The sequence below is a fragment of the Cucurbita pepo genome, chromosome 7 (assembly GCF_057944985.1).
Source record: "Cucurbita pepo subsp. pepo isolate OVF chromosome 7, ASM5794498v1, whole genome shotgun sequence".
Lineage (NCBI taxonomy): Eukaryota > Viridiplantae > Streptophyta > Magnoliopsida > Cucurbitales > Cucurbitaceae > Cucurbita > Cucurbita pepo.
In genome coordinates this window covers 8,593,003-8,661,966 of record NC_141804.1, presented here as the reverse complement: position 1 = coordinate 8,661,966, position 68,964 = coordinate 8,593,003, and the positions used below count along the sequence as shown (strand labels likewise).

Sequence of the window (68,964 nt, the reverse complement as noted above, 5' to 3'; positions counted from 1 at the left end):
AAGAATTCCAATGAGTGGTCAAACAATATGCATCATGTTCTTGAATCTTGCCTTTGGTCAAGAACATGGGGCTCACCCTTTGACCCTCATCAAGAATCTTGACTTCCATGACTCCGTTTGCATCATTCAAGAGCTTCTCCTCGTCTGGGGTGACGAAATCGAATAAGATTTTCTTGATTATAAGAAACAAACGGCCATCTTTCTCGTTCATATCAGTTTCTATTAATTTCTTATGAATCACCAACTGGAGATTGTATCCTTGCATCTCCTCGATCTGCTTTCGCATACGAGTTGGCATGTCTGGCGTTGTGATTAGAAAGAATGCATTGCGCCACTTGGACATCGATGGATATGGAGAAACTGACATTGTTGAGATTGTGAGAAGAGAAAGGAAGAAGCCATCTAATATATATAGATTCTAAGAATTGTTTACTTGTATTCACTCAATTTCTACTCTAACACTTCAAAATTTTCGCCTAAGCGGGGAGATTTTACTAAAATTCAAACTTTTTATCCCACTCTTAACACTATCTCAATTTTATGGTCAATGAAGATTTGAATTTTCATAATGTCTTCAAATTTTTAAGGTAAAGACTGACAACGGCTAACTACAAATTATGAGTTGAGTAGTTCTTCATAATCTTTCTACAACGGCTCAAACCCACCACTATCTGTTATCAGCGGGCTTGGACTATTATAAATAGTATTAGAATCAGACATCAGGTGGTGTGCTAACGAATACATTGGGCCCCGAAAGAGGGTGAATTGGGAGATCCCATATTGATTGGAGAAGGGAACGAGTGTCAGCGAGGATGTTGAGCTTTGAGGGGCTGTGGATTGTGAGATCTCACATCGGTTGAAGAGGAGAACAACGCATTCTTTATAAGGGTGTGACAAAAATTGCCCACCTCGATAGTTATTGCTTGCAATTTAGCTAAGTCCAACAAAATTCTATCTCCATGAAGATTATAGGCACATTCGTCAAAAGGGTTAACATCGAACTCAAAAATTCAGCCAACCCATCCTAAATTATAAGAGTTGGGTTGGGTAAATTTTTTTAACTGATTTCTTTTGTTTTGGGTTGAAGGTTGAGGGACGAATTTTTCGAGTCGACCCGACTCAAACCGATTGTTTTTGTAATATATATTCAAAATAAATTTAGAAATCTAACCCTAAAGCATAGTCACAAACCGTAGTACTCTCGTCTCTCAAGTCTCACTCTCTGTTGCCTTCTCATCCAGCATAGCACTCTCTCGCCCTCTCGCCGTCGCCACATAACACTCTACTCTCGCCCTCTTGCCATTGATGCACAACACTCTTCTGATGTCCCACATTGGTTGGGAAGAAGAATAAACCACCATGTATAAGGGTGTGGATTGTTAGGTTATGGAGACTGCTGCTTATTTATAGCTTGGTCAACCGTTATATCCTGTAAAGCTATATTGGTTAAAGTTATATATAGTAAATAGCTAAATATAGTAGATGGTTAAATCTGGTAAAGCTATATATAGTAAATTGAACTATATATATATCCCGGTAGAGCTTTAAAAATGTATTTTTTCTATTCTCTGTATTCTCTCTTATACATACTCATCAATACAAATTCTTTTAGTCAGAGTTCTCCTTGCAATTTTCTCTATCCTGTTCTTTGTGTTCATCTAGATCGAGTGTGTGCGTTGTTGTGCGACCCTAACAACTGGTATCAGAGCCAGGTTGAAGTCACCACGATCTGTGAAGATGGAAAGTTCAAATATTGGAATTGAGAAGTTCGATGGATCCAATTTCAGTTTCTGGAAGATACAGATTGAAAATTATCTGTACCAGAAAGATCTTCACGAACCCCTGTTGGGAGTGATGCCGGATACCATGACCACGGAGCAGTGGAAGCTCAAGGATCGAAAAGCCTTAGGGATGATCCGATTGACGCTATCCAGAAACGTGGCGTTTAACATCATCAAGGAGAAGACAACGTCAGATTTGATGAAGGCGCTGTCGAATATGTACGAAAAATCGTCGGCTATGAACAAGGTATATTTGATGCAGAGATTGTTCAATCTACAGATGTCTGAAGGTGGATCTGTTGTGGATCATATAAATGAATTCAATATGATCGTAAGTCAACTGAGTTCGGTGGAAATTAATTTCATAGATGAAATGAAAGCATCGATTTTGATGTCATCTTTACCCAATTCGTGGGATACTGTTGTTGCCGCAATCAGCAGTTCCCGAGGATCTGATAAACTGAAGTTTGGTGAAATTCGAGATGTAGTTCTCAGGGAAAGTATTCGCAAACGGAAAACTGGAGATTCATCAGGCAATGCTCTCAGTGTTGATCGAAGGGGAAGAAGTAAATCAAAGAGCTCAAACAAATATGGGCGATTAAAATCAAGGAACCGAGAAAAATCTCCAAACAGACCAAACGTAACGTGTTAAAATTGTGGAGAAAAATGTCACTTCCGGACAGGTTGTACAAGACCAAAGAGGAAGCAGAATCACAAATTTGGAGATGATGATGATTCTATAAATTCAGCAGAAGACATTGGGGATGCTCTAATCCTCAGCGTGGACAGTTCGATTGAATCCTGGATTTTGGATTCAGGTGCATCTTTTCATTCCTCTCCAAATAAAGAGTTGTTCCGGAATTTCAAGTCTGGAAATTTCGAGAAGGTGTATCTTGCCAATAACAAAGATTTGGAGATTAAAGGAAAAAGGAGATGTCTGCATAAAAACTCCGGCATGAAATCAGTGGACATTAAAGGATGTCAGATATATTCCTAGTCTAAAAAAAGAACCTGATCTCTATTGGTCAGTTGGACAGCACAGTTTATGCAACAAAGTTAGGGAAGAGTTCGTGGAAGATTATGAAGGGTGCTACGGTGGTTGCACGTGGCTCAAAATCTGGAACCTTATATACTACTGCAGGGTGTATGAACATAGCTGCTGTTGCTGAGAGTGCTTCAAATTCAAGTCTATGGTACAATAGACTTGAACATATGAGCGCGAAAGGAATGAAGAGGCTGGCTGCGAAAGGAGTTTTAGAAGGTCTGAAATCTGTTGATGTGGGTCGTTGTGAGAACTACGTTATGAGCAAACAGAAACGAGTTAGCTTCACAAGGACCGCCAGAGAATTGAAGAAAGTGCGGTTGGAAATGGAACCATATGTGGAGCAAGGTTCAACGAAGCAAGTGGGAGTTGAGCTTGAGTTGTAGGAAAACTCACTTAGTGATTTTGTAGCAGATACTCATGAAACTCCTGAGACTACTACTGAGGAACCAGATGTGGAGCAAGGTTCCAAGACCACAAAGCAAGTGGGAGTTGAGCTTGAGTTGCAGGGAAACTCACCTAGTGATCTTGTAGCAGATACTCAAGAAACTCGTAAGACTACTGCTGAGGAACCAGATGTGGAGCAAGGTTCCAAGACAACAAAGCAAGTGGGAGTTGAGGTTGAGTTGCGGAGAAAATCACCTAGTGATCTTGTAGCAGATACTCAACAAACTCCTGAGGTTGTTGCAGAGGAACTAGCAGTAAAGCAAGTGACACCTGAATCGGTGTTGAGAAGATCATCCTGTACTATCAGAGTACCAGATATGTTTGTACCTTCATTACACTATCTGTTGCTGATGAAAGAGAACCAGAGCCCTTTGATGAGGCCCTACAGTTGGAGGATACAACCAAGTAGGAGCAAGCCATGGATGATGGGACGTCTAGGCTTCAAAAATGCGTTGTACTGAGGCTGAGTACGTGGCAATAGCTGAAGCTGGAAAGAAGACGATATGGATGACTGACTATCTGGAAGAATGGGCAAGAAGTAGCACGAAGATATTATTTATAGAGATAGTCAGAGTGTCATACAGTTGGTGAAGGAACCCGATCTATCATTTAAAGAGAAAACACAGAAGATGATACCATTTCACTTGCAGGTTAGTGAAAGATGGTGATGTGTTTGGAGAAGATAGAGGGTGCAAAGAATCGAGCAAACATGTTGACAAAATGTGTTGATGTTGGAATATTGAGGTTGTGCAAAGCCTCAATTGATATGGTGCCATGAAGATGCTCATGGTCGTTTGAGAATGAAATTCTTAGTTGACTAGATCAATCTCCAAGTGGGAGAATTGTTAGGTTATAGAGCATGCTGCTTATTTATAGTTTGGTCAACGATTATATCCGGTAAAACTATATTTGGTAAAGCTATATATAGTAAACTGAACTATATATATATCCCGGTAGAGCTTTGAAAATGTACTTTTTCTATTCTCTGTATTCTCTCTTATACATACTCATCAATACAAATTCTTTTAACCAGAGTTCTCCTTGTAATTTTCTCTATCCTGTTCTTTGTGTTCATCTAGATCGAGTGTGTGCGTTGTTGTGCAACCCTAACATGGAAACCTTCCCCTAGTAGACGTATTTTAAAGCCTTGAGGGGAAGCCCGAAAGGGAAAGCCCTAAAAAGGACAATATCTGCTAGCAGTGGATCAGGGGCGTTACAAATGGTATCGAAGCCAGACACCGGACTATGTGCTAGCCTTCTCGCTCTTCCCCGAAGAGGGGGTAGACACGAGGCGGTGTGTCAGTATGGACACTAGGCCTCAAAGGGGGTGAATTTGGGGGTGATCCCACATCAATGGAAGGAAGAAAAGAGTGTCAACGAGGACGCTGGCCCCGAAGGGGGGTGGATTGTGATGTCCCACATTGGTTGGGGAGGAGAACAAACCACCATTTATAAGGGGATGGAAACCTTTCCCTAGCAGACGCGTTTTAAAGCCTTGAGGAGAAACCCAAAAGGAAAAGCCTAAAGAGGACAATGTCAGCTAGCGGTGGATCTGGGGCGTTACAACTCTCGTCCCCTCATCGTCACCTTCTAGCCAGACCATTGCCACACATCATCGCCTTCGAGATTGTAATAAGGTAAGTGTTGAAGTCTCAAGTATATCATATGTCACTACTTTATGTTTATGTTTAACGGTTGCTTTCTCTTTGGATCAACTTTCTAGATTTTAGGATGAGATAATCTTTTCTAGAATTGTGGAGTTTATAATTTTAAATCAATACCAACTTTCATGTGTTATTGGAGTACGGGGAGTTGTTTCGCAGGTGAAGCCTAAAGCATATATTGTTGGTTTGAGCTTACTTGAAACAATTTCAAGTAAACAGTTTCGGGTTGGATTACCATCTAACCAACCCAAACTTTTGGATTGATTTAAAAAATTTACTCAACCCAATTTACTTATGTACACCTTTAATTGTCAACTCAGAGGACACCATCTAAACTCATGTCAGTATCATTGTATCTTGTGATTGAATTATTCATAAGTTTAGTATTGAAAATAATGACGAACAAGTCATTATATGTAAAAGTGGTCCTTGACAGAGGAGTGAAATTGGCCGAACAAGTCATTATATGTAAATGATTTGTTTATAATTTCCACTCCAGATATGAAACTACCCTATTGGTAATATTTCCTAAAACAATAGCACCCAGTAAGTTCTCTGTTTATAACCATTTAGAAAATCAAATAAATTAGAGAGGGAAGAACAATAAATGGAAAGAGCAATAAATGTATACAAGATATTTGCCTATAACAAAAGATCAAATATGATATATATGATAAACTATAATTCATGACTAAATATCCTTAACACGCAAGCTCGGATTTGAAGCTTGAAACTGAAAAATTCAAAAAAAGTTAGAGAAACACTTTTTGTAAGAATGTCAGTAACCTAATTCGGAGGAGACATCTGATTCGGCAGCATCATATTTTCTTGACTATCGAAAACTGCAGAGGGATCGTCAGGTAGCGGAGATGCTATCTTGTCTCTGACTAGAATAGACTAAGAAGGAGAATAGAGAGCGTCATCTGAAGGGCCTTGGTCATGCCATAAATAGAACAAAAAAAAAAAAAAAAAAAGAGAGAGAGAATGATTCCATGAGGTGTGGACTATAGAGACCCAACCAGCTTCAAAATTAGGGCAATGACTCTATTCTAAGAAAAGTACAAGAGAAAAGTACAAGAGACAGAATGCAGACTCTAGGTGTATTTTAGACTAAGAAAGAAAGAGAGGGGCGGAGATAGAGTAGGGTTTACACCTTGTGGACTGGTTTGCTATCAAGCAAATGAGCACAAGTAAGAATACCTTGAGCATATTTTGCAATTGGAGTTTGCGTTGGTGACTTCGAAGCAACAGTAGGCGAAGCTAGTGGAGAAGTAGCCGACACCATAGCAGGTGGTGAAGTTCCAATGGACGGAAAGGGCGCCAAGCCCCGTGGAGCAAGGGATGAAGACAGTGTTGAAGCCGGAAGAGTCGCCCCAGTGGCCGAAGGAGCCGATTTTGGTGAGGAGGCCGGCGGTGACTTGGTTAGCAAAGAGGCCAGTGCGGCGCCCAGATTCTGAAGGTAAATCTCTGCAGAAGGTCGATGGACTTGTCGAGATTCTGTATATTTCTTATGAAGAATGCTGATGAGGATCTTGAAGAATGCTTATGAGGATCCAGAGGTTAGGGTTTCTATGAAGGATGAAGGGACGATTGGGAAGAAAATGAAAGAGGCTATGTTGGTTAAGGGGAAACCGATGATGTTGGAGAAGGTGAGGTTGTATGTACAGAGCACGGCGAAAAGGGTCTGCGATGGATGATTTAGAGGCCAAAAGGGTAGAGCAGAAAAGTAATCAATCGACTCCGCTTACAGCAGCCATGACGAAAAATCTCTCCCCACTTCCTCCCATTTTTAGTTTGAACGGGGACTCCATACCCCTTTTGAGACGTGTCTCGTGAGGCCCCAATCCCGTAGGTTAAATAGACATCTCTACTTTGAGTCACACATGTGAAATCAATTAAATGTTAATTTAATAGCCACTAATAGAAAGCGTTCATTGCAACATTTAACCTAATATAAGAAACTTATTGATCAAATTAAAAATTAAAGAGCGTGATCTTAACAAACCTCATAATTCATACGTAGTTTATATAAATTCCTCCTATTTCAAGGTATTAGTATAGATAGTGTTAAATTTATTTGTTAAACGGAGGAGTTTATCTTTTTAATACTATAAAGATAGCATATGAGAATTTAAACCTCTGAATTCAATAAAAGTATTTGTTAATAAACGTGGGTATCAAGTTTTCTGGATCTTGTGATCGAAACATTTAAAGTTATAAATTCGAATAAAGTTTATTTTAATAGTGATCGATAGTGTGACATGACGCTTCCATAAATGATATCCTAAGAATAAAAAATGTTCATATTATCATACATTAGTGTCCATTTACTTTATTATAATGTTATATGCATCTTATCATGCAATCTCTTATCCTTTCTTTTTCTTTAGTGGTATGGATTTTAGGTCTTTTCTTAACATTGTCGACTTCAATATTGTTAGTTTTGTTTAATATATATATATATATATATATATTTTACTAAAGACTAAAGAAAAAGACACGTTCAACGGACAAAATGAAGGCATGAAACTTAAATCAAACCGTCAGTCATTCTGTAAGACCCAAACGCCACATAATCCTCTAAAATAGAACCAAATCTATCCTATCATAATATCTTGTGTAAACGTGCATGGAAACGTACATAACATGTCAGGAGGTAAATGTCACAAATAATCTCGTAAACATGTAAGAAATTGTATCATTTGATCATCAGTTCGTTCCATTATCAGGTCCCTCTAAACATAACATCATGTTATGTAACATATTTAATATAACTATATATCATACAAGCAAATATGCATTCTAAATTCTATGTACTTATTATCAAAGATTTTAAGGAGTTATTCAATCAAGCTACTTACCTTAGAAGGTGTTTCAAGCAAAATAGTTTTTCCTATAAACCAACACTTGTCTGGATGATCGTCATTGTGTGAAAGAGAAACTCAAATGCAAACGGGAACATTTTATTAGACTGATTGCACGAAGGAAAGATCGAACATAGTATGATCACCTGAAAACCTAGGTAAGAGTTATACAAATTCGATGCGACTTGTTAATCATGGAAACCCAATGTCGTTGTATGTGAACTAAAGGTCGATTTGTGAGCCAAAGGAGAGATAGGGAACAAACGACACACGTTTTACTATTGCACCCTCCACAAATATCATACGAAGAAACAACACACGTCATTTAAAGCTTAATCATGTGTTTTCCATTAATACAACAATTTATTTTAAAAGTTTATTGCTTGATTGGCAATTTGAGATGAAATATACGTATGTGATCAGCTACATAGATAGAATTCCTTGAGTTTCGTGATCCTCTATACTTATAATATTTCTTTAGCCGAGTTTATAGGGAGGTATTGTATGCTATGCCGCTCATCTCTATTGACTAAATTTTTCATGTCAACAATGACGTGTGTCACAACCTAACAATGGTTGTGCCATAAAGTAAGTTATTGAGGACAATGACTAGTTTAAGTGGGAGAGAACGACACAACCTAACTAGGAAAACAGCAGGTTGTGACCCTCATGTGATTCACCTTAAGGCTGGTCATGAGCGTATCAAGATCACGACTCCGCACGGTTGAAAAAATACGACCGTGACAACGTAACAAGTTTCGGTTCATATAATTAAAACTATTTTTCATTAAAATAAAATACATTAGTAGTGGCATATTCGTAATTTAGAAATGAAACTAGGGGCATTTTCGTACTATACCCAAATCGAGGAATCCACGAGGCTAGAGCTGAGGCTCCTCTTTTAAGTGGGACCAGGTTCCCCATCTTTTACTTTTCACTTTATTTTGCTTTTTTCTAATTCTTAATAATAATAGTAATAATAATTATTCCTTTTCCCTTTTTCTCCACCCCTTTTCCACTTAATTACCAACAAACCAAGCTCCTGGAACCTCTGGCCGTACACGTGTCCTCATATGAATCGGACGGTCGGATGATAATTTGACCTTGATAACACTGTGGCCGTTGGAGTTTGAGCTGATCCGACGGCTGGGAATCGATTTCCGGATATAACTGGCGCCTCTACAGTCTTCAGACATCGTACAGAATCTAGAGCTCTGATTGGTTGTCTTTCAGGACAAAATTTATTTAGTTTCAATTATTATTTTATTGTTATTTTTTTAGAAAAAAAAAAAACATATTAATTATTTTTAAATTAATTATATGGACTTTGAAATTTGAAATGATGTAAACTAAAATAAAATAAATACAAAATTCATGACTAAAATAATTTTTTCCATAAAATTTTAATTTAGCTCTTAAACTTTTCGGCCCAGCATCCATCAAATCCACCCCTGTTGGGGCCAACGTTTTTACTGGCGCACCGCCTCGTGTCTACCCCCTTTGGGGAAGAGCGAGCAAGCTGGAACATCGTTGTCATTGTTCGGTGTCTGGCTTTGATACCATTTGTAACAGCCCAGATCCAACGCTAGCAGATATTGTCCTTTTTGGGTCTTTCCATTTCGAGCTTCCTCTCAAGGCTTTAAAACACGTCTGCTAGGGGAAGGTTTCCACACCCTATAAACGGTGTTTTAACCTAAAAAAAAATTATATAAGAAAATATTTTAAAATATTATTTCTACTTTCCTTAATATATAAAAAAAATGAATAAAATTGAGTTTTTGAGTTTTCTCAAATAAAATTTATGTCTGCCCCTTCTATCTTGTTGGATGAAAGTCCAACATCGGCTAATTTAGAGAATGATCATCAGTTTATAACCAAAGAATATAATCTTTAATAGTACAAGGCCTTTAGGATTTGCTGGAAGCGGAGGGACAATAAGTCTCCATACGAACTGCCCACACATTTGCTCCTTTAGGATTTGCTGGAAGCGGAGGGACAATAAGTCTCCATACGGACTGCCCACACATTTGGAGAGTCGGATTTATTTAACATATTTAAGTAATTTAAATGTATGAATATTTTAGTTTTAGTGTGAAAAGAAAGAGAAAAAGAATCTTTTTCCAAAAAGGAAATAATTTCAATAAATAGTTTTTTTTTTTTTTTTTTTTTTTTTTTTGAAATTTGCATTGGGATCATAAAAAGGTTTCTCCATTAGAGGAGTTGAAATTTTCAATGATTGTGTTGGAAAATTTTAAAGTATATGCTTTTTGGGATTAACCTAATCATATCAATTATTGTTTTTTTAGAAACAATTTTAAGATAATTTTTTAATTAATTACTCGTTCATTGATTATAATACATTAATCGAGTCATGAAGAAAGCCGAGCTTAATAAATTTCATGGTATTAAAAAGTTACTTTAAGGATGATAGTCGATGTGAGATCCCACATTGGTTAAAGAGGGAAACAAACAATTTCTTATAGGAGTGTGGAAATCTCTTCGTAATAGATGCATTCTAAACCATGAGGGTGACGACGGTACGTAACGGCCTAAAGTGGACAATATTTATTAGGGGTGGGCTTAAGCTGTTATAAATGGTATCAGAATCAAACACGTCAACTTTCCCCTACCAATAGTTATATACTGTGAGTCATTGTTGTTACTCTCTTGCTTGCATATATAACGTCTCTTTCAAAAATCTCTCTCTGTCCGCTGTCATCAAAAGTGCAATTGTGACAAGTGGCAGGTGCCAACAAGGACACTAAGCTCCAAAGCAGGTGGAGATTGTGGATCCAATATTGGTGGAAGAGGGAAACAAAATATTCCTTATAAGGGTGTTGTTGTTGGAAAGCGAGTGCCACACAATCGCAAGTCTGCTGCCATCAAGAGTGCGATTGTGACAAGTGGCAGGTGCCAACAAGGACACTGAGCTCCAAAGGCTCGAGCATACGTCGCTTGGCCGTAGGCGACGTAAGAACGAATTGACTTAACTCACTTGTCGTTGGAAAGTGAGTGTCACACAATCGCAAGTCCGCTGCCATCAAAAATGCAATTGTGACAAGTGGCAGGTGCCAACAAGAACACTAAGCTCCAAAGCAGGTGGAGATTGTGGATCCAATATCGATGGAAGAGGGAAACAAAATATTCCTTATAAGGGTGTGAAAACAGTGAGGTTGATAGTTGTGCTATGTAATAGGTCAAAGCAGACAATATCTGCTAACGGTGAGCTTGAATTGTTATTGATTTTAAGTACGGTATTCATCTCCATCAAAATAGTTTTTTTTTTTAATAAAATATATAAATATAAAAAATAGGTAATGGCATTATTGAAATATAAGGGAAAAGAAAGGGCAATGTATTGGAAAGGTCGTATGAGCTTTCTTTAATGAGCTACCCGACGAGAATGGATCTTTAGTTTTTTATTTTTCTTTCATGATTTTCCTCTTCCTCCATTCTGGGTTTTTTTGACCGTTGCTTTTCTTTCTTCTAAACCCTCTTCTCTCTCCTCTTTCTCTCTCTAACCTTCATCGTCGTCTCTTTCACTCTCTGTAATCAATCAATCTTTCACTCTTCTCTGTTCCTTTCCGCCGGCCTAGATTCATCCCGTCAGGTACTTTTCCCCTAATTTTTCAGTGTTTTTGTGATTTTCTCTGCTTTTGTTCTTCTGGGTTCTTGTGATTTTCTGTAGAAATCGCAACAATGTTAATAAAATTTCTTGATGGACTGTAGTTTTTCGGAGATCGTGTGTTTTCTATCCACATTTCCACTTCTGGGTTGCGATTGTTTTCTGCTGGAATCGCCACATTGTTGAGTTATTTCTTGATGGATTATGTGTTTTTTCTTCTGGGTTGCCATTGTTTTCTGTAGGAATCACATGATTGCTTCATTGTTTCTTGTTGAGCTGCGAATTTCTACTGATTATGTGCTTTTTCTCCACATTTCCACTTCTGGGTTGCTATTGTTTTCTGTTGAAATCGCTACATTGTTGAGTTATTTCTTGATGGATTATGTGTTCTTTCTTCTGGGTTGCCATTGTTTTCTGTGGGAATCACATGATTGTTTCTTGTTGAGCTGCGAATTTCTACTGATTATGTGCTTTTTCTCCACATTTTCACTTCTGGGTTGCCATTGTTTTCTGTTGAAATCGCTACATTGTTGACTTATTTCTTGATGGATTGTGATTTTTCAGGGGATTTTGTGCTTTTTCTCAATGTTTGTTCTTCTGGGTTGCCATTGTTTTATGAGGGAAATGAGAATATTGGTTCTATATGTCTTGTTGAACTGTAAATTTCTGATATCTCTGTTCATCTCAATGAATTTCTCTCACCCATTTGATGTTTGATCAGGTTTTTCCCATGTGAATTCTGCTAATGGGTCCTCCTTTCTTTTTACTTTGAGCCCTTTATCTTCTTTTCTTGTGTTTTGCTAAGCTCGATATATTGCAGTCATCATTTACAATCTGCCTGTTCTTTACTTTCTGTTCTTTATTTTGTAGTTTTATATACCTATCCTTTTGTTTTGTGTCTCTTTATTGTTCTTTTGGATCTGAATCCAAAATTTGTTCGGTTTCTGTGAAATCTGACATTCGTTGGAGAGGGGAACGAAACATTTCTTACAAGGATGTGGTAATCTCTACCGTTTTAAAACCGAGTGTAACGGCCCAAGCCCACCGCTAGCACATATTGTCCTCTTTGGGCTTTCCCTTTCGGGCTTACCCTCAAGGTTTTTAATACGCGTTTGCTAGAGAGAGGTTTCCACACCCTTATAAAGGGTGTTAGAGAGAGGCTTCCACACCCTTATAAAGGGTGTTAGAGAGAGGTTTCCACACCCTTATAAAGGGTGTTTTGTTCTCCTCTCCAACCGACGTGGGATCTCACAATCCACCCCCCTTCGAGGCCAGCGTCCTTGCTGGGGAGAGGTTTCCACACCCTTATAAAGGGTGTTTTGTTCTCCTCTCCAACAATGTGGGATCTCACAATCCCACCCCCCTTCGAGGCCAGCGTCCTTGCTGGCACACCGCCTTGTGTCTACCCTCTTTCGGGGAACAGCCTCCTTGCTGGCACATCACCCGGTGTCTGGCTCTGATACCATTTGTAACGGTCTAAGCCCACTACTAGCAGATATTATCCTTTTTTGGACTTTCCCATCCGGACTTCCCCTCAAGGCTTTAAAACGCGTCTTGTAGGGAGAGGTTTCCACACCCTCTTATAAAGGGTGTTTCGTTTTCCTCTCCAACCGATATGGGATCTCACAATCCACCCCCCTTAGGGCCCAGCGTCCTCGCTTGCACTCGTTCCTTTCTCCCATCGATGTGGGACCCCCACCAAATCCACCCCCTTCGAGGCCAGGTCACCGTCTCGTGTCTACCCCCTTTCGGGAACAGTCTCCTTGCTGGCACATCGCCTGGTGTCTAGCTTTGATACAATTTGTAACGGGCCAAGCCCACTGCTAACAGATATTGTCCTCTTTGGGTTTTCCCTTTCGGGCTTCCCCTCAAGACTTTAAAACACGTCTTGTAGGGAGAGGTTTCTACACCCTTATAAAGGGTGTTTCGTTCTCCTCCCCCACCGATGTGGGATCAATATATGCTAGCGGTGGGCTTGGTTGTTACCGTTTCCTTTCGAGATTCTAACTAGCAAGTTAAGGATGAGAAGTTCTTGTTGTTTCAGAAGAAATCTTTGGCATCTCCTTCATAGATTTCTTTTTGTGTAACTTCAAAATTAAGAAAAGCATTAATCTTCAAAACCCTCTCTCTGATATTAGGATCTTGCTTCCTTGTTTTGTGTGTGCATTTAGGATACTTTTTTGAAATACTCAAGTAATTCAAGCCTTGAAGTTGCTTCTTTTGCTTGAACAGCCCAGAGAAACCTTATGAATCTGGCAAGAAACACACAGCAATACCCTCGTGATTTCGGTTTCGATTCGAGCCTAACGAATTCGTAGTGTCACAAACTTGTTTCATACAAAGGGGACAAATCAAGATATGGGATGTTCCATGTCAAAGCTGGAAGATGAAGAGGCTGTTAAACTTTGTAAAGATAGGAAGAACTTTATCAAACAAGCTGTTGAGCAGCGGAGACGATTAGCATGTGGACATCTAGCCTACATCCAGTCGTTAAAACGAGTATCTACCGCTCTTCGTGAGTATGTCGATGGATATGAACCTCGTGAGTTGTTGTTAGATTCATTCATTACACCACCTTTCACACCTGTAAAGAAAACAAGTCCTGGTCTGATATCAATAACGCCGAGGTCGTTTCCACAACTTCCGATCGAGTCGAAACCGAATCGAGTGGTGAAAGTAAACTACCTAAGATCAGGAGGAAATGGAGCAGTTTCTGTAGAAGAGAGACCTCAATCACCAGAAATAGTGAGAGTTCAATCTTATTCACCTATGCATCAATATGGATTTGATGGTTTCTTTCCAATGCAATCCCCACCAATGAATTCCTCATTCTTCTCTTATTCTCCTAACAACAGACCAAATATCCCTCCCCCGTCACCGACACCCGAAAGTTCGCAATGGGACTTCTTCTGGAATCCGTTTTCGTCGTTGGATAACTACGGCTACCCTTCGAACAATGGTCTCGATCATATGGCAATGGATGATGAGATCAGAGGGCTAAGACAAGTTAGAGAAGAAGAAGGGATTCCTGAACTGGAAGAAGACGAAACCGAGCAGGAAGACGATGACAATAGCTATAGGTGGGAAGACAACAGCAATAGAGTAAATACCACGGACGACAGAACACGAACTGGCCAAAGTTGTTGTAGAGAGGAAGTTCTTGTTGAAGATGTGGACGAGGATGAAGAAGACGAGGATGAAGATGAGGATGAGGATGAAAACGAGGACGAAATGAACCATGAAAGCGAGATGGGCCATGAACTACAAGGCATACGATCTCGTGGTAATGGGAAGATCGACGTTTCAAGAGTCCAAAATGCTGGACCTGTTGCAAGTACAAGCCAAGAATCAGCAGTGGTCGATCTCGAATCAAAGGACGAAACACCGGGTTTTACTGTTTATGTAAACCGAAAGCCAACGAGCATGGCAGAGGTTATCAAAGAGATAGATGCTCAGTTTATGACAGTTTGTAATTCAGCTAATGAGGTCTCAGCACTGTTAGAGGCTAGAAAAGCTCCCTACATGACTACCTCAAATGAACTTACAGGTTAGTTCCACAATTACTTCTTTTTCCTTCTCGTATGTTGTGAGATCCCACGTCGGTTGAGGAGGAGAACGAAACATTCTTTATAAGGGTGTGGAAACCTCTCTCTAGCAAATGCGTTTTAAAAACCTTGAAGAGAAACCCGAAAGGGAAAGCCCAAAGAGGACAATATCTACTAGTGGTGGGCTTGGACTGTTACGAATGATATTAGAGCCAGACACCGGACGGTGAGCCTCGAAGGGAGGCGGACACCGAGCGGTGTGCTAGCGAGGACGCTGGGTCCTGAGGGGGGTGGATTGTGAGATCCCACATTAGTTGGGGAGGAGAACGGAACACCCCTTTATAAGGGTGTGGAAACCTCTCCCTAGCAGACACATTTTAAAAACCTTGAGGGGAAACCCGAAATGAAAAGCCCAAAGAGGACAATATCTGCTAGCTGTGGGTTTAGGCGGTTACATATGTGATTTGCGTTCAAATCATTTGTTCATGAAGTCTAATTCTTCTTTGCAGCCATGAAAATGTTGAATCCAGTAGCATTGTTCCGCTCGGCTTCATCTCGCTCTTCCTCATCAAGATTTCTAATCAGCTCTTCTGCAACTAAGGACGAAAGTGGTTACGAGAGCACCGACGACATATCGGAAGAATCCAGTTCGTTTTCACCTGGTCATCAATCAACATTAGATAGATTATATGCTTGGGAGAAGAAGCTCTACCAGGAAGTGAGGGTATGTAGCTCAAATCTTCTCCTGACTTCTAATGTTTCCTGCATTAAAACTAACAACACTATCAGTTAGGCTACTCGGATCTTACGAGCCGATTCTTCGATCGTGATAAAAGATGATTATTTGGCCTCAAACCATGTTCTAGATGTCTTATAGAACTTTCTTTAAGGTATAGCAGCGGAGACGACTGATCTTTATAATTTCCGTCTTATGAAACAGTCTGGAGAAAAGATTCGAATCGCGTACGAGAAAAAATGTAATCAACTGAGGAACCAAGACGTTAAAGGTGAAGATCCATCTTCAGTAGAAAAAACAAGATCTACCATGAGAGATCTGCATACTCAGATAAAGGTTTCGATCCACTCGGTTGAAGCTGTGGCGAAACGAATTGAAACGTTAAGAGATGAAGAACTGCAACCTCAACTTCAAGAGTTGGTTCAAGGGTAAGTATCCATTGTTGAACATGGTTGATTAAACTTGAACCTAGCCATCATAGTTCTTGTGATGAACAGGTTAGCAAGAATGTGGAAGGTAATGGCAGAATGTCACCAACTACAGAAGCTGGCGTTAGATGAAGCGAAGCTTCTACTTGCCGGTATACCGTCGAAGTTGGATGCTAGAAAGCTCTCTTCATCTCGTGTCATTGAGCCAAATTGGCTAGCGCGTGCATCAGCCAATCTCGAGATAGAGCTCAGGAATTGGCGTAGCTGTTTCGAGTCGTGGATCGGTTCTCAACGATCTTATATGCACGCAATAACCGGATGGCTTCTCCGCTGCGTAAACTCGGATTCCTCCGACGTTACAAAGCCTCCATTTTCTCCTCGTCGGTCGAATGCATCAGCACTTCCGATCTTTGGACTTTGCATCCAATGGAAGAGGGTCTTGGATGAAATCCAAGAGAAGCCAGTGCTAGATGGACTTGACTTCTTTGCTGCTGGAATGGGGTCGCTCCATGCACAACAACAGCAACGAGACGACGCTCACCGGATACAAGTCGGGTCACAGAGTTCTGGGGGAGCGGAGGGATCGAGCGGGAACATGGAAATGGTGGAGTTTGGGAAAGTTGAAGATGAAATGAGTGCTGAAAAAATGGCTGAAGTAGCTATAAGAGTGCTGTGTGCTGGATTGTCATTTGCTGTGAGCTCATTGACTGAGTTTGCTATCAGTTCTGCTGGTGGTTATAGTGATCTTCTTAAGCAAAGGACAAAAGGAGATGATAGCCACAATAGGGTTTAAGTGGGATTTGGAACATAATTTTACAAATGCTTTATTTGTAGCTTAGAATTTATTTGTTCTTTTTTGGTTGGGTTAGAAAGGTTAGAAATTGGCTTCAGAAGATGTATTTAGTTGAAATCTAACTTAGATTGATATGAAGTAACTTGAATGTATTTTTCTAACCCTTTTCGGGAGGAGTTAGATAGTTCTTCAATCAAAGGCATAGCTGAAGCTGATATTAATGAAAATCGAGCGACTTGACTGAATGCAATAGTGTAGAGAGGGGATTCAAAAATTGACTCATTAGTCCAAAGAGCGAAATCGAAAATTGAGTTTTCAGGAAGATTACAGTCTAAACCATGCTCAAATTGGCTCATATTGCTACATTTATACTATTCCTTTTGTTCTTATTTATGTGCATCTAGAATAAGCCGACGCAAAGCTTCAAACCAAGAAACCGGGTAGGATGGTTACAAGGCCAAGAAACCGGGTAGGATGGTTATAAGGCGGGTTTAGCCCATAATCTTGGTTAAGAGAAGTATGATAATAGGTACTCACAAAATCCAGACTCCACGAGCTATATAGACATCTCTACTTACTGAAAAAATAAATCAATGGAAGGTAAGCAGAAAGAACACATCTAATTCTCAACCATTTAACAAAGATCAGTAGCAAAATTTCATGTCCTTAACAAGAACAGCTAATGAACTGGCAAATTCAAGTAAGTGCATAGACATAATATCCTGAAGAGAAAATTTTAGTGCTAAAAATTATGAGATTGATAAACAATAACAAGTAATTATACCAATTAATCAAAAAGTGAAAAGCCAAGGTCATCATCATCACTCTCTTCCTTCACCTCCTCCTTCGCTGGAGCTGGGGCTTCTGCAGCTGGTGCAGCTCCTCCAGCAGGGGCGGCTGCCGCTGCTCCGCCACTAATGATACCACCGCCACTAGCACCACCAATGATCACCTGAAATAACAAGGTTTAGGGTAGGCGTACATGGTAGGCAATAACAGGCAGGAATGCAGTCAGATACTTGAGGAGATATCATAAATAGAGTTCAAAGGACCCTTCACTTAAACCAAGCTTTTCTAAATACTTTGCTAGAAAGCTTCCCAACAAGGAATCACACAATATCAGAATTTCTTATTCAAAGAAGTTTAATTTAAATGTCAAAGTTAGGGTGAATGCAGATAACTTGTAACCAATCAAGAAACTCAGCAATGAACATACTAGAAATATGATTGCCAGCAATGAAATGATTCAAAATGCAAAATGTGTTCATATATTGAGAAAAAATTTGGAGGTCTGCTGATTGAACAAATTCATAATCAAAATCCATATTCGCAAATGAACAACATTACCCTACAGATCGAACTTAAAGTAACACTCACACATCAAAAAGGAAAAAACTAGGTAAAGATAATCCCGTCATTGCAAATCGACGGAAAAAAAAAACACAATCAGTTAAATACTGAGATTAACCAAATCAAACATAAAAGAGTAAATGCGTGAGATCGAGAACAATCAAGCAATAAAATCAAATATGTTCGAAGAATCCACTAGACAAACGGGTAAAACAGAACATGTGTTGATAATCTCGACAACTTTTTGCCTATTTCAGCGAATATCCAGCAGAGAAAACGAAGAATACCTGAAAAACGGCGGAGCTGGGAGAAACGTAAGAGAATGAGGACTGAACGCCACCGGAGGAATCGACAGAGAGAGCAGACGCAACGAGCTTCCTCTGGAGATCATAGGTTGAAGCGGCGGAACCTTCAAGGTCGCCTGAGTACTGATTGGCGGTCCACTCGCCACCGGATTTCCGACAAACGAAGGTGAAAACTCCCATTGTTTGATCTTCGAATGTGAATTTTGATCGAAGCGAATTGCGAAGAAGCAATGTAGAGCGTAGGACTACCCGCCGTTCTCCAGATTGGTGTTTGGTTTTTATTTTGAAGAGAGGAAGCCCTAGCGAGACAGAAAAATTAGGGTTTTGGTTTGAAATGACTGTTTTACCCTCCTGAGTTTTGTTACTTTCGATTGAGTCATTGCCCTTTTGGGAAAGAAAAATTGTTTTATTTTATACTTAATAGGCTCCAAAAAAAACCTTTTAAAATACTAAATTATAGAAAATATTAATCTCGCGGGGGTGGATACGAACGTGGGACATCACAATCCACCCTCCTTCGAGGCCCAGCGTCCTCGTTGGTACTCTTTCCTCCCTCCAATCGATGTGGGACCACCCCCAAATCCACCCTCTTTGGGGCACAGCGTCCTTACTGGCATACCGCCTCATGTCTACCCCTTCGGGGAACATCACAATCCACCCTCCTTCGAGGCCCAGCGTCCTCGTTGGCACTCTTTCCTCCCTCCCATCGATGTGGGACCACCCCCAAATCCACCCTCTTTGGGGCACAGCGTCCTTACTGGCACACCGCCTCATGTCTACCCCCTTCGGGGAACAGCGAGAAAGTTGGCACATCGTCCGGTGTCTGGCTCTAATACCATTTGTAACACCCCAGATCTACCCCTATCAGATATTGTCCTCTTTGGGCTTTCTTTTTCGGGCTTCCGCTCAAGGCTTTAAAATTCGTCTACTAGGGGGAAGGTTTCCACACTCTTATAAATGGTGATTTGTTCTCCTCCCCAACCAATGTGGCACATCACATGTTATGACTCGAACATTGGACCCAAGGTTGTGGAAACCTCTTCAAAGGAACTCGTATAGGATTTTATGTACAGAGTTTGTACTTTGGCTTAACTCGATCATTCTATATAATAGGATTGGAACAAGAATTTAGATTCGAATTTGCCTCTAACCAGAGGAGAATAAAACACCCTTTATAAGGGTGTGGAAACCTTTCACTAGCAGACACGTTTTAAAGCCTTGAGGGAAAGCCTGAAAAGGAAAGCTCGAAGAGGACAATATCTGCTAGCCGTGAATCTGGGCCGTTACATTTGGAGATAAACTGAAGAAGTTGGTAGGAATATGACGCCCGGGTAAAAGATGGGTGCATGAATGAGAATAATCCTGAGCATAGAGACTCCAAATCTATGTTGGATGACCTCCCAAGAATTTTCCTAAAAAACACGTGAGTTCACTTTACTCTTAGAAGTGGCAAGTAAAGTAGTCAGGGAAATGTCGGGACAACGAGTTGTGGAATTAATTACAAGTTTTAAGATGTTCGAACGGTAAGTTCACTTTACCTCTCGTTTTAAACTTCCTTTAGCTAATAAACACTTTGGCTTAATCCCAACGTATGTTACCAACCACTATCATTCATGTACGACTTTTATAGCTCAAATATCTTATTAGAAGAGGTTTAAATAATTCTTGAACGGACTCAAAACTTAAAGAAAACCACTGGATCGAGCTAAAATACAAGGAAAACCAACTTGAGAGGTGATGAATGTTAAACTGGATAGAAACTAGGCCGAGCTAGACCAAACAAAGGTAAATTGAGTTAAACTGGTATGAACCAAGCTGAATCACATCGATCTTTTCTCTTGTATCTAAATTTGACGTTTTCATTCTACTTTTTCAACAGAAACGATAGTGACGAAGAAGTAATGCACTATGGTGTGACAAAAGAGAGAATTGGAGAGATCGAGAAAGATCGAATTCATTCCCACAAGGTGTCCTTCTAGTTGACGATAGGTGAAGGAAGAGGCTTTGCACATGACTGAAAACGCTAACGAAAATAGCCATCAAATGAAAATCGTAGGGATGTAATAATGACCCTAAACAGAGGTCTTAGAAATTCGAGTTGTTACATTGTAGCTTGTTCTTGAGATTGAATCTTCAGACCGAAAAATTTATGACGTTTGAAGAATTTCGATGTTCAAAAAGTGTTAAATTTTAAAATTGTCAGAGAAGTATGGAAGAAAAATATAGGAAAAGAAAGAAAAAGTCATGTTAGATGAACACAACTCTCTACAATGGTATGATATTGTCAACTTTGAGCCTAAGTTCTCATGGCTTTGCTTTCGGCTTCCCCAAAACACTTGGTCAATTGGTCACATTTTATTCATGAAATGGGTTGGATTGATATTAGTCTGGATATAGCAAAATAATTATATTAGATCTAATAAGTATCTTGTGTCAGAATTAAGAAATTTTATGGTTCGAATCTTTAGTATTCTCTTATTTATTACCTGTGTCTACTATTTAGGCAGAATACTGTCACCCATTCTTACTAAGAAACTGAACGAAACGGAGGGGACTAAACAGGAACAAGAGGGATCCACCGAAGAAGATACTTCTCCTTCTCTTCTTTCGGAAGAAAAGGAGGATCCGGACAAAATCGATGAAACGGAAGAGATCCGAGTGAATGGAAAGGAAAAAACAAATGATGAATTCCACTTTAAAAGGACACGCTATCAAAAGATAAAAAGACCTGTTTATGAAACTTGTTACCCTCCGGATGGAAATAAAGAAAATTAGCTTTGCTTTCGGCTTCCGCAAAACATCTCATACGAATGGAGATAGTATTCCTTGATTATAAACCCATGATCATTCTCTAAATTAGTCGATGTGGGACTTTCATAGGCTCAACTTCTTTTCTTTTGGAGTCTTAGTCGTTTTTTGCCTCGTCTTCTTTTTCTTTTAAAGTCCTTTATTTCCCATTATTGGTTGGAAAATGAAATGGATTAATCTACCGTTTTTAGAAATTAGATAAATTTAATTTATAAATTTTCAATTTAACGAGACTAAAGACTTTAATAAATAATAATATATATATATATATATAAAGAGCGTACATATTTTTTAAATATAGTATTAATGGTAAAAAAAATTTTAAAAAATGTTTAAAGATATTAATAAAAATATTTAAATAATATTTTTCAAAAAGTTGCACATTATTTTAAATATATATATATATATATTTATATATATAAATAAAGCATTATTTTATTTGGGGATGAAAAAACAAATTGAGCTGTATGACCATATGCATTATTGAGGTTGATTATTGCTTTTCAAAAATCAAATTGGCCCATTTTCCTTAATTGCCCTCCATCCTTTTCAAATTAAATAAATATATAAATCACCCACTAAGCTTTATGGAATCTTTTTTTTTTTTTTTTAATTTAAATTATCACATTTCATATGCATAATTTGAATTATTCAATCAATGTCACCATATAATTAATTGTCTTAAAATGTCACCATATAATTAATTGTCTTAAAATATAAGCTTCTCTAAAATAATTACGTGCTTTTCATGCATGCTTTGACTTTTTTTTTTTCTTAGCCTATATATTTATGGTGATTTTGATATTAAAAGCTACAATTTGCTTAATATTAAAAAAAAAAAAAAACTCGACAAATATATTTTTATTCTTCAATACAATATCGTTTACCTATGGAAGTAATTTCAGTGTTAAAAATTAAGATAGGACTGTTAAAAATTCAATTTGTTCTATAAACGGGACACAATGGAGCTATTCTACAAATAATCTTTCATGGATTTATTGCCGCTGTGCTTTTTTTTTTCTTGGCAGGAATAAGTTATGATAGAATACATCTTATCTTGATAAAATGAGCGGAATGGCTATTCCAATTCCAAAAATATTCACGACTTTTAGTATCTTATCGATGGCTTCCCTTGCATTGCTGGGTATGAACAGTTTTATCGTAGAATTAATAGTCTTATTTGGAACTTTCAATTTTATGCTAGGTAGTTTTTTTTTAGTATTTTGTTTAAATATAAAATGAAAAGTTCCTGAACTTTTTGTCATTTTTCAAAATTCAATCCCATATCAAACCAAAAAAATTACAAAAAAAAAAAAAAAAGAAGAAAAGAAAGTTTATATAGTTATCTCATATTTGTTTAAATATCAAATAAATCGAACCTGAGATTAAGCGTGTAATCAAACAAAACGGGACAATTACGTTCCTCCTTTCGTGCTTTCCGTGCCCTTTTTACCTATAAAAACCAAACCAAGTCATTAATTTTGGAGAGAAAAAAAAAAACATGGACTATGATTCTATGAAGTTGAATTAAATTGAATTACACAAACAGGGTTGTCCGAAAATGATGGATAAATAATGGAAACAAGTTCTTCTGGGCTGAAAGTTGGTGAATGATTAATATAAAGAATGCTTGAGAATTAAATTTGTTTATAGAATAAATCTATCTGTCACATAAGAAAATCCCCATAAAAGAAAAGGGAGTAATTTTAATTAATTGATTATTAAGATTCCAGTTCATTTCTGCTTGTTTGGGCTCCTCCTTCTGTTGCAGTTAGTGATCAGCACGCCTTGCCTTGCCTCGCCTTGCCTCTCATTTTCAATACAACTACTTTTGTGGGTCTCTTTCTCTTTCTCTCTCTACATTTCTATACTTGTTTTTTTCTCTCTTCTTCACCTCAACACTTTACTTTCTCTCTCCCCCAAAGTCTTTTTTTCTTTCTCTCTCTCTTGTGCGCTGTGAAAAGTGGGAAACAGTGTTGTTTGTATCATTCTGACCCTGGGACTGGATCTGGGTGCGCTTCTCTGCTTGGATTTTCCATTTCCGATTAGCTTAATCGGCCTCGGGTACTCGGAATCAATCTTTGATTCTCTTGATTTCTGTTCCTTCTTTTGGTTTCAGTGTTGGGGTTTGAATTCTGGAACATGGGTCGTTTTCTTTAAGGGTTTTTTTGTTCATGGGAATTGGGGAAAACTGTAGATTTCTGTGGTTGAATCGTTTTTTGTTGGGTGTTGAGTGTTTGATCTGATCGAGTAATGGGTCTTTGGGATTGAATTTTATGGATTGATTCTGTTGAACTTGTTCTCTGGCTTAGTTGAGCTGAATTGTGTTGAAACTAGACTTGATTTGATTCGTTTTGAACAGTATGTATTGTTCTAGGGAGTTAGAGAGTTGGCTAATTAGTTTATGTATTGTTCTAGGCCTAAAGCTATTGTTTTGAATAAAGATTGTCATGGAAATTCAAGAACAGTGCTAGGCCGTAACATATATATATCTATGTGTATGTCTATATTTATGTTTGGATATTGATGGGTGAATCCATTTGGATTTCCTTGATCTCTCCAGCCTTTCTTTTGCTATTGTTCTTCTGTTTGTTTGATGTTCTAACTCACTAAGTTGTTTCTGAACTTTGCTACAAGACTATTCTAACTTCTGAGGTTCTTTAGTTTGTAAATGTTGAAGTTTTTATGCAACCTTTCAATTCTAAGAATTGGGTCGGGAAGGAAGTGTCGAGTTTCTCATCGACATTATCGGTTGATTTGTTTACTTCGAACTGTCCTAGAATCTTGCTCATTTCATAATTCTTTGTTTTGTTATGCAGGGTGGAATAGCTGTGTTTCTGTGGTGGGAAATACTATAGAACTATGGCTGTCTCCATGAGAGATTTGGACCCAGCTTTCCAGGGGGCAGGACAAAAGGCGTATCCTTAATGATTAAGATTTTGAATTTTTCTGTGTTCGATATCGACACTGCATCAAAAAAGATCCAATCAACTATATTTCAACGCTTAGGATAGTAATTGGTATCTAATCTACCGAGCTATGATCAGATTAGCAAATTTCCAAGAAACTAAAGATTTTATTCATTCCTGTATGACTTCCACATTTTGTTCCTTGACACTTTAAAGTGGGCTAGAAATATGGCGCATAGAGAATTTTAATCCTGTTCCTGTTCCAAAGTCTTCTTATGGGAAGTTCTTCACTGGTGACTCTTATATTGTTCTTAAGGTAACAACAAATGGATATTAATTCCTAAAGAGCAATGCATACGTAGATATCCAAGATATGTGAAGGATTAGTTCTATATGCATACTTATCTGCCTAAAAAAGCATTATATAGTCTACTGTTTATGTCTTGGAATTATTGGGACACAGACAAAGGTTATATACTCAACTTGTTGAGTGTCTTTTTAGCTTGTCTTATTGGTTTATAAATCTCAAATGAATGTTTTTATGTGTTTAACTTTTTTGTGCAGACAACCTCCTTAAAAAGTGGTGCCTTGCGGCATGATATTCATTATTGGCTTGGTAGGGATACTACTCAGGTACAGTATTTATACCATGGAAGTACTTTTCAACAGCCATTTTTTGTATGAAGTTTTGACTAAGTGACTTATTAATACACAGGATGAATCAGGTACTGCTGCCATCAAGACAATTGAACTCGATGCAGCTCTAGGTGGACGTGCTGTACAATATCGTGAGGTTCAAGGTCAAGAGACTGAGAAATTTTTGTCCTGTTTTAAACCATGTATTATACCTCAAGAAGGTGGATTTTCATCTGGGTTCAAGCACACTGAGGCTGAGGAACATAAGACTCGGTTGTTCGTGTGTAAAGGAAAACGTGTTGTCCATGTGAAAGAGGTAAGTTCCTTTTCTGGGTAGGGTGTTTTGGGGATTTTTTGCTTCTTTATGAATGTGGAATTATGGTGACAGGTTCCTTTCAGTCGATCTTCGCTCAATCATGACGACATTTTTGTTCTAGATACCAAGTCTAAGATTTTCCAATTTAACGGTTCGAACTCGTCCATTCAAGAGAGAGCAAAAGCATTGGAAGTTGTTCAATATGTTAAAGATACATATCACAATGGAAAATGTGAGATAGCTGCCATTGGTAAGTTAACGATGGATCTGTTAGTTGGATGTGAAAGATGATCATTGAGGAATATCAGTTTGTGAATTAACTTTTTGTAGAGGATGGAAAGTTGATGGCTGATTCTGAAACTGGAGAATTTTGGGGCTTTTTTGGTGGCTTTGCTCCACTTCCAAGGAAAACATCTAGTGATGAGGATAAGCCTCTTGATTCTCATTCAACAAAGCTATTTGGGTAATATATTTTCTCCTTTTTAGAAAATCCTACCAATGTTATTATGTAATTGAATATCAATGCGCACACACATCTCTTCAGCAAGTTACAATGGTTTTGAACAGAATTGTCAGCTATGCTAGAGTCATAACCAATGACCATCAATAAATCCTAAAACTAAATACATTCTACTTTCCTGTGCGATTGAAAGTTGGTAACCATTTATTATGTACCTCTAAACTCAGTACTGTAGTTCTGAAAGCTATATGTTTGCTTTTAAAGAATTGAGAAGGGGCAACTGGAACCTGTTGATGCTGGATCTTTGACAAGAGACCTGCTAGAAACACACAAATGCTATATTCTAGATGGTGGATATGAAGTATTTGTATGGATGGGAAGAAATACCTCTCTTGACGACCGGAAAAAAGCAACTGCAGCTGCCGAGGTCAGCTCACCCTGTACTTTTGAATCCATTTTACCTGTGTAACATGGCATTATAGAATTTGTTATTAACTTGTGTTGTTAAGTAAACAGAAACTGGTGCATGGGCCTGATAGACCAAGATCACAAATCACTTGCGTGATTGAAGGTTTTGAGACAGCGACATTCCGATCTAAATTTGACTCGTGGCCTCAAGTTACTAATGTAGTGGTGTCAGAGGACGGTCGAGGAAAGGTTGCAGGTTAGGAAGTATCGGTGTTGTCGATGTATCAGTTTAATCTATATTGCCACCAGAAATTAATTTCTTGTGTTTTGGTTCTTGGTGTCTAATTTAGCTCTTCTGAAGCGCCAAGGAGTTAATGTCAAGGGTCTTCTTAAAGCTGATCCCGTAAAAGAAGAACCCCAGCCATACATTGATTGCACTGGGAACTTGCAGGTGTGGCTTCTGAAGCTCTCACAATTGATTGTAGGAACAGAAGTAGAAAGTTTCAAGTATATCTGAACAAAAAAAGGACCTGATGTGAATCTATCTTGATAATTTATTTACTCCCTGTTCAAGAATAAGTGACTCAAATATCATTGAAGGGTGTTTACGCATAGAGGATGACTGAGAGTTCATCCAGGCATCTATTTAGCTATGAGAAGTATAATGGAATCTCTGGTATCTGTCAAGTATATTAATTAGCAGTGGCTAATCAATCCAAGATCATAATATACTGCGTTCTGGAACTTCTTTTTTTATGAGTTAATTTGTAAATATAGCTAACTGTTTTTCTTCTATGGTCAACAATTCCTGTTCCTCCATGACACAGGTTTGGCGAGTTAGTGGCAATGAAAAGATTCTCATTCCTGCCTCTGATCAGTCCAAATTTTACAGTGGAGATTGCTATATCTTTCAATACTCGTATCCCGGAGACGATAGAGACGAATATCTTATAGGAACATGGTTTGGGAAGCAAAGCGTTGAGGTAATAAATGCTCCTAAAGCTTCAAATGAAGAAATCACCACCTTAGCACAACAAAATTTAACTAGCTTATCGTCCAGTTAAGCATTCAATTCCTACACTTTAACATGATGGCTATGGGAGAATTTAACGTCATAAATTAGTCGTATGTTAAGATATTTTTTGGTAACTATGAACTGGGAAGACTGTAATTTGTTATGTTAGGATAAATCCATGCTATCAGTTGTAATATTTCATTATACAGCATCTTAGATTTCAATTATCCCTTGTATGTTCTCTCCCTTATTGTCAGACTTCTTTTTTGTGCATCTCCCTCAGGAAGAAAGAGCTTCAGCATTATCACTGGTAAACAAGATGGTTGAGTCATTAAAGTTTCTTCCAGTCCAGGTAGATTCATCACTTGGATTGTTACTTGATGTACATTTATGTCTTTAATATCTTCTTGTTTCTGATTCATTACATTGTATCCTAGGCACGCATTTACGAAGGGAGTGAACCGATACAATTTCATTCAATTTTCCAAGGCTTTGTTGTCTTCAAGGTCTGTTAGATTCAAGTTGCATTTAAAGAAAGTTGCAGGAGAAATCTTATTTTCCTTGTCTGAAAGATAATATGATGAATTACACTTCAGGGAGGCCTAAGTAAGGGATACAAGAATTATGTTGCGGAGAAGGAAATTCAAGATGAAACTTACCAAGAGGATGGGATTGCATTATTTAGAGTTCAGGGCTCTGGACCTGAAAATATGCAAGCAATACAAGTAGACCCGGTCAGTACTTTTCCTAAAGTGGTTTAACCTTTTTGTACCATGACGTTCCGCTAGTTCTTTAGTCATGCACGCTTATGATAAGGATGTCTTTAGTTAAATGATATTGAGACAGTAAGTTTACTCACAAAGTAGATGCTAATTTGATTTGAGAAACTAAGTGTCTGAACTATTAGTATCACTTAGAGAGGAAATGACACTAAAAGGATTCAAACATTAGACCTTTTGTTTCAATTTCATGTTAAATCAGTACTACACGTAACCCGAAAGCTATACTTTTTACCTCAAAGCTTATATATTCTCCTTTGTCAGGTTGCATCGTCTTTGAATTCCTCCTACTGCTACATATTGAATAGCAGCTCCACTGTCTTTACATGGACTGGAAGCCTTACAAGCTCAGATAATCAAGAGCTTGTTGAGCGGTTGCTGGATTTGATAAAGGTTGTGTACTTTCTGTCCTTGGAAACCGAGTTTGTTGTAGAAGCTTCTTGCTAATGTGTTCTGTAGGAAATAAACCTGATTACATAAATTTATTGCTTCTCATTTCACATCCACAAGCAATTCTTTGGTGAGCTATACCAAATCTTATTTTGGCAAAGAAGTTGAGCGAGTTCAAGTTTTGTTTAACAGGACAGGCTAGAATTCTTTTTTTACTGAATCTTTAACCAAATGGTTAGCATCTTGCATACTGTTTTATATCATAACATTTTCTTGTTGATTTCTTACATGTTTTCCTATTGTCAGCAGCCCAATGTACAGTCTAGACCTCAAAAAGAAGGCACAGAATCTGAACAATTTTGGAATTTGCTGGGAGGCAAATCTGAATATCCTAGCCAAAAAATTGCACGAGACGCTGAGAGCGACCCTCACCTATTTTCTTGTACCTTCTCTAGAGGTCTGTATTATTCTTCCTGCTGGTGAAAGCTGTAAGCTTTATCTTGTGCCTTTCAATTCTGCTAAACTTTTAAATTTGACCCCTTTTCCTTTGATCTTGTGATGATTATGCCGACGTGCAGGGAATTTGAAGGTACATCCTTTTCTCGTTCCAGTCCATAGATATATGTGTTTTTCATTTCGTATTTACTGAGTTTTATTGGGAAATAGATGTATTCCTATGATGTCCTATTTTCACTTTACTTTGATTCTTTGTTTTAATAGCTGGGGTAAGTAGTGGGAGCCTAAGCTCTTATGCCCCTAATCCCTATCTATCCCAAGTCAGTTCCTCAAGACAAGAAGAGTTTAAAGCTATTAAAGTTATTAAATTTTCAACTTAGAGCTTGAACCCAAACCTTGGAGTATCTCCAAATATCCCAAGCAAGGATGAGGAGATACTCAAACCCTTATCACTAGAACAATCATTTGTCCTTGGTATCTATAAATACTCAACATTGACAAGCTAGTGACAGTAAATAACCTTATGTCTTTCCCAAGAAGGTTGGTTAATGTGAAGTTTTTGTAGGTGGTGGAGGTACATAACTTTGATCAAGATGATCTGATGACTGAAGACATGTACATTCTGGATAATCACTCAGAGATATTTGTATGGGTTGGCCAACAAGTCGACTCTAGGAGTAGACTACAAGCTTTAACTATTGGTGAGGTACGAATAATGTATTCCCTCCATAGTTATGTTAATCTTGTAAGCTCAGAGCAGCCAACATCACATGTTACTTTTCGTTGATCTCTCCTCATCGTGTCGGTCTCTTTCTTTTCTAATATCATCAATATCATGTCCTTTCCATATCTTGGGAGTCTGATACTAAAAGTTTACAGTTTGTTCATTGATAATTTTGTCTTTGAAAGTTTTTGGTCAACTTTTCAAGCAAACGTGGATTTTCACTATTGATAACTTTCTTTGTATCACAACAGAAATTTCTTGAACATGATTTTCTGTTGGAAAATCTATCTTCTAAAGCTCCAGTGTATATTATCACGGAAGGAAGTGAACCTCCATTCTTCACACGCTTCTTCACATGGGACTCTGCAAAATCTTCAGTAAGAATTCAACAATTATTCTAGTAGTGCCTAAAAATGTTAGCAAGATATTGACATTTTCAATCATGAACAGATGCATGGAAACTCATTTCAAAGGAAACTTACAATAGTCAAAAGCGGGGGCACTCCTACTGTAGATGTAAGGTTTTTTCTATCAATCTGCAGTTCGTTCCTTTCGATTATCGTATCACTTCTTTTAAAAGACTCATAATCCAATACCATATACGCTTCATGTCTTCCCTTGATTATCGACTGTCCTGCTCCACATTCTTTTCCTAGTTTCCTGGTCTTTATTGCATCCATTAAGAAGTGACTCCTCTATTACTCAGAAACCAAAGAGAAGACCAGTAGCATACGGTGGGAGGTCTGCAGTGCCAGACAAATCACAGCGATCTAGGAGCATGTCTTTTAGTCCTGAAAGGGTCCGTGTAAGGGGGAGGTCTCCTGCTTTCAATGCATTGGCTGCTAATTTTGAGAACCCCAATGCAAGGAACCTTTCTACGCCACCCCCAATGAATAGAAAGATCTTCCCGAAGTTAATAAGCTCGGATTCAGCAAAATTGTCTGTTGCGAAATCTTCAACATTGGCAGCCCTTAGTGCTAGTTTTGAAAGACCACCACCAGCTCGAGAAGCTATCATACCGCGTTCTATAAAAGGTAGGCTTCGACTTATAACTGTGTGGAGACTATTTTCATGCCATTTGTAACTGACGTAATAACCTTGTATTGTGGTGAAGTGACTCCAGAGCCTACCAAGCCTAAACCAGAGACTAGTAATAATGATAAGGAGATTAAGGATAAGGAGAAGGAGAACAACTCAGTCCCAGTCAGAATCGAAACTCTCACCATACAAGAAGATGTGAAAGAAGGCGAGGCCGAAGATGAGGAAGGCCTCACAATATATCCATACGAGCGTCTAAAAACTACGTCAGCCGACCCTATTTCAGACATTGATGTGACAAAACGAGAGGTAACACTAAAACAGTCATGTTTCAAGTTGAATCTATAGATTCTTGACATGATTTTTTCTGAGATGTTTAATTTTGAAACTCTGCAGACATACCTTTCATCAGAAGAATTCAGGGAGAAGTTTGGAATGACTAAAGACGCCTTTTATAAGTTGCCAAAATGGAAACAGAATAAGCATAAAATGGCCCTTCAACTATTCTAACTGTTCTTATATGGTTTCCTTTGATCATTTCACTCAGTTTCCTGCAGTTATATATTACCAGTGGAAGAAGCTTGGCTTTCAAATCCATATGTTGTTAGATTAGATCTAAGGAGCCTCCTGAACTGATTGAACTCAACTGGTAAGGAGTGGAAGGGACAGCTTCAGTGCATTTTTAGCTGCTTCTGTTGCCCAGAGACTTGTGTTCATGATTGATGGACGAAACTCAAGTTTTGTTTTTTTCGCCTGCAGTCGATTGCAAACATCTTTAATTTTTTTTTTTCTGCTCTTTATTAAGCATTTGGTGTTCATTTTTATGTTAAAAGCTATGTTGTGAGCTTGCATTTTTTTTCTATTTTTGAACATATGTTTAGTTTTCAGTTTTATTTTTTCATTCAATTTTTTTCAGGAGAGCAATTAGGTGGTCTGCAATTTATTTTTCTTTGATTTGCATTTCTCGAGGAAGAACAACTGTGTGTACAGCAGAGTGTAATATTCTAGATGACAATAAACTTATAAAAGTGTGATTTTTCTTATATCTTCCCCTCTTAGTTATCTTGCACTCCCTCTTCCATTTCAAAGAAAAATATCATCCGTCTACCGTTTGTAGTGGATGTTTGATATTTCAGGGTTATCGACCAACGACCAATTACAAGGAGGAGAGTCAAGAAGTTACAACAAGCTTTAGTCACATATAATCAAGCTACGGTGAGCTCGTCAAAGGAAATTCTAGAAAAGGTTGGAGACCTTCCTTACATGTTGTGCAAAGTGTTAAAGTTCAAGATAGAGATACATTAAATGCAATTTAATTGACACTTAATGAACTCAGAGTTAAATTTATGGAATTAGTCCAAGGAAGGTTAATAAGCATATTCCATTTATTGCATTATTTAATTAAAATTTAAATGTTTGTTTGTCATTTAAGCTAATTTCTAGTTTTTAATATAGGAGTTAAGATTATATTGTAATTCACATAGGTTACCATATTCCTCGTTAACTAGCCATTTTAGTACGGAGGTTATGGATATTTCTCATCAACTAGCCATTTTAATAGAGAGGTGATGTGTCACTAGGCTAAGTTGTCAAAGGCTATAAAACCTTCTTTTCTTCTTTTCTTTTAGGGTAGATATCACATTTTGGAATTGAAAAGAATAGAGTTTCTATTTTAGATTTGTTGAGACCTTAAGGCAAATTCTTGTGTTTAGAACTTGAATGCTATTGATTAAACCTCAGTTTTCTTTACTCTTGATCTTGATCATCAAGTTAACCCGTTTTACTATTGATTAAACCTCAGTTTTCTTTACTCTTGATCTTGATCATCAAGTTAATCCATTCTAAAACTTTTCCTTAGGTTGATTCCGCAAGAAGCGTCCAACTGGTAAGGTGGCTTGAGTTTTACCAATTTGATAAGAGTTATAGTCGAGGCCTAGGGCACATAAACAGAGTGATCACATGCTTATAGACACTATAACTTGTAGATACCATTTTGAGCCAGGATTGAATCTAAAACAAAAGTTCCCAAACTTTCTAAAATTTTATCGACAAAAACTATATCATAACCTAATTTCACAACAGCTAAGCGTACGTAACTTTCCCTTTAACAAAAAATTCCGATTCGTTCCTATCAAGAACTCACGAACTCAACTCAAAAGAAGATTCAAATTGATAACTCAATCCAATTCATTCAGTTTCCCCTGTTAACACGCCTAATTCCAATTATAACAATACTCGGCCCTATTTCTAGATTTAGAAGCAAACAATCAATAATCTCTAAACTAAAATCATGGATCACTTAACTGAAAGCACAGCGGTAGGGAGGACGCTGCTCTTGCGTCGAATTCAAGACCTTATCTGTGCATTCCTTGTGATTGTGAAGTAAGATTCGAGCAAAGCGATCACGATCCTACAACGTAAAGGAAGAATTAAGGTCAGAAATCACCGCAGTGACTTTAAGAGATGATACCGTGACGTAGAAATCAAATTAAGTAGCAGATTCGACTTTGATCAAAGACGATCTGATCTAGAAGGAGTTGGAATTGAAAACGATTCCACGCAGAGTTGTGGATAGCGAACGAATTGGAAGCTTCTGGGCTCTAATTTCGCCATTTTCTGTAAATGGAAGCGATTCCAAAATTGATGTGAGAATCGAACGCTGAAGACTAAAAAGAGAAGAAAAAAAAGGTAATTTATTAAATTGTTAATTAATTTTTAAATAATTAAATAATAATAATAATAAACTAACCTGATAACATCAACTCAACCAAGTTGGGTTAAGTTGAGTTGGGGTGTGAACTCTAATTCTATAGATAATCACCGACCTAACTAACCTAAAATTTAAGATGGGTTCAAAAGATTTTTCGAACCTGACCCAATCCAAACTATGTACACTCCTAATAAAAAGGTCAAAGATTGAGTGTGTATATATGTAAATTTGGAAAGAGAATGAGTGTCAACGAGAATATTGGGCCCCAAACAGGATGAATTGTAACGGCGGCTCAAGCCCAAGCCCAAACCCACTGCTAGAAGATATTGTCCTCTTTGAGCTTTCCCTTTCGGGTTTCAAAATGCGTCTGTTAGGGAAAGGTTTTCGGGCTTCCCCTCAAGGCTTTAAAACACGTCTACTAGAGAAAGGTTTCCACACCCTATAAAGGGTGTTTCGTTCTCCTCCTCAACCAAGGTGGGAAATCACATGGACACTGAGTGATGTGTCAGCGTCAGGGGAACACTGGGTGGTGTGCTAGTGAGGACACTGAGTCCCAAAGAGGGTGGATTGTGATATCTCATATCGATTGGAGAGGGGAACGAGTACCAGCAAGGACGCTAGACAAACCTCGAAAGGGAGATTTCACATCGATTTAAGAGGGGAACGAAGCATTTTTTATAAAAGTGTGTAAACCTCTCCCCCTAGCAGACACATTTTAAAAAACCATGAGAGAAAACTCGAAAGGAAAAACCAAAAGAGGTATCTGTCAGCGTTGGCTTGGGTTGTTACATACATTATGTAGTTCCGTTTTTTTTTTTTAAGTTTAAGAACTATAGGATGGAGAATCGAACGGTTGAACTTTAGACCTATAATTGATCTTTTCTATATTGTCGGGTAACTCGGGATTCAATCTTTACCTTTATAATTATTAATTAAATAATACAAAGTTGAAGACTTGAACTCCCATATTTAGAGAGATTAGTAAAGTCATAATTAATTAACCTTTATTTAAATTATAATATCCATTCAACTAATCAAGATAATAATAAAGATTATCTCTTATTATTATTATTATTATTATTATTATTATTATTATTATTATTCGCAATAGACAACAAATAAATTAAATTTAAAGCATATAATATATCTCATTCGTTAAAAAAAAAAAACCTATTATCTTTTTGTAAAATTAGCGACCGAATTTTGAATATTTTATTAATTTAATAGACTTGTATGACTTTAAATTAATGAATTTTTAATTTATATTTAATAGATATTTAATTTCTTAAAATACACGTATATAATTACATATTTATTATAGAGATTAAATAAAAATTCAAAAATTTATTATATATAGGAATGATTATTATACCATGCACATATTTAATATATAATATAGAAACAAAAATTCAAAATTTGTTCCATCTCTATTGGACTAATTTAAATTATTTTAATATAAAGCTAAATTAATAAAAATATTTTATCCCTTAAATTTAAAAAAAAAAAATCTAAAAAACATAATTATCGTAGTTTCATTATATTTTACCATTAAAGTTATGTTTAAAAAGTACCAACAGAATTTTAAAACTAGCATTAACACTATTTACTTTATAAAAAAATTAATTTTTTATTAAGATATGAACAAAAAAAAACGTATAAAAAATAATATAATATTTTTAAAACGTGATACTAATAAAAAATATATATTTTTAATTTTTTTTTAAATTTGATTCAAATTTTTAAAAAATTAAAATAGAGGTTGATGCATAATATGAATTTATAATATTTAAAAAGTGTACCTATAATGATAAAAAGATCCGATAAAATCACAATTTAATTTTAAATAGCGTAGAATAGCAGCGAGGTTTTTAATAAATAAAATACTTGATAATTTAACGAATTTTTATTTATTTTTTTTCCATTTTATTCGATATTTTAGGAGAGATAAAATTTTAAATTATAATTTTCTATTTATAAAGTATTTCAATTACATGAAAAAAAAAACTTTTTAAATTATTATTTATATTATTATAAATAAATAAAAAAATTGAAAGTACACAAACAGTTAAAAAAACAAAAATAACTCAAATATTTTTTTTACTTTCATTCTAGTAATAATTAATTTAGTCCTAATTTTTTAAAACAAAAAAATTTAAATTCACATATTATATTTATTATTGTAATAAAAATAAATATACTTCATAATTACTTATTTTAAACCGATAACGATTAATAAATTTTGTAACCCATAAGCATATACGTTTCTTACGTTACATTGCATCTCACATGACTTACATTATATGGCATATTACATAATATGAAAGTACATTCCAGTTGCATAAGCATCTCATGACATGACTCGATAATACTACGTGTATCCATGGCATCGATCAATATTTTCATGGCATATATTGCTGACATATAATTCATAACGTCACATAACATAAACAGTCAACAGTCAATATAATCCATTACGTTTCATAGCATAAATAGTAACATAATTCATATATCATATAGTCATATCACATACTAAAACATGGTGCATGCAAGGGCCAGGGGGCATGTACCATCATACAACAGGTAGTAAGCTAACTCCAACAGTAAAGTCACTTATATTTCATAAAATACTCAAACCACGTGCTACTTACATTTTTTAGGTAAAGACAAGGTGTAAATGTACTGTTGACGGTGGAGCTGAGGATATCATGGAAGTTGAAGAGTGGATATTTTTAGAAGTTTACGTTTAAACGTTGAATATTGTTATTTAGATTTATTTTGAATTCAGTTACTGAAGGTTTTATTTTCGGAGGAGATAGGTTTGTTTTGGATTTATGAATCTTTTAGAGAAGACTTATTTGTGTTTTTCCAAGGTTATTTATGATGAGCTCCCGCATAATGAATTATGCATGCATGGATGACGTTACTAATTAGGTTTAGAAAATTAAGGGCATTACAAATTTAGTCTCTGTAATTTAAAATATAATTAATTAACGGTTAGAGAATCAATTAGAAATAAAATACATTTAAAAAATAACAAAAACAATTAAAAAGTATGTTCTAAATTATTATAAAGTTTATATTCCTTAATTTATACTTATTAAAATTTGACATAGACATAATTTTTTAAAAATAAGATTTTAATTACCATTTTAACATATAAAAGTTTAATCACAATTTCTATAAAACTTATTAATATATTTAATATTCGTATAATTAAATTATAATAATAAATTATTTTTTTGTTTACGGAATTTAATGTGAAGACAAAAAGGCAATCCGGAGAAAGGAGTTTCACGAGATTCCGAGATTTGCAGTGAGACTTGATGACGACTGTTATGTTCTCGAGTTTCTGATCAAAATGCCAACAATATAAATCAAGATTCGAGCTCAAGGCTATGGATTAACAGCCTCCGGCAGAGATTCTCGATCTGAAACACGAACAAGAATTCGAGCAACAAAAAGGGCTTCTAAATGAGCGGTGAAAAGCTTACGCCATCCTCCGGAGCTTCTTCCGGTTCTGTGGATGTTGTTAAGGGCATCAATGGCCTCGATAAAGTCGTCCTTCGCGATCCGCGTGGTAGCTCTGCTGAGGTATTGCTGTTGGATTTGAATGAATGATTGAGAAATGAGATGATTGCTTTAGGATTTTGGATTTTGGATTCGGGATTCGGGATTTCCTCCCCGCTTGTGTGTGTTGCTCAAATGTGGAGTTGATCTGATTTTAACTTAGGGTGTTCGTATTCTTTTAATTTATGCGAGTTCTGTCTCTTAGTTCGTGGATTTCTGTATTGAATTGTATTTTGTGATCTGTTCTTGTATTTATAGAATACATGTAAATTTGGATCCTACATCGGATGCTCGATTTTCATGCGTGACATTTCCGATCTCTGATTTTTATGTGCGTCAAAGATCTTAGATACTGTAATGAATTCTATAGCTTGACAAATTTTCTCCATTCAGAAGGGGGTGAGGGACTGCAGAGAAAACAATCTTGTGACTTTGAAAGTCCATAAACTCCTTTTAATTTATAAATCCTGCAATATTTATTACTCAATGAATTTGTTGTTTTTGCTTACCATTCTACTCAATTCCACAATTGTATGTTTCCATTTCGTTGCTCAGAGTTGAGCAGATTCCTTTTTTTTGTTTCGTTATTTGGCTACTGATTCATGTTTGTTCTATTCAGGTCTATTTATATGGGGCCCACGTGACATCTTGGAAGAATGACCATGGGGAAGAGCTGCTTTTTGTTAGTAACAAGGTGCTATTGAAATTTCTTCATGGGTTTTTTGGATCAACTAAATCGTTCTCATTTCTTTGATATGCTGCCTTCCTTGCATTTAAATTCGTCACTTTATGTGTAATGAAAGATATTTGGTAGTTGGGTGCTGATAAGGTATGCAATTACATAATAGAAGAATTCTTGGTTAGAACAATAGAAAGGATGAAACATAGTATAACATTCCTGGAGTGCCCTTCACAATCGATTCGTTTGTAATAGAAAGCTTTCAAGGGTAGCTCATCGGTTTGGTTGCTGTGTTCCCCCTCCCGGTAGGAGTTCAAGCCCCATCTTCCATTGCTTCTGTTTGTGGTGTAATGTAATATTTCCAAAAAACCTATACGTTTGTATCACTATGTTCTTTTGATTAACCTTGATTGGAGTTGTTACCTGGTGGTGGCCATCTCTTCCCCGGTCATTAGTTTGTGACTCGTTTGGGTTGTCGTTGAACACATTCTGTTTCGTATCAAAACAAATTGTTGAAGAGTTCAGACGTTCAAATTATTTGTATATTTTTCTATTCTAACTTTCTGAAAATCGTAAATATCATTGCCCTACACTACTTCTTATTAAACATATATCCTCGATACATTTCCAGGTATTTGTATGCTTATTTCTTATGATGTACAATTTATTCTTCTAAATTCATACAACTCTGTGAAAAATGAATTTGAAATTTTCTTTTAATTTGAAACCTGATTATTTTCTTGGCCATTGATATTGTTGTCCTCGAGCTTAAGGTTGTAGCTGTGCTTAATTTATCATTGACACTTACATTTCTTGTAATTTCAGGTTGCTTTATCAAAATTATTTAATGGAATTTATTGTTGCTGTGCAGGCCATTTTCAAACCTCCAAAACCAATTCGTGGAGGGATTCCAATTTGTTTTCCTCAAGTATGTGCTTCTTTGGAAATTTAATGCATGGAATGAATTTTATGTTGATTTCATCCTGTTACATGATAGTTATCCCTCCATTGCAGTTTTCAAATCTTGGTCCACTTGATGGACATGGATTTGCTAGAATCAGATTTTGGAGCATTGATAATAATCCACCTCCTCTTCAAACGAATACCTCCAGTATGACTTTTGTTGATCTAATCCTGAAGCCCTCTGAAGAGGATGCACGGGTTTGGCCACACAGGTAAAGGAACATGTTTACTTGCATTTATTTCCTGAAAATTCCATACAGGGTTCATGCAGCATTGCAATCACAAAAATTTCCACGCTTCTGTGAGTAATACTGTTCTTTTACTAAATTGTAGTTATGAGTACCGTCTGAGGGTAGCTCTAGGACCTGCTGGGGAGCTGTCATTGACATCACGTGTTAGGAATACCAATGCAGATGGAAAGCCTTTCTCATTCACATTTGCCTATCACACTTACTTTTCAGTATCAGACATAAGGTACTAGCAACTTGACCTAAGACTTGCTGGGTTCCAAATATTTATAAATTTTCGATGGGGTGCTCAGCTTTGATCTAAAACAGTCCAAAGAAGGTATAGTTATTGTATAAGGCATGCAAGACAGAGCCCATAACTGTGGTTTCTATCATCAAGATTTAGATAATCCCTACTCTTATATCATTTTTCAATCAAGTTGAAGCTTAATTCTTTTCTCCAGCACCCATACGGTTTTTATCATCAAAATTATGCAACTTTTGTTTTACTATAGTTTGATTGTTTTCCTTCATGCACAAGGCATATTTTGTATGCATTTCTCTGGTAAGAGATTTTTTTTTTAGGAACTCTTTTTTTTTTTTTTTTTTTTTTTTTTTTTTTTTTTTTTTTTTTTTTGTGGTGTTATGAGATATATTTGGTTAGAGAGAAATATGAGAAATTTTTGAGGATTCTTTTGCTATTGAACAAGTCTTTTTATAAAGCAATGCTTTGGATAAAATTTTGAGCATTCTCTTGCTATTGAACAAGTCTTTTTATAAAGTAATGCTTTGGATGTCTAGATGGTATACTCTTCCAAAGTCTTTGTGTAATTAGTCTTCTTTTCATAAACTAGTCAATTGGAGGGAAAGTATCTATGTTGGCTAGTTTGGAGGTTCGTCTTCCTCCCTTTTTGTTTTTTATTTTTTGGGTAATAATGATATGTTTTTTGTCCCAGAGAGAGAGAGAGAGAGAGAGAGAGAGAGAGTAACCTGACGTTGTAAGCTAGGACACCTACCTGAGTGAGAAATTTGACGTTGTGAACTAGGACAACTGCCTCAGTGAGAAACTTTACAACACTTGTGGTTTCTCTTTCCTTCTTTATCAATCAAATTGAAATAATCTGCAGAATTAGATTTACCTCTGAATATTGGTATAATATTAAGGAAGTACAAGTAACGAGTTTAAATTTTCTGTAATTTAAACTAGACTACTTCTATGAGGTCCTGAAGTTCCTTCATTTTCTAAATTAAAAATTTTGAGCAAGGTAACTCAGTAATGTGATTCATTTGAGCAAGGTAACTTAGTAAGGTGAATTGGAGGCACCTTTCTATTTGGAAGAGATTTGTAAGGTAGTCTTTGTCTCTATAATAGAGGTTAGGTGGCAAGCTTTGGATGACTTTATGATGGCTTTCCTTCAAGATAATTGAGATAGCTTGAAGAATGATTTGTGGAAGGTCTTTAGTGATCTCTATGAGAGAGGTACAATTGATTCCACATGAATAAAACTTCTAGTTTTTGGATTCCTAAGGAGCAAAAAGAAGGTTAGAGAGTTTCAACCAATTATCTTGGTTACGTTTTGATCTTTAAGATCATTACTGAGGTTTTATCTGATAGGTTGAATAAAGCTCTTCCTGCTATGGTTTCTATTTCTTGAGGGGCTTTTGTTGCATGAAGATAAATTTTGGATCAAATTCATTATTCTTAATGAGGTTGTTGAGGATTATATGCTAGGAAGGAGTCAATATCCTGATTAATTTCGAAAAAGTTTATAATCATGTGGATTGGGATTTTCTAGACAAGATGCTATGGAAAAAAATGCTCTTTTTTAAAATGGTGAGCTTGAATTTGGTTTGTATAAGAACGGTTGATTACTATATTATTGTTAATAGTAAGCTAAGGGGTAATATATTTGTTTCTAGAGGTCTAAGGTAGGAAGACCGTTCTTGTATAAGAATAGTTAAACCAAGGGGTAAAATGTTGCTCCTAGAGGATAGAAGTTTGAGGTAGGGAGACCACATTTCTTCTTTCCTCTTTTGGTTGGTGGTGAATGGATTTAGCATTTGATCTCTAGGGGAGTGGAGAAATGCGATATTGCATCTACAGTTTGCTGATGACACAATATTTATTTTGCTCTAGCAAGGATAATGTTGTTAATCGTAACTGTATTTTGTTTTTTCTTAATCCATTTATGGCCTTAAGATTAATAGAGGGAAGTACTTGGTCATTGGGTTGAATTATGATGATTCTAAGCTATTGGCGTGGGCCTATTTGGTAGGATGTGATGTGAGTAGCTTCACTTCTTTTCATTTGGGACTTCTCTTGGTCACAATCCCAAGAACTTGACGTTTTGGAATCTTGTATGTTGAAGATTTAAAAATGTCGTTCATCATTGAAAAAGTTGTTTTTGTCAAACTGAGGCTGATCGACTCTTATGACTTGTCCGGTCTGTTATGAATGGGTCTCGAAATTCCAATCCCTGCTTAAAGTCTTTGATTATGTTAGCTTGAGCTTGAAAAGTTCATGAGATTTTTTTGTTGGAAGTAGATGAGGAGAGTGGGGGTTCTCACTTGTTGAGGTGGGAGGTAGTGTCAAAATTAGTGGACCATGGGGTTTTGAGGATAGGAAACTTGAGATTGTACGATGAATCACCTTTAGCTAAGTGGTTGAGGAGTTTTCTCTTGGAGCCTGACCCTCTTTGACATAGGATTATTGTGAACAAGTATGGTTTCCATCCCTTCAATTATATTACTAGTGGTGGATTTAAAGGCACAGTTAGTAACCTCTGTACTACGATTTCGTTCGTTTTTCCTTTCTTCTCTTAGTTTATGAAATCCTTTATTGGGAATGTTAAGAACACAGTTTGGGAGGGAGTCCTTTGTAAATCCTTTCTCATTTGCATCGTTTATCCTTGACAAGGTTGCATTGAGTGGCATCTATCTTGCCTTCTATAGGTGTAGTTGTTTTTCCTTGCATTCTCTTGGTTTTGTGCATCCATGATCTAATAGGGAAATGTTTGATGTAGTGAATCTCATCTCTTTGTTAGGAGATTTTATGGTTTTGTTTGAGGTAAAGGGATATTTTCTTTTCGGCTCCTTGTTCTTCTGAAGGGTTTTCTTGTAATTATCTTTCCATCTTTTAAACTTTGCTTCCCTCAGGTCTCCTCTTTATTCCTCATTTTAGAAAGAAAGAGTTATTTTATTTTATTTTTTATTATTATTATTATTTTTTGTTTATGGTAAACCATCTACTGTTGCAGTTCATTTTCATTTATGGGCAGAATAAAATTTGAAAATTTGAAAATTTGTTGAGAGTAATTCAAAGTTCGTTTATCTTGTATCTAAGAGAGATAGTTGCCTATGGCCAGTGAAGTTCGGGTGGAAGGTCTGGAGACCTTGGACTATCTTGACAACTTGCAACATAGAGAGCGTTTTACTGAACAGGGGGATGCTTTAACTTTTGAATCAGAAGTGAGTTCAAGTACTGTATATCTCTTCTCATTCTCTCAGTCATTGCATTTTATTCAGACGTTCTCTTTTGTGTTTGGGTTCAATTAGGTGGACAAGATATATCTTAGCACTCCTACTAAGATAGCAATTCTGGATCATGAGAAGAAGAGGACTTTTGTGGTTCGAAAAGAAGGACTTCCAGATGCTGGTAAGAAATTCCCAAGTCTGTTTTATTTCTTTCTTTTCTTTTTCCTTTGTGATCACCAGAAAGGTTAGAGTCTGAGACGTACAATAGCCTCCCCACTTTTATCATCAGTCATAATTGGTTATTGATCCTTCTGTTGGCAACATGTTTGGGAACTACATGTAACGACCCAAGTCCATTGCTAGCAAATATTATCCTCTTTAGGCTTTTCCTTTTGAGCTTTCCCTCAAGGTTTTTAAAACGCGTCTGTTAGGGAGAAGTTTCCACACCCTTATAAAAAGTGTTTCGTTCTCCTCCCCAACCAATGTGGGGTCTCACAATCCATCCCCATTCAGGGCCCAACGTCCTCGCTAGCACTCATTCCCTTCTTCAATCGATGTGGGACCTCCCAAATCCACCCCCTGGGGCCCAGCGTCTTTGCTGGCACATCGCCTCGTGTCCACCACTTTCGGGACTCAGCCTCCTCATTGGCACATCACCCGGTGTTTGGCTTTGATACCATTTGTAACGGCCCAAGCCCACCGCTAGCAGATATTGTCCTCTTTGGGCTTTTCCTTTCGAGCTTCCCCTCAAGGTTTTTAAAACTCATTTGCTAGGGAGAGGTTTCCACACCTTTATAAAGAATGCTTCGTTCTCCTTCCCAACTGATGTGGGATCTCACACTCAAGATTTGAATTATGTCTTATTTTCTTTTGTAACCCTGATTTTCGTGGGATGCTTCCATCCCTTTTGAATATTTCATTTCTTCTACGATATAGTGTTTCTTTTTTGAAAAAAAAGATGGCTGGACAATTGAAGTGGTTTGGAATCCTTGGGATAAATAAGGAAGCAAAGGCAATAAATAGGTGACATAGTTATTTTACTGGTGCAGTGGTCTGGAATCCTTGGGATAAGAAAGCAAAGGCAATGGCTGACTTTGGAGATGAAGAGTACAAGTTCATGCTGTGTGTGGAGGCTGCTGCCATCGAAAAGCCTATTGCACTGAAACCTGGCGAAGAATGGAGAGGAAGACTCGAACTCTCTGCTGTTCCTTCAAGTTATTGTAGCGGGCAGCTCGATCCTCACAAAGTCCTCCACGGCATCTGAAAAACTTCATCATTCTGTTTTCCTGCTCATGTTCAGGTACCACTTTACTTCTCTTGGCTTTATCATGGCTGTTCATATTTTTCAGCTTGTCTATGCTCCATAGACAAGGTAAAGATAAGGGAACTAACCAACTGATTATTTGTGGTTAACATTGTTTAAAAAGGGTGGTACTAAGAATGATTTCCATATAATCATTTTAATGTTTCATTTTACACGTAAACTCGTTTCCTTATTATCAAAATATATTTTGAATCACTAAAAACGTATTCAAGAGTGATTCTGAATACAACAAAAGTGATTTGAACCATTTCAAAATCACTATAAAACATCCCCATAAACACGTTTGTGGACATTGCTTTGCTTGTTTAAGCAGAATCGAAAAGCTAATAGTTTCTAAGAGTTCTAAAGCCAAGTTTGGAAAGACGTTCGAGAAAAGATACTCTTTTCCGCTTTTATGGGGTAAAAGTACTTTTCATCAGTCATCTCAAACTCGGATTTAAGTAACTAACTAAACTCCTCTCGATAGTATCATTTGTAATGATGAAATCGAATCGATGAATTTAGTATTATGAACATTGAGTCTCCTTTTTTAGGTACAGTAATAATATTGGTGCATTGTTGTGTGTTGCAGGTGAATTGTTTGAAATAAGTAGTGGATATTGGCAACACAATCTGCCCTCTCTTGTTCTTATTTATTTTCCATATTTTGGATTGGAAGATGGATTTTGGAGGAGAGAGTAAAATAGAACTGTGTATGTGGCTTTTGTGTGGATGGCTATGGCCTCCTAAAATTCATATGAACATAAAAATTTTAGTATATTTTCTGGTAAATAACCATATTTACCATTACCATTTTGTTATAAATTCATGTTCTTTGTTTTCTTTCTTCATTTTTTACCTTCCAAATTAGTAATCTTATTATATATATAAAAATATCCTTATCATCGACAGTTTTGGATGAAAGCCGTTTGCCGTTAGTACTCTGTTTGAGAAACACTATTAATTTTTAATTGTTTTGAGAATATATTGAAATTTAAAAAGTTTTATTAACACATTTCAACATTTTTATAAAGTTCAAAATTATTCTTACTGTGAGTACTACTTATGAAAATTTTAAAACTAATATTAACAATTTTGATCTTTATAAAATTTTAAAATATACCTACCGTCAATATATAGATGAAAAATGGGTATATGAATGAAATCGAGACCATATTTGAATAAGGTCGATTCTGAAGATAGGATAATTGGGAAAGACTTAATCTTGAGTAATTCCGTTGTTCGTTTGGGTGAGGTTTAATAATGAAACTGACAACTTGATATCCTTCGAAACATAGTTCGACTTCAAAGGTCAATTTTGTTGCGAGCGATTTCTTGGATTCAATTCACATTGTACTTGAAGGCATCGTATAGGTAGCATACAATCCGTAGTAATAACGAAAATTGAAATATTCTTGGAGTTATGAGATTGAGTACAAAAGCAGCTTCTCTTCTAAATTTGTAGTAAATTCTCATGTCTTCATCAACTAAAAGAAATAATTGAATAATTTAACAATTCTGAATTATAGAAGAAAGAAAGTGCAAATAAAAATACGAAAAAAAAAAAGATAAAAAAGTTCCGTTGCCGGGAATCGAACCCGGGTCTCTTGGGTGAAAGCCAGATATCCTAACCGCTGGACGACAACGGATTTTGTTTACTGAATCTAAATTTTAATATTAAAATAGTATTTTAATAATAACGAAATTTTTTATCGTCCATCAGATTCTCTCTCTCTTTCTTTTTTAATAAAAAAGAACTATTAATTAAAGTTAACAAAAATTGTTTGCAAAAAATTAAAAATAGAACTAAATCTCCAAGTATGGCTAATATTATTGCTATGACTCGATTTTTTTAGGCTTCGATTCCGGACCAGGACTAAAAGATAAGACGAAAGCAATATAATTCCATAGTTCGAAAACCAAAATCCAAATAAAAAATAATACAAAATAGGTGTTGTTCTAGTTATTTATTGGGAACGAGATATAAAGTGAATACAAAAAACTATCCACAAAAAAATGCAAACTAATTAACACCTCGAATCGACACTCGTATGTGACAACGCAGCTTCTAAGCCCCTCCCTACCCAAACCGATATCTGAAGAAAAAAAAAAAGGTAAATATAAAAATATTCGGAAAGAAACCTACTTGTAGGCTCTTATTGCTTTCTTAACCCAATAAGTTATCATGTGTTTTTATTAGGGTCTAGGAATGTGAGATCCCACGTCAATTCGAGGGGGGAACAAAACATTCCTTATGAAGGTGTGGAAACCTCTCCTTGATGAATGCGTTTTAAAATTTTGAGGGTGTGGAAACCTCACCATTCGTGTCATGAGCCTTTACATGCGGCCACGTGCAAGTAACCACACGTGGTTGAGGAAGGTTAATCGCGTCCAGGGAATGACATGTGTGGAATTGGCACGTTTAGCTCCTAGGGTGTACGTTCGAGACTCCCCGAGTGCTAATTTTGTTTGATTTTCTAGTCGCGACACATGATGCATGCGAATTGACGATTCTAAAGTAGGTTGGGTCGTAGGTGCTAAACTAGGTCGTACATTGGTTCTCGAGTTGTGCAAGCGGGTCGATCGAGTTAGTGGTTCGGGGCTGCTACTAGCGTTGTGACGTGTTAAGCGTCTCCCAACTTGACACGTGTCCTTGCTAGCAACGACGTGCCCCTCCTCCTCTCTACTAACACATGTCATCGTCTGGTTCGCTTCCTTCGACTGCATTCAAACATTTTCCAAAATCAGATCACATTTTCTTCTTAATTTCTTTGAATTTCCATATTATTTCAGTACAAAAAAAAAAAAAAAAAAGTCATGTAAATAACTATACATTTTATACATTATGCTTTGTGAATACAAAAAGTTTATCCACATAAAAATACATTATGTGACAATTTTTACCAACAAAAAGTATATCTCCCCACCAAAAACCTAAAGTTCATAAGATCTTGGCAGCATTAATAATCATCATCATCATCTTCTCCTCTTCCTCCAAGGAACCTTCTCACAAAAGCTGCAACAGTTCCAAGAAAAATGAAGAGCACAAGAACATCAAAACCTCCTCCAATGCCTACAGCTACACTTGGGGTTGGTGCAAAGAACGAAAATGGTGACCATCCCCATCCTCCTCCATAGTATGGCACACCATAACCATACCCACCTACTAGAGGAGGCGCTACTCTTGGGTTTATGTAGATATTTGTCCTGTCGAATCAAACAGATAACATAGATTTGAAGCATGATCAGAAACGACCCATTGTATTTAAATAATATTTTTAACCACTTAAGAAGTCATTTCAAACATACTCTTATTCACTCAAAAGTGCCATTTATAGTAATGGCCTAAACGGTTTAAGGATATCTTTCAAGCTTTTCAAGCTCTAAGTTCTTAGAGTGTTGTAGCGGAAGCCTTGTCCAAAAGTTAGCAAGGTGTGGACAATGAGTATAGCATAAGAAGCAATATCATAAACGATATGATACAGGAGTCTTTTTAAGCACTTAAGAAGTCATTTCAAACACACTTTTACTCACTCAAAAGTGACTTTATAGTAAAGGCTTAAACGGTTTAAAGATACTTCAAGCTTCTAAAGCTCAAGCTCTAAGTTCTTAGAGTATTGTAGCGGAAGCCTTTTCCAAAAGTTCGTAAGGTGTAACAATGAGTATAGCATAAGAAGTAAGATCAGAAACAAGCGGTTATATTTAAAAATGTCTTTTTAAACACTTAAAGAAGTCATTTCAAACACACTCTTATTCACCCAATAGTGGCCTTTAATAAGGGGCGTAAACCGTTTAGAGATATCTTTCAAACTTCTAAAGTTCAAACTCTAACTCCTTAGAGTTGACCTTCGGGGAGCCGAAAACTTTTCCAGAAGTTAATAAGGTGTGGACAATAATTATAGCATAAGAAGCGAGCCTTTCATAGCTAATACGGTTTGAACTAATCTAGACACATGTAAACATGAATAGTTGGGATACATGAATAATTTGATACATTAATGTATTCAAACATTGGTGAAAGCTCACATGTATTGATAGTCGATATTGACGTCTTTTGACGTATTTTCCTACTAGTATAAATAGGTATAAGATTTGACCTTCGTAGTAGTAGTCGAGCAAAATGAAGTAATTTTCAAAAAAATACACGTTTTTGTTTCTTCTAAATCGTGGAAGTATGAGAACAATTTTGTTCTCTCATCTCTTGACTTTATCGTGAAGGTCTACTTAAACTATAGAATTCATCCTATTTTAGTCTTTAAACTTTTAGCTATTCAAATTTAGTTCACACCCGATTCTTAGTTAACTTTTCTAGAAATCTCATGATTATAATTTGTAGTTTCAATGTAGTCTCAATCATTTGTGTAATAGTTTCATAAATTTCAGTTCATATACTGTTCTACAGAGCATCAAAGTTCAAGCCAATCATCAACTCAACTAACAAAATTCAAAGCAAATTACTAGCAATCTTTCATACCTGGAATTGTTATTGATTCTCGGCGACGAAGACCGGGGAGCCGCCGACCGGAACGCCTGGCCGCCGACTCGGCCACCGGTCTTAGCGGCGGACGCATCATGAACCGATCCCAATGACAAAACCCCAGCCGCCAGAGTAACAATCGCAAGCTTCGCTAGTCGATTCTCATTTCCCCTCTCTAATCCACTACACATTAAAAAACCAGAAATCGATTCAATCAATCAATCAATCAGAAACCTAAATGACTCAAAAACTGAAACGAAATCGCGGAATCGAACTTACTTAGGATCATCGGCGGGAGGAGGAAGTTTAGAGGCGATTATAGGATGGAAAGAATGGAGGATGTTGTTGGACCGGCGAGGGGTGGGGGCGGAGGAGAAGGAGAGGGTGGTGGAGAGAAAGCTGAGCTGCGATGAGGCCAACGACATGGTGAGGGGAAGATTGGAGTGTACTTCAATGGAGGAACGGAGAAGAAGGGATTTGTTTGTGTTGGTGAGGGGTTTTGGGATTTGAGAATGGGATTTTCGTGACTGTGAGGTTTCCACGTGGAAGGATTTCAGCTTCTCATTCGCAGTTTCAAGATTTTTGAACAGTCACGTCCTAGTCATCCCTATAAGTATTATATGCCCGCGAACCCATCCCATTAGTTTATATAGTACCCAAGGTTGGGTGCGCAACCCTACCCGCATGATCAATGCCCAATTGCCGGATGGATCGACCGTGTAGAGTAATTCAAGCGAACTATCAAGTCACATGTCTCTGACCAACCTCACGCCTAACTCAACGGTATCGTATCAGAGTGGAAAGGAAAGTGAAAGCTCTGCAAACACTGTTGCAGATACTATCGGCCTAAAGGGTTACCTTTGTCTTTTAGGGCTGTTGTGGTGGTCGTCTAGGTCTCCAGGGTGGTTTAGTGGTCTTGATATGAATTCACATATCCAAGTTTCTTAAGTCTAGATCGGTGAAGAGTACTAGCAACCACATCCTCTATCGTCTCTTACAATTCTAATGTGCTTAGTCTACTGGGGGTGTTCCATTCTAGATCATAGTTAAGCCAAATTAACGCCCTCACCCTAGTCCTAATCTATTTTTACTACTAATTTGCTACTGGGAGATTCACGCATTCAATCACCTAAAGTTAATGTATAGTAAATCATGCATTCAGTCACACGTGCTCAACGATGTGATATCATCCATCAAGCACCCAGAGCGCAGATACACAAATTTTCATCCTTTGTTTTAGCACGATTATGTATAAACAGTAGAAAAATTGTCCATTACGTCATGCAAAGATTAATCGAGTTATGCTAATAACAAGAGTGACTAATCTCATACTTATCCAATCGTGTTGGGCTCGGGTCATACCAAATCTATCTACATAAAGTTTGGTTTTACTAGCATGCATGCATATCCGAGTGACCCCTACAAGTATTACTTCCTAAAATCCATGTGGTTACTTTCAAGATTGTCATGTACCTTCTCGAGCTAGGTTTTCCTCGTATTAGGATCTCTAAAATTTTTGAAATTTCTCTGATATGTCTTAATTGATGTAAAATTAGAGTTAGCATTAACACTGGGGTGAAATCTGATAAACGAAGGTCGAATGGAGCAAAATAGAGTCAATCACACGCTCACGCGCGTGGAGGGTTCCCCATGCACGAGTACGTCACGTGCCTAAGGAGGGATATGTGCGTTGTGTTAGTGCCTCGTGGCGATCAACGATTGGCTCTTCTAGCTCCAACAACCTATGTTCAAACCTAGAGGTGTTTTCCTTCCAAGTATGTCGTCACGACGTGGCGTGATTAGACGGGTCACGAGTTATGGGTTGGTCGATTGCGGATCTTGGATCGGGTCACTTACAAGTCCCCGCTTTCCAACTAGACGTAGGCACACCTCATGCAGTAGCCTAGCCATTCTTCCTCCCCCATTAGGAGACATATTTCATCACCGATGCCCAACACGTGTCCTCTTCTGACAACTGCACACATCTCCCTTCTTTGGTCTGAATCAACTCCGACTTCCTTCACAAAACTTACTTGAAATTCCTCTAAAAAACAACATACTAAGAAATCATAATCTAATTCTAAAGAAAATTTTGGAACTAAGAGAAAGTCGAAACAAAGAACCTAAAATTCATACCTATTGTTCTTCCTCGATTCTGGATGAAATTGAGTGATTCAAAAGCTCAAAATGGATATCCTCAATCTTGATCAACTTTAGAGATGAGACTTTTCGCTCGGCAGATCCACGACTCTAGAAAATGGTGAACCTCTATCTCCAAATCTAGAGTGGGTCCGAGAGCAACTAGAGAATAGTTGGAACTTCGAGGCACCCAGAGCCTCAGATAGTAGTAGAGACAAGGCCTGAACTTCCTATAACCTAGAGTTAAGCTGGTGGATACCTATTAGGTTAAGGATGCAGTCAGAGCTTACAAGTAGGTTGCTTACTGAGTATTTTTATACTATCTCTTTCTCATTTCTTTTTTAGGTGCTTGTCGACTATCGGTCGAGGTGGGAAGCGTTTGAAAGCTACACGGTTTCAAATGAGAACATTTCAAAGCCTCAGTCTATTTTCATATTTTGAGTAATTTGAATTTCATTTTGTAAATGTATCAAAAACTCGATTTTCCATTCGTAGTAATTGAACAACATTGTCTTATAATTAGATTTTACCTTTTATTATTATTATTATTTTTTTTGTTTTGTCTTTTTAGTCATAGTTCAAGTTTTGAAACCTCAAAAATCGGGTCGTGACACTATTTTACATATCAAACATCATAACATCACAAAATATGACGTGGACAGGTGTCACAAGATACGTGCATTCATACAGCATAAAAGTCGTTCAAACAAGCCTGTAAGCATCCAACATAGAACCATTTACTTGGTTGGCGTGAGCCGAAAGCACTATGCTCCCGTAATACTAGCTTAAAACTGCTCCTTTAAATTGAATTCCACATCCCGAGTTTTACAATTACAACTTATAATTCTATTATAGAAATCGGCTCACCTGATTAACATTAAATAGTCTAATTTTAAACGCCTCTGAAAGTGTCAAAAACAGCTCCGAAAGTATTTGACCCGAGCTGAATCAGACAAGAGGCTGAGCTGGAGCCATCAAAACATGAATTCTCCGACCGGCTCGTGAGATGAAACGAAACACTAGTGGTGCTCTCTCTTGCTCACTCTCATCCATGTGCATTATTGAGAGTGGAGACCACTAGGCGAATGATGCATGGCAATTACCACTTCATAAATTCCCACATAGAACAACGACAAAAAAAACGACAGTGAGGCAACTTTAGATCTAAGGCTAACTAAATGAAATTGAAATCCTACTCAAACCAAAATGGAAAATTAAAGGGAGATTGAACTTACCCAAGTCGAGTCATGGCGGTCGAACGACGAGGAAATAGTGACGAGGGGCGGAGAAATCAAATGACACGAGCGTAGGACATAGCAAGTGGAGAGATCCACGAAGGAGATGAGCTAAGAAGCTAATCAGTCGACACAATGAAGTTGATATTAGAACTAGACACGAATAGTGGAGCTGAAACATGAACGGATGGCAACCTTCATGTTGGTGATGTGAGAGCGTATGTTGATGATGCAAGCGAAGTCGGAGGCTAAAAGTGATATGAAGATGGAAGCAACTAAGGCTCTCCCTCAAAACATGCGTGTCGTTTGACTTTTACACCGTAGTTGTCAAATTGTGGACCAAATTTACTAATTTAATTAGGAAGATGGTTGGGCTTCCCCCTCAAGAGTTTAAATGGTGTTTCGTTCTCCTCCCAACCAACGTGGGATATCACAATCCCCACCCCCTTCAAGGCCCAACGTACTTACTTGCATACCGCCTCATGTCCACCCCCTTCAGGGAACAACCTCCCCTCAAGTTGTTCTGTACACGTAACAAAAGGCTTTCCCTTTCGGGCTTCCCCTCAAGGCTGAACAACCTCCCCCCAAGTTGTTCTGTACACGTAACAAAAGGCTTTCCCTTTCGGGCTTCCCCTCAAGGCTTTAAAACGCGTCTTTCAGAGTTACATAGCGGAATAGTGCTCATGCCCTTCCGAGCTTCCTCTCAAGGTCTTTGGGCTTTCTCTTATGGACTTTCCCATTATGGGTCTGCTAGGGAAAGGTTTCCACACCCTTGTAAATGGTGTGGTGGGTTTTCACACGCTTATAAATGGTGTTTCGTTCTCCTCCCCAACCAATGTGGGATATCACATGTTCTTTCTATTTCAATTGTTTGTTTTGACAATTTCGATCATGGGTCACACCCAACAAACTTAAATAAGTGAAATAATTCACTTAAATCGATGTCGTCATCCCAGACATTCTCACACGATCTCGATATACAGATCTAGTAAACATGCAGGCATGCGAACGCCAAGTCATGGAGATTCTTAATCGTGATTCCGTGCAAACAAACCGCGTCGAAAGGAGACGAACAACCATCACTTGGATGGGCCAAACCATATATTAAATAGGGGTTAAAATTGAATGCAGCTGGTGAGATGTAACATTATAGCAATGAAGTGTGTGTGTGTGTGTGTGAGTGTACGAGCTTTATTCACTCAGCACATGCAGCTCTCTGTTAGCCCTAAATCATTGAAAGATTTTGTTTCCTCTCTTGGCTCTTCCCTTGAGGTCCCAAGTGGAAGACATCGAGATATTTTGGAGCTTCCCCATTTTAATTGTCAAATGGTTCTAAGCCACACTTGCTAGGCCATCATGGCCTGCCCTAGCTCTTCTAACACATTCAAGAATATGGGGTATATACATATGTGGTGGGATTTGGGTATTGGCCTCCAAATTTGGATATCGAGTTGAAGCGTCCAAAGTAATGAAGTAACGTACTCTCTTTGTTCACTACGAGATACCCAATGTAGCTGTTATGGATAACGATCTTCTTCTTTGATTCGATGTTTAAATAGTTCAAAAAAACAAATAAAATCATAGTTCCTTGGGGGAATTTGAGCAAAATTCAATTGATGATTAGGTTTGATTCTTCTCGTATAAATTATCCAAAAAAATGAAAAACATTGAGACTTAAAGCTACATATAGTAAGACTTTTTCTTTCGGGATTTCCTAAGAGTATAAAACACATTAGGGAAAGAGGTTTCTGCACCCTTATAAAGAATGTTTTGTTCTCCTCTCCAACCGATGTGGGACCTCACAATCCACTTCTTGGGTGGCCAGTGTTCTTTGTTGGCATGCCTGGTGTCTAGCTCTGATATCATTTGTAACAGCCGAAGTCCACCGCTAGCAGATATTGTCTTTTTTTACGTTTTCTCAAGGTTTTAAAAACACAACTATTACGGAAAGATTTCCACACCCTTATAAGAAATGTTTCGTTCTACTCTTCCACCGATGTAGGACCTCACAATAATTATCATATTTATGTTGCAAATTTTTTTATAGAGAAGTTCGTACTTGCTGGGGTTTCCCCCTATAGTTGGTTAAGAATTGCTCATGGAATTGAAAATTAATGTAAAAATCTAATAATTATCAAACGAGATCTGATTTTTTATACTTTTTTCAAACATAGATATGAACGTTACAAAAACAAACATATTTTTATTCAAAAGCTAAAAACTAAAAACTAAATCTTTACGATCAATCTCAAGTCATTTTTTCTTCACATATCTTAGAAATCTCCTCACATGTTGGATTGCAAAGAAAGAAAAACGACGAACAAAAGCCAAAAGCATAAGGACAAAATCGGTATTCAAACAAACCCGAAACCGGGACCAAACCCTTTTACAAAAGGGCGATTAAGGACAAACAAATAAGTCCACAAAACGAAGCATAGTGAAAGAGTTTGAGAGATACATATTGTGGTCATAAAAGGAGGTGGGAAATAGCAGAATGAGCTGTGTTTGATTTGAAATGAGAGAGAAATAAAGAGTAAATAAAGAAGAGCTATAAAGGGGCTTAGAATGAATTGATGATATATAGAGAAGCTGCAAGAGAAGAGTCATGTGAAGGCATTTAAAGTGGGGTTTGGGTGTTCTTTGTTTGTTTATGCACATGGATAAAGGGACCCTCTTCAGGTAGCCATGCATGTGACGCCATGTGAACCCTTTCAAAAGAAAAAATAAAAAATCTCTCTCTTACTCCGAATTCTATCATGTGTGTTTAAGAGCTCGGATGTTTAGTTTCGGGGTATTTCTTTTTAACATTAACGTGTTTGGTTTAACAAAATGCGAGAGGGAGGGTCGGGGTATGAGGATTTGAACTTCTGTTCTTGAGAAAATGAGTACATGTTAATTATCGTTGAGTTATGATTGGTTTAATAAGAAACCTGAACGTTTTACAAGTAAATAACGAAATGGGGTTGATGTTTTTAGTACAACAAATTTAGGGTACGAGGATTTAAACCTCTGCTCTTAAGAAAAGAAGTACATGTCAATTATCGTTGAATTATGCTTGCTAACAAGAAACCTGAACGTTTAACAAGTAAATAACGAAATGGGGTCGATTTTTTTTAGTACAACAAACGTGGGGTACGAGGATTTATACCGCTGCTCTTAAGAAAAGAAGTACGTGTCAATTATTGTTGAGTTATGCTTGTTTTAAGAAGAAACCTAAACGTTTAACAAGCAAATAACCAAACAAGGTCGGTTTTCTTTAGTACAACAAATTTAGGGTATCGGGATTTGAACCTTTGCTCTTAAGAAAAGGAGTACATGTCAATTATCGTTGAGTTATACTTGCTTTAATAAGAAACCTAAACGTTTAACAAGCAAACAACGAAACGGGGTCGGTTTTCTTTAGTACAACAAATGTGGGGCACAGGGATTTGAACCTCTTCTCTTAAGAAAAAAAGTACATGTCAATTATCGTTGAGTTATGTTTACTTTAACAAGAAACATATTAGGTCAAATGATACACAATTAGGGTATCATACGAACATTAAACTGGAACTGAACTACATGTCAATTATCGTTGAGTTATGCTTATATTAACAAGAACCGTATCAGGTTAAACGATACACAATTAAGGTATCATACGAACATTAAATAGAAGCTGATAGATTAGTAAATTAGTCGTCTCGACCATTATCAAAAACCCTTTATTTTGGGATAAGATATTTCACTTTTCCAACTATATCAACCACCACTCTTTCCCTTTTGTTTGAAATTCTCTCTCAACTCTCCTCTATGCTTCATTTCTTTCCTACATAAAAGGACACTTTCCCTTTGCTTTTCATCTTCAAAACCCACCAATTTCCTCTCTTCCAACACCCATTTCTTCATCAAATTCCAACCCATTTCAACCTAAATTCTTCAAAATCTTTGATATGGGAAGGCAAATTTTGAGAAAAAGAAAAAGGGTTCTTTCCCTTGAACCAAACAAACTTGCATACACCATGTTTGCAAGAAACTATGTCAAATATTTGATGACATCTTTACCCAAAATCTCTCATCATCATCAACAACATCAAGAACAAAATTTTCAGAAGCTTGTGAAGTTTGAGGTTGACATGGCAATGGCTCAATCAGCAACCGAGTTTTCATGGGGCAATGCTCTTAAAAAGAAGCTTCTTCAAAGAGAAGATGGCAATGGGAGTAATGGGTTTGGTTTCTCTCTCCAAACGGTGAAATTTTCTCAAGAAAATTTAGAGAGAGAACACGAAGAACACGAAGAACGCAAAGAACCAAAGATAGAAAATGGGCTGATGAAGCTGAGAAAAATCGTCCCAGGTGGTTCAAATGGAGAATTGGAAGAAGATGATTTGTTCAAACAAACTGAGAGTTATATAAAATGTCTTGAGTTGCAGGTCAATGTTCTTAGATGTTTGGTTGATACAAACACAAATTAATTTTCCTTTTTTTTTTTTTTCTCAATTTTTTCTTGTTAATTTCTATGTGGAAAAGAAAGAACATATATATATATATATGAATTTTCAGTTAATTTATTTTTGTTGAAAATTTTAATTTAATTTAATTTTGAATCTCAAAATCGAGCGAAAGAAAGCAGATGAAATGGAAATAATTCTCGTACTACTGTTGCTATTCAGTTCTTTTCTTCATATATACACAAACAGATAAAATTTCATTATCTACGTGGATCGTATATCTATTTCGAGAAGTTTACTCGACAGTTCAATAAATTTTTGTTCCAAGAAGTTTATTCGATAGTTCAATAGATTTTTGTTTTTTTTTTTTTTAACTCTCCCGAGCAATAGGCTCAGGTCCTTCTCAAGATTTTAACCTAATGTAATAAAAAAATTATGTCTTTCATATTTGAATTTTGTATTATAATCTTGAAACCCAAAGAATAAAAATAGGATTTTTTAAAAAATTTTGACTATTTTTTTTAAATATTAAAATAATAATAATAATAAAGGGATGAGACTTTAATTAAATGTTTTAGAAATGTTGTATCATTAATTAAAATTCTTTTGTTGGATTTCGTTGACTTTTCAACCATGATTCTTGGAAGTTTAAGGAGAAAAGTCAACCCCTTTGAGAATTGTATAAAGAATTTGTGTGGTTGGATTCTGTTGTCTATGTCAAAGACTGACCAATCACACCAAAGTCAATCTAAACAAATAATATAATATTCAAAAGATTAGGGACATTTTCTTTTTCATAAATCAACTTTTTATAAAAGAGCCAAATACTTCCATTTTAAATATTATAAAAATAAATTCAATTTCCAAACTATATATATATATATAGACGGATTTAGCATCGTATATGATCATCTGTAAAATATTAATCTTCTCAATTAATGGATTTATAAAAAAAAATTAAATACTTCATGGTCTAGTTTTATACAAACTCATGGTATATGATACTTCCACTCACATGTCTCCACGTGAACGATAAATTGCAAAGTAGTTTGTATCAATAGTGTTATTAGGATAAGATGGTCTTTGTCCATATACTATAGACTTTTTAGATTATTACTTGAACATGTTTTAAAAAGCAATTTCGCACAACTTTTATGAAGAAACCTGAAGGAGAAACGGACTGGAAGCCCAAGTTCTGAACGATTATCAATAATGGTAAGTTACGAGTTTTTAACCAAATTTGAACACGTTTATTTCCTTCCATAGCTAACGAAATTAAATGGTGTTGGAACCAAGTTGAATCGAGTTGGGTAAAAAAGTTGCAAGTATAAAGAAAAAAAATTTAGTGAAACCGCGATGAATTCGAGAAAAGATAAAAGGATTGAAAATTTGTCTGCTGAAGCGATTCACCCATCGATTGAATCCGCGACCTTGAGGAAAGGAAATGACACATGTCAAGCAAGGACGGAGGACACACCGTGGTTGAGGAAAAAATCGAGGAAATTCGTGAAAAAAAAACAAAGCATGTCACACATTAAGTGCAAGTACCCAACTAGAAGCGTGTGACATACTCACGTGTGGTGGAGTGTGACCGTGCGTGCGAGCCTCTTTTTCACCCGTTTCAACTCTTGCTTTACTAAATTTAATTGAACTTGAATTAGGATGAGTTGTTATGATCTATGCTCTAGGTGATTAATGGAATGTTATCTCCCCGTTGAACTTGCATAAATGTTTAGATAATGTTTATGTGCTGTAGGTGATTGATAGGATTATCCCCCTAACAAAATATGTATCAACGTATCAAGATATAAGTAGGCTGCTTATGGAGTATTTTTATACTCAGCCCATTCTAGATTTCTTGTAAAAGCCTGATCCACCGCTAGCAGATATTGTCCTCTTTGGGCTTTCCCTTTCGTGTTTCCCCTCAAGGCTTTAAAACGCGTCTGTTAGGGGAAGGTCTCCACGCCCTTATAAATAGTGGTTTGTTCTCCTCCCCAACCAATGTAGGACATCACAATTCACCCCCCTTTGGGGCCCAACGTCCTTATTGACACACTGCCTCGTGTCTACCCCCTTCGGGGAACAGCGAGAAGACTGACACATCGTCCGATGTCTGGCTCTGTTACCATTTGTTGTGATGTCCCACATTGGTTGGGGAGGAGAACAAACCACCATTTATAAGGGTGTGGAAACCTTCCACTAGCAGACGCGTTTTAAAGCCTTGAGGGGAAACCCGAAAGAAAAGCCCAAAGAGGGCAATATTTGTTATCAGGAGTTGCCTATCGGTCAATAAGAATTACAAAAAAATACATATTTTACTATTTATTTTACTTACTAAATATTCAAAATGAGAATCAATCTAAATTAAATGTGAAGTTTATTAGGAAAGTAGAAATAAAGAATAATAAGAAAATAAATTTGAGAATAAGAACAACATACCTTTCCCTTTCTAAATCCTTACATCCCAAAAATTATAAATTTCATTTTTTTTTTTCTAAAATCTATGAACTCTTACCGATATTAATAATGTTGTGAGATCCCACAACAATTGCAGAGAGGAACGAAACATTTCTGAAAAGAGTGTAGAAACATTTCCTTAGCAGACGCGTTTTAAAACGGTGAGTCTGACGGCGATACGTAACAGGCTAAAGCGGACAATATCTGCTAGCGGTAAGTTTTGGTTGTTACAAATGGTATCAAAGTCAGACACAAAACCGTGTGTCAATGAGGACACTGAGCCTCCAAAGGAGGTGGGTTGTGAGATCTCACATCAGTTGGAGATAAGCGTGTGGAAACCTCTCCCTAGCAGACGTGTTTTAAAACCGTGAGGCTGACGACAATACGTAACGGGTCAAAATAGATAATATCTGCTAGCAGTAGGTTGTGACTATTACAAATGGTATCAGAGTCAGACACTAAGTCGTGTGCCAGCAAGTACACTAGGCCTCCAAGGGGGGTGGATTGTGAGATTCCAGTTGAAGATAAGAGTGTGGAAACCTTTCCCTAGCAGACGAGTTTTATAACTGTGAGGCTGACGGCGATACGAAACGGGTCAAAGCGGACAATATCTGCTAGCGGTAGGTTTGACTATTACAGTGATAGCATAATTAGACACCAAGTCATGTGCCAACGAGGACACTGGGTCTCCAAGAGAGGTGGATTGTGAGATCCCAAATCGGTTAGAGATAACAGTGTGAAAACCTCTCCCTAACAGATTCATTTTAAAATCGTGAGGCTGTCGACGATACGTAACGAGCCAAAACGGACAATATCTGCTAGCGGGAGGTTTTGACTATTACAAATAGTATTAAAGTGAGACACCAAACTGTGTGCCAATGAGGACACTAAACCTCCAAGGGGGTGGATTGTGAGATCCCACATTGGTTGGAGATAAATGTATGGAATCCTCTTCCTAGCAGACGTGTTTTAAAACCGTGAGGCTGACGACGATACGTAACGGGCCAAAACGGATAAATATCTGCTAGCGATAGGTTGTGACTGTTACAAATGGTATCAGAGTCAGACATCAAGCCGTATGCCAGCGAGTACACTAGTACTCCAAGGGGGTGGATTGTGAGATCCCAATTGAAGATAAGGGTGTGGAACTCTCCCTAGCAAACGCGTTTTATAACCGTGAGGTTGACGGCAATACGTAATGGGCCAAAGCAGACAATATCTGCTAGCGGTAGGTTTGACTGTTACAGTGGTATCAGAATTAGACACCAAGTCATGTGCCAACAAGGACATAAGGTCTCCAAGGGAGGTCGATTGTGAGATCCCAAATCGGTTGAAGATAACGGTGTGGAAACCTCTCCCTAGTAGACTCATTTTAAAATCGTGAGGCTAATGACGATATGTAACGAGCCAAAACGGACAATATCTGCTAGCAGTAGGTTCTGACAAACAAATAGTATTAGAGTCAGACACCAAACCGTGTACCAATGAGGACACTGGGCCTCCAAGGGGGTGGATTGTGAGATCTCACATGGTTGGAGATAAGCATGTGAAAACCTCTCCTTAGACACATTGTAAAATCATGAGGCTAACGATGATACGTAATGGGTCAAAACAGACAATATCTGCTAGCGATAGGTTTTGACTGTTACAAATGATATCAGAGTCAGACACCAACTTGTGTGCCAATGAGGACACTGGGCCTCCAAGGGGGTGGATTATGAGATCCCACATTGGTTGGAGATAAGCATGTGAAAATCTCTCCTTAGCAGACACATTTTAAAATCGTGAGGCTGATGACGATACATAACGAGCCAAAACGGACAATATCCGCTAGCGGTAGGTTGTGAATGTTACAAATGATATCAGAGTCAGACACTAATCTGTGTGCCAGCGAGGACATGGGCCTCCAATACGGTAGATTGTGAGATCCCACGTCAGTTGGAGATAAGGGTGTGAAAACCTCTTCCTAGTAGACGTGTCTTAGCCAACTTTTGATTATTTGTTTTGATACAGAACCCACGAATCCAAACTCTTGTACCGAACGGTTTCCATACACCTAACGACAATTACACGAACCATATTCTCATTTCTTGGTTTCCATTTTTCAAAAGTAAAATCAACACAAAAAAATTAATTTAATAATTATAATAATAAAAAACCCTAATTTAAAAATAGCCACTTGTGAACTTAAATGTGGCAAAAATGATGAGAAAATGGGTCCAACATCACAGCATTGGCCAGCAATATTTGATCTGTCACCACAAAAGCAATTGCCATTTCCTTTCCTGTCTTTAGAGAAAAGACAGCCATTATCATTCTATGACTCACTAACTCTCCGCCATCCGCCGTTTGGTTATCAGATCTAAGATGTACGCGGATTTAAATACTTTTTCCTTACAGGATGTACGCGGATTTAAATACTTTTTCCTTACAGGATATGCGTTGGGTCTCCCTCCTCGTGTATGAAAAAATTCAAATCATCATTAGTGCCATATTGATCTAGTTCGTCGGAGTCTATCCACAAAGATGCGTGTAGGGAGGGGTTTGAGGTCTATAGGGTCCGAGCAACTAGGGCTTATACTTCTCCCCTACGGGTTATGCGTTGGGCCTCCTTCCTCATGTATAACAATATCATCATCGGTACTGTATTGATCCAGCTCGTCGGAATCCATCCACAAAGATGCGTAGGGAGGGGTTTGAGGTCTGTAGGGTCCGAGCAACTAGGACTTTCATCAAAGGGTTGAAGGAAGTTGAGCAAACGTAAATGATGAATCACTTACAGGACATCAGGGAATAATGTTCTGGGGTTGGGATATTTTCGTAAAAATCATCCTACCGGAGCACCGGAGCATGTGAACTCAAGGTGGGGCTCAATCTCACCATCTAGCCCTCTTTTCAAATCTCAACCTTTCAAACAAAACAACAATTTCGGCCCGAACCAATGAAAGTTTGAAGCTAAAAGTAAGAAATTTCGTGAAAACTGGTCGATACAGTAGATTTTATAAGAACTTTCTAACGTTCAAGTAATTCGACACGAAAAAACGTGCAACGTAGAAAAAAGGGTAGAAATTTGAATTAATGCTTAAATTGACGAAACACATTGCTTCGACATTATGGTAAGGAGTTAAAAAACCGAACCGAGTTCGGTTTTTTTTGCATCTTACTACATTGAAAATACATAAAATAGTAGGCAAAAACTAAGAAAATTACAAGGCAAGCACACAAGCTCTCTGTATGTTGGAAAGGGTTGGGAAATTAGGACAACTTTTTTTTTTTTTTGTTTGTTTCTTTGTCTCTCTCTCAAACATTCTCTCTTTCTTTCCTTAGCATAACAAAGTGAATCACAATTCATTAATTCATTGTGTCTCTGTATGAGTAATAATCTTCTCACACTGTGTAATGCTGCTGGATCGTGTCGATATCGAGCCCCTTCAACTTAACGACTGACTCGACGTGACCCTTGAGCGTGTTGAGCTCACGAAGCCTAAAATGACGAGAAAAGACTTGATCAGAATACTTGTTTGTAAATGGTTTCCAAAGCCACAATGTTATAGTGATGTGTTATCTAACCTTGCAATCTCGGCACGTCTCTTAGCTTGCTCGGCGATCTCGGAGAGTTCTCGGTAGCTACTCTTTTCGGAGAAGATGTTCGTTGATTCGGGTGGTTGAAGTCCATGTAGTGTCCTTTGAGCAAGTGCCCATTGAGCTTCCCTTTCTTCTTTTCCATAGTCTTTCTTGGTAGTGAAGGCAGTCTATTTACACAAACACGAGGTATAAGTTCACAACTTTACCCTTACACATTCTGTAACCGCTAGCAGATATTATCTTCTTTGGGCTTTCCCTTTCGGGCTTCCCCTCAAGGCTTTAAAACGTGTCCACTAGGGAAAGGTTTCCACATCCTTATAAAGGGTGTTTTGTTCTCCTCCCCAACCAATATGGGGTATCACACATTCTCTAAACGACAAGGAAGAAAAGAAAAAACGTACCTTGTTTTCTAACATGCTCACCCACGCCTTTCCGCTCAAGATGTATCGAATAGCGAACTTCATGATATCGAGCGGAACGTAAAAAACAATGCTATAAAGCCAGATGACACCAGCCCATCCCCATCCAACGCCCTTGATCTTAGCAAATGACCAATCAGCATACACAGCTATAACAGTTGCAACCTACGACACAACAAAAAAACATTTTAGCTACCAAACATAGTTCAATTAGTGAAAATTTGCATAGTTTTAGTGTGTTCTTACCAATTGTGCAATGAAGAAAGCACCGACTAAGAGAAGTCCCGGGCGCTCGACGTACGACCAGCTACGTGATCGAGTTACGAAAATCAAAGCTTGGCTAACAATACTCACTTGCAAGTACAAAGCAGCCATCTTTTCGTCTTCGTTGTGACGAATCGATCTCACACCGAATTTATCCTACATTGTAACAAGTTATAAGTACTAAAACTTTATATGATTCTGAAAAGTATAGGCTGGGAGCACGAAACATACGGTGAAGAAGTCGGTTCCGTCCATTAGCCAGAAGAATATAACCGTCATCAACGCCAAGTACCCGCCGAGTACTACTCCGGTGGCGAAAATCTCCTTGAGTTTCCAACTGTCAGGCAATGGAGATGGCTTCACTCTGTCCTTTGAGATTGTCATAATTGTACCTTTAAAACAGAACAATGCAGGGCATCAATATTGATTGTTTCGGATCTTTCGAGCTATGAATGACGGTTTATCGTTAACTCACCGTCGTTCAAGATGGCAATAATTAGAACCATGAACGGTGAGAAATCGAACTTCCAAATGAGAGCGATCAACATGAAACCAAACTGCAAAAGACGAACGAAATATAAATTATATGATCGACGAAACGAGTATCGTAACTATCGAACCAAGTTTAAGCGAGGATTGCATACGTACCACGATACGAATGGTGATGGAAACTGCATAAATCTGTAGAGACAAAAGAGAAGAGGAGACATGGTCAAGTGCTTGGACAAATACATGTGAGTCGAGTTAGCTAGCGATTTACGTGTCGAGCGGAGTGACTTACGGTATAGTTCTTCATCCTTTGGAAGATTGCTCGGCTAGTCAACACGGCACTGATGATAACACTCAGTCCAGGCTCGGTTAGAACGATATCGGACGCGCCTCGTGCAGCATCAGTAGCATCAGCAACAGCAATACCAATGTCAGCCTTCTTCAAAGCAGGGGCATCATTGACACCATCTCCTGTCATTCCACAAATGTGCTTCCTTTCTTGCAACTTCTTGACAATTTCATATTTGTGTTCTAGAGATTGCATTAATATCGAAAAACGTTAGCGAATTCGAAACGAAAATGTAGCATATAATCGATGTTCGAGCGTTAACAGTGGACGACAACGACAATCACCTGGAAACACTCCGGCAAATCCATCAGCTTTCTCAATCAACTCTTCAACTGGGAGGCCAGCAATGCTTTCGTCCTTGTGTTGACCGAGTAAGGAAGATGACGGGTACATATTCGTTCCCATTCCAAGTCTTCGGCCAGTTTCCTTTCCGATAGCAAGTTGATCACCTGATATGGAGGTTGGTCGGGGTCGAACATTAACGTACAGAACATAACGGAGAAGAATACCGATACATTAGGACGAGGGAATCACCTGTAATCATCTTGACATTCACTCCCAAGTTGAGAGCTCGGCGGATGGTTTCAGCACTGTCGTGTCGAGGAGGATCGAAAAGAGGCAACAAACCGACGAATTGCCATGGAGAACCGGGACTCTCCTTGGTTTTTTCAGGCACTTCCTGTATAAAACATAACAAGAACCAATAATCAAAGGAAGGTTAAATCATCAAAGTTCAAGTCCAAACTCGATGGAGGATCGGAATTCGAACCTGTCGAGCAACAGCCAACGATCGAAGTCCACGCTCGGCGAACTTGTCGATTACAGAAAACACCTTCCTCTTGAAGTCCTCCTTGCAGTTGCAAAGACTCAAGATCTGCTCAGAGATTTCATATAGTTATGAGGCATGGTAATCAACATATCCATACATTGTTTTGATACGAATACGAATAAGAATACAACGTGTACCTGCTCGGGAGCTCCTTTGCTAGCACGGTGCCAGTTACCGTTGGAGTCGATGTACGTCAAGGCAGTTCGCTTGTCGACAGGGTTGAATGGGAGGAAGTGAACTTCTCTAATGCCAGCTCTGGCCTGCAATAGAACAAGACATGTTTAAAGAACTTTGATTGATTGAAAGTGTGGTGAACGAATAACGAACGAAGATAACCGTACCTCTTTCGGGTCAGCAAGCATACCGACCATGGCAGCATCAATGGCATCCTGGTTTTCAGTCCTAGAAGCCCGGGCAGCAAGAAGAACGACATGGTCTTTGTCGACACCCTTGACAAATACCTCAATCAAGTTCTTGTCAACGCTCAACTTGTTAAGCGTGAGCGTTCCGGTCTTGTCGCTGCAGAGGACGTCCATACCGGCCATTTCTTCGATGGCAGTCATTCTCTTGGTGATAGCTCCCTGTTGGGACAACTTGTGAGATCCAATAGCCATAGTGACAGACAAGACAGTAGGCATAGCAATGGGAATTCCTCCAATCAAGAGAACCAAAAGATTGTCGATTCCATCTCGGTAGGCACGGTGTTGGATCGGGTACATGACGATGATCTCGATCAGCATACCAATGGCAATGGAACAGATACAGAAGTTCCCAATGGCAGTGAGAACCTTTTGGAAGTGACCAACTTGGTTGGTGCTGTCAACCAGATGAGCTGCCTTTCCAAAGAAGGTGTGGACACCAGTGGCAATAACAACAGCTTCTATTTCTCCTTGTTTGCAAGTTGAACCTGAGAACACTTCATCCCCTGGATGCTTCGTCACCGGAAGCGATTCTCCCGTCAATGCAGATTGATCCACCTTTAACGGATCGCCCTCCAGAAGACGAGCATCGGCCGGGATGATGTCTCCCAATTTGACACTAATCACATCTCCTGGTACCAGAATCGCTGCATCTTGTTCACACCATTTCCCATCCCTCAAAACCTATCATATCATATCATATCATCACCAAATCAAATCATTCATATCTATCGTCACCAACACAAGCCATGAATTGATATCTATGATAACCAGACAAACAAGCCATGGAGAATTGATATCTATGATCACACCAACAAGCCATGAATTGATATCTATGACAACCAAACAATCCATGAACTGATATCTATGATCACCAACCAAGCCATGAAGAATTGATATCTATGATCACCCAACAAGCCATAAATTGATATCTATGATCACCCAGCAAGCCATGAATTGAGATATCTATGATCACCCAACAAGCCATGAATTGATATCTATGATCACTCAAAAAGCCATGAATTGAGATATCTATGATCACCCAACAAGCCATGAATTGATATCTATGATCACCAAACAAGCCATGAATTGATATCTATCTATGATCACCAAACAAACAAGCCATGAAGAATTGATATCTATGATGACCCAACAAGCCATGAATTGATATCTATGATGACCCAACAAGCCATGAAGAATTGATATCTATCTATGATCACCAAACAAACAAGCCATGAAGAATTGATATCTATGATCACCCAACAAGCCATGAAGAATTGATATCTATGACAACCAAACAAGCCATGAATTGATATCTACTACTAACCTTAGTCTTAGGAGCAAGACCAGCCATAAGAGCAGCAGCAGCATTACCAGCATTGTTCTCTTCAATGAAACTAATGGTGGAGTTGATAACCAGCAGACACACGATACCGACGAAGTCCTGCCAATCCGGTCCCTTACCGCCTCCGTTAGCCAAGGCAATGGCCATGATAGCTGCAGCCTCCATGACCCATGAAAGGGGATTCCACATAAAACCAAGGAACTTCAGAAACTTGCTTTCCTTTTTCTCTTCTAGCTTGTTGGGCCCAAAGATTTGAAGACGGTTCTCCCCTTCTTGAGATGTTAAACCTTCTCTTGTACATTTCAGCTGCTCAAACACTTCTTCAATGGGGATTTTCTCCTACAATTAAACAAATTACACCCAAATCTAAGGATTTACCTAATCAAATACTAATTAATCTTAAACCATCATTAGTCACAAAAGTAAGGGCCCATTATGAGTTCAAGTCAAACATCATGTCCCACATCTGCTAATTTAGGGAATGATCGTAGGTTTATAATCAAAGAATACTCTCTCCATTGGTAATGAGGCCTTTTGAGGAAGCCCCAAAATAATTGGGAGGGGTCCCACGATAACTAATATGAGAGCCTACTCATAGTGATCAATATCATCTGATCATGGAGAGTCGTAATTCCTAACTTAATATTTATAAATAAATAAAGTCGCTTTTTAAAATATTTAAAGCGGTTAAACAACAAATTTGATTTTTAATACTTGGAACAATATTAAATTTTTTTTAGTTAAAAGTTAAAATTCTTCCCTATAGTTTAATAATTTTTTAATTTTTTAATTTTTTTTTTTTTTTTTTTGAAAAGAGTGATTAAATTTGTAATTTAATATATTAAAGCGATTTTCTTTTTTTTTTTTTTTTTGGAAAAAAGACAAAAAAAAAAAAAAAAAGTGAGTCACCGCCGAGTTGGCGAGTTGGACTCGGAAAGGAGACAAGAGAATTTATATTTGCGAACGAAAATTCAGGCGACCCCTCGGGGATGATGTCAAACCCCCAATCACAGCCGCGTTGACTATTAATTACCAAGTGGTCCCCACCACCAAAAATTAACACACACAAAAAAAAAATAATAATAAATTAATTAACACAAAACAACCCACGTGCTTGGCGCGTGTGGTCCCACAGCGACGGCGGTGGCGCGTTGGTCGTAAATATCCACAAGACGAAGGGTAAAACGGGAATATATAAAAATATTTGGTGAATCCAAAGCGGGTCGGGTAATTGTCAGGTAGGGTCAAAGCCGTTGAAATGTCAAAAAAAAAAACCTCTTTTTTTCAGAAAATTACATAAATAAATAAATAAAAGTACCACGGAGAGTACCATAAATTCCCAGTTTTTTTTTTTTATTTTTTATTATCAAAAAATTAATTTTTTTTATTTAAAAAAAAAAAAAAAAAGACAGCCCTAATATTGCTTTTCTGTATTGCACATGCTCAGATCCACCTAAAGAAATAAAATAAAAAATAAAAAAAGATCTGTTTGGCTGGCGAGAAAAGGTGAGAAAGTAAAAGGGAAAACAAACACTCTCTGTTCTAAATCAGTGAGATTTTCACAAAATGAGTACTAAATTCAACCAATAACTTCAGATCAGTACCATAATGAAGAGATATATAGTATAATTTTGATATGAAGAGGGGTGTTTGGGTGTCGGGAAAATTAAAATTTTCCCGAGAAAATAACAGGATCAAGAAAGAAAAATACCAGATCAACCGTCTCGTTCTTGATCCCCTCCAGAGTCAAACCGGTGTCGTTTCCCATCTTGAATCGAGTTGTTCTTCACAGGAAAAAAAAGAAAATTGCGGTTTTTCTTTTTTTAAAAAAAAATTTTGAGTTTCAGAGAAGAATCATCGATTCCAGAAGTGGAATTTTCTGAGCGTTTTCCCGAGAAATGTAATGATTTTCCCGGGAAAATTAGTGTTTGGGAGAAGAGAAAATATAAAGAAGAAGAAGAAGAGTGTGAGAAAAGGGGGTGAGGAATTGGCTTCTAAATGCACTTCCCTTTTTATATAGACTCTAAGCCTCATCCCTCCTCCTCCTTTCTATTGTGATTACCACGTCCTCTTGTGGGCTCCACTTTCTCTTTTTTCTTTTCCCTTTTTACCCTTCCAACATAATCAACATGGTTTTCTAACGTTGGATAACATTGAACCGTAAAACCACTTCCACATTGGATTCACGAACCGAATGCCGACCACAACACACAAGTGCTTTCGTCGTGGCCGTTGGATTTAATCTTCCATTCACGTGGCGAACGATGATTGGTGGGCTTCGTCTTTATTTATTTATTTTTTTTTATTCCATTCTAAATTATTATTGTGAAATAACCAATGATCACTATTTTATATAATATAATATTATTTTTAATTTAATCATTGATATAACCCAAGCATTTACATTTTCTATTGTACAAACAACCTAGGTTATTTCAATTTCTAATCCTTGTTGGCGAGAAATTCATATTTATATGGTCGTGAAGATTCACTCTGTTTTTATTTACGAGAATCCTATATCCGGCCAGGAACAAAACCAAGAACTATGAACCAACAGTTGTCTCAAAATTTAAATTTTTTTAACATAAATCATCCTTAAAAACTTCGTTTGTTTGTTTTAGTCGGCTGAGTTGTTATTGTTCGAGTATTGATCACTGGACTGAGTAGATAAGTTAAATAAACTATATATATATATGTGTGATTAGATAATTGAGCTATTATAAACAAGATTATAGCACATGGGATGATCAAATAATTTGAGATTAAAAAATTAATTTAGTTTCAATTAAAGTAATAATACAACATAAAGAATAGTTTAAAAATAAAAAAAAAATAGAGACATTTGACTTTTTATTTTATTTTATTTTATTTTATTTTATTTATTTATTATTATTATTTTGTGAAAATTATGGGAACCCCAATAATAGCACACAAAGTCTCCTCACTTGTAATGTTTTTAAACATATATATATAATAAATAAATAAATAAAGAAAGGAAATAAATTGTTTGATTAAAAAATTGATAAATAATATTTTAAATGGGAAAATTATTATTTTATTTTTTAAAAAGGAAAATAAAAGAGGGAGA

At 37.3% G+C, this 68,964-nt stretch overlaps 8 protein-coding genes, 2 long non-coding RNA genes and 1 other non-coding gene across 15 annotated transcripts in view; 4 read left to right on the top strand and 7 right to left on the bottom strand.

Moving 5' to 3' along the window:
- Positions 1–367, bottom strand: part of LOC147792010 (B3 domain-containing protein At1g05920-like) — a 513-nt gene extending 146 nt beyond the window's left edge. The window contains exon 1 of the mRNA XM_087125590.1: positions 1–367. This exon is cut by the window's left edge and continues 146 nt beyond it. Within this exon, the coding sequence (XP_086981716.1) occupies positions 1–367 (367 nt within the window).
- A 10,858-nt stretch (positions 368–11,225) lies between these two features.
- Positions 11,226–17,099, top strand: LOC111798684 (nitrate regulatory gene2 protein). Of its 2 annotated transcripts, none has more exons than XM_023681986.2 (5): positions 11,226–11,408; positions 13,656–14,970; positions 15,478–15,692; positions 15,909–16,132; positions 16,202–17,099. In XM_023681986.2, exons 2-5 carry the CDS (start codon positions 13,782–13,784, stop codon positions 16,923–16,925), a joined length of 2,352 nt encoding a protein of 783 aa, XP_023537754.2. In that variant the 5' UTR covers positions 11,226–11,408; positions 13,656–13,781; the 3' UTR covers positions 16,926–17,099. The 2 variants fall into 2 exon arrangements, with proteins under 2 accessions (XP_023537754.2, XP_023537755.2); XM_023681987.2 differs by having other exon boundaries at positions 13,595–14,970.
- A 427-nt stretch (positions 17,100–17,526) lies between these two features.
- On the bottom strand, positions 17,527–18,862 carry LOC111798687 (60S acidic ribosomal protein family). The gene is made up of 2 exons (XM_023681988.2): positions 18,563–18,862; positions 17,527–17,877 (listed from the first exon to the last, which is right to left on the bottom strand). Exons 1-2 carry the CDS (start codon positions 18,758–18,760, stop codon positions 17,713–17,715), a joined length of 363 nt encoding a protein of 120 aa, XP_023537756.1. The 5' UTR covers positions 18,761–18,862; the 3' UTR covers positions 17,527–17,712.
- A 3,765-nt stretch (positions 18,863–22,627) lies between these two features.
- Positions 22,628–33,191, bottom strand: LOC147792009 (uncharacterized). The gene is made up of 4 exons (XR_015421636.1): positions 33,026–33,191; positions 28,147–32,929; positions 25,925–26,170; positions 22,628–22,841 (listed from the first exon to the last, which is right to left on the bottom strand). It is a non-coding gene; the product is annotated as an uncharacterized LOC147792009 (long non-coding RNA).
- Positions 23,236–31,562, top strand: VLN5 (actin filament bundling protein P-115-ABP protein). Of its 4 annotated transcripts, none has more exons than XM_023681145.2 (23): positions 23,236–23,452; positions 24,208–24,306; positions 24,514–24,613; positions 24,862–24,930; positions 25,013–25,249; positions 25,322–25,499; positions 25,580–25,712; positions 25,974–26,136; positions 26,226–26,373; positions 26,468–26,568; positions 26,945–27,100; positions 27,416–27,484; positions 27,570–27,638; positions 27,729–27,866; positions 28,176–28,304; positions 28,608–28,758; positions 28,880–28,890; positions 29,323–29,463; positions 29,733–29,858; positions 29,932–29,997; positions 30,188–30,515; positions 30,605–30,828; positions 30,916–31,562. In XM_023681145.2, exons 2-23 carry the CDS (start codon positions 24,251–24,253, stop codon positions 31,027–31,029), a joined length of 2,907 nt encoding a protein of 968 aa, XP_023536913.2. In that variant the 5' UTR covers positions 23,236–23,452; positions 24,208–24,250; the 3' UTR covers positions 31,030–31,562. The 4 variants fall into 4 exon arrangements, with proteins under 4 accessions (XP_023536913.2, XP_023536914.2, XP_023536910.2 ...); XM_023681146.2 differs by having other exon boundaries at positions 23,237–23,452; positions 28,611–28,758; XM_023681142.2 differs by having other exon boundaries at positions 23,239–23,452; positions 30,596–30,828.
- Positions 33,192–36,496: 3,305 nt separating the features above from the next.
- On the top strand, positions 36,497–44,293 carry LOC111798647 (Galactose mutarotase-like superfamily protein). The gene is made up of 9 exons (XM_023681924.2): positions 36,497–36,820; positions 37,416–37,490; positions 38,347–38,403; positions 38,490–38,650; positions 38,772–38,912; positions 42,031–42,133; positions 42,221–42,320; positions 43,189–43,439; positions 44,035–44,293. Exons 1-8 carry the CDS (start codon positions 36,701–36,703, stop codon positions 43,401–43,403), a joined length of 972 nt encoding a protein of 323 aa, XP_023537692.1. The 5' UTR covers positions 36,497–36,700; the 3' UTR covers positions 43,404–43,439; positions 44,035–44,293.
- Positions 44,294–45,019: 726 nt separating this feature from the next.
- Positions 45,020–45,091, bottom strand: TRNAE-UUC (transfer RNA glutamic acid (anticodon UUC)). Its single transcript has one exon. It is a non-coding gene; the product is annotated as a tRNA-Glu (tRNA).
- A 1,171-nt stretch (positions 45,092–46,262) lies between these two features.
- On the bottom strand, positions 46,263–48,416 carry LOC111798034 (uncharacterized). Its single transcript, XM_023680985.2, has 3 exons — positions 48,199–48,416; positions 47,917–48,102; positions 46,263–46,649 (listed from the first exon to the last, which is right to left on the bottom strand). The coding sequence occupies exons 1-3, from the start codon at positions 48,342–48,344 to the stop codon at positions 46,403–46,405; spliced, it is 579 nt and encodes a 192-aa protein (XP_023536753.1). The 5' UTR covers positions 48,345–48,416; the 3' UTR covers positions 46,263–46,402.
- Positions 48,417–50,651: 2,235 nt separating this feature from the next.
- Positions 50,652–51,620, bottom strand: LOC147792008 (uncharacterized). Its single transcript, XR_015421576.1, has 2 exons — positions 51,294–51,620; positions 50,652–51,163 (listed from the first exon to the last, which is right to left on the bottom strand). It is a non-coding gene; the product is annotated as an uncharacterized LOC147792008 (long non-coding RNA).
- Positions 51,621–55,043: 3,423 nt separating this feature from the next.
- LOC111799081 (transcription factor bHLH146) lies at positions 55,044–55,941 on the top strand. Its single transcript, XM_023682479.2, has one exon. The coding sequence runs from the start codon at positions 55,223–55,225 to the stop codon at positions 55,742–55,744; it is 522 nt and encodes a 173-aa protein (XP_023538247.1). The 5' UTR covers positions 55,044–55,222; the 3' UTR covers positions 55,745–55,941.
- Positions 55,942–61,228: 5,287 nt separating this feature from the next.
- On the bottom strand, positions 61,229–67,856 carry HA3 (H[+]-ATPase 3). Its single transcript, XM_023681383.2, has 15 exons — positions 67,588–67,856; positions 65,859–66,215; positions 64,454–65,215; positions 64,250–64,372; positions 64,053–64,157; positions 63,818–63,962; positions 63,568–63,732; positions 63,227–63,465; positions 63,094–63,126; positions 62,921–63,002; positions 62,677–62,837; positions 62,428–62,601; positions 62,164–62,346; positions 61,748–61,929; positions 61,229–61,661 (listed from the first exon to the last, which is right to left on the bottom strand). The coding sequence occupies exons 1-15, from the start codon at positions 67,642–67,644 to the stop codon at positions 61,565–61,567; spliced, it is 2,865 nt and encodes a 954-aa protein (XP_023537151.1). The 5' UTR covers positions 67,645–67,856; the 3' UTR covers positions 61,229–61,564.
- Between the last annotated feature and the right edge of the window lie 1,108 nt (positions 67,857–68,964).

Excerpts from the sequence above, each read along its gene's own strand:
- LOC111799081 (XM_023682479.2), top strand. The coding sequence starts at position 55,223 with ATGGGAAGGCAAATTTTGAGAAAAAGAAAAAGGGTTCTTTCCCTTGAA.
- VLN5 (XM_023681142.2), top strand. The coding sequence starts at position 24,251 with ATGGCTGTCTCCATGAGAGATTTGGACCCAGCTTTCCAGGGGGCAGGA. Across the intron at positions 25,500-25,579 it reads ATGTGAGATAGCTGCCATTG|AGGATGGAAAGTTGATGGCT; the intron begins GTAAGTTAACGA and ends AACTTTTTGTAG. Across the intron at positions 30,516-30,595 it reads CATACCGCGTTCTATAAAAG|TGACTCCAGAGCCTACCAAG; the intron begins GTAGGCTTCGAC and ends ATTGTGGTGAAG.
- LOC111798687 (XM_023681988.2), bottom strand. The coding sequence starts at position 18,760 with ATGGGAGTTTTCACCTTCGTTTGTCGGAAATCCGGTGGCGAGTGGACC. Across the intron at positions 17,878-18,562 it reads CCAGCTCCGCCGTTTTTCAG|GTGATCATTGGTGGTGCTAG; the intron begins GTATTCTTCGTT and ends TTGTTATTTCAG.
- LOC111798684 (XM_023681986.2), top strand. The coding sequence starts at position 13,782 with ATGGGATGTTCCATGTCAAAGCTGGAAGATGAAGAGGCTGTTAAACTT. Across the intron at positions 14,971-15,477 it reads TACCTCAAATGAACTTACAG|CCATGAAAATGTTGAATCCA; the intron begins GTTAGTTCCACA and ends TCTTCTTTGCAG. Across the intron at positions 16,133-16,201 it reads CTTCAAGAGTTGGTTCAAGG|GTTAGCAAGAATGTGGAAGG; the intron begins GTAAGTATCCAT and ends TGTGATGAACAG.
- LOC111798647 (XM_023681924.2), top strand. The coding sequence starts at position 36,701 with ATGAGCGGTGAAAAGCTTACGCCATCCTCCGGAGCTTCTTCCGGTTCT. Across the intron at positions 36,821-37,415 it reads CGCGTGGTAGCTCTGCTGAG|GTCTATTTATATGGGGCCCA; the intron begins GTATTGCTGTTG and ends TGTTCTATTCAG. Across the intron at positions 38,913-42,030 it reads TTTTCAGTATCAGACATAAG|TGAAGTTCGGGTGGAAGGTC; the intron begins GTACTAGCAACT and ends GCCTATGGCCAG.
- HA3 (XM_023681383.2), bottom strand. The coding sequence starts at position 67,644 with ATGGGAAACGACACCGGTTTGACTCTGGAGGGGATCAAGAACGAGACG. Across the intron at positions 64,158-64,249 it reads GCAAAGGAGCTCCCGAGCAG|ATCTTGAGTCTTTGCAACTG; the intron begins GTACACGTTGTA and ends ATCTCTGAGCAG. Across the intron at positions 61,930-62,163 it reads TGAGCATGTTAGAAAACAAG|ACTGCCTTCACTACCAAGAA; the intron begins GTACGTTTTTTC and ends TTGTGTAAATAG.
- LOC111798034 (XM_023680985.2), bottom strand. The coding sequence starts at position 48,344 with ATGTCGTTGGCCTCATCGCAGCTCAGCTTTCTCTCCACCACCCTCTCC. Across the intron at positions 48,103-48,198 it reads CCTCCCGCCGATGATCCTAA|TGGATTAGAGAGGGGAAATG; the intron begins GTAAGTTCGATT and ends TTTAATGTGTAG. Across the intron at positions 46,650-47,916 it reads AGAATCAATAACAATTCCAG|GACAAATATCTACATAAACC; the intron begins GTATGAAAGATT and ends TTGATTCGACAG.